This window comes from Nelumbo lutea, chromosome 8 (assembly GCF_056320005.1).
Source record: "Nelumbo lutea isolate HS-2025 chromosome 8, American lotus-T2T, whole genome shotgun sequence".
NCBI lineage: Eukaryota > Viridiplantae > Streptophyta > Magnoliopsida > Proteales > Nelumbonaceae > Nelumbo > Nelumbo lutea.
Window position 1 is genome coordinate 11,159,027 of NC_142691.1, and position 70,634 is coordinate 11,229,660.

The following is a 70,634-nucleotide window of genomic DNA, read 5'->3' on the forward strand; positions in this document are numbered from 1 at the left end:
TTGATAAATAACACTTGATTGGCTATCACATTTATGATACCAGTTGATTGATAAAAAAAATTTCAGATACATATCTTTTCCGTATCATAGTCGAACCCAAAATATAAATAATTATTAATTATTTAAAAATTAAAAGTATAAAACAATTATATACTCTTATGTATTTGTATTATTGAGCTTTCTTAACAAATCCCATGCATCACACGAATCCCCGGTAACCATGACGAATTGTTTTCTTTGTATTGATGGCAATTTGCAATAAATTTCTGCACAAAAAATGATCTTAAAAGTATAAACCATACCAATACACCTGCTGGGCCGGCCTCACAAAACCTAGGCCCAAGCCCGAAATTTCTAGGCTGGATCGGGCTGGGCTGAAAATGATCACCCGTACTAGAAACAGAAAAGCAGGGGCCAGGGAGAGACCAAGAGAGTTCGGAGGGGTTCCTTGTTGCCGTTGACCGAACCGGAGAATAACCACTGCCACCACCATTGATAACAGCCACCGCCGCTGACGGTAGCCGCCGACGTCGAGTTTTATTTTTCTCCCATTGTTCTCCTTTATTTTCTTCTTCTTTTCTTCATTGCTCCTGAACCAGTCGCCACTTTCATTTTCCCATTTCTCATTTTGCTCCTGCACTTCCTACTCTCAGTGAACATTTGCTCTGTCACGGAACCGGCGACCTTCTTCACATCACATTCGTTCTATTGCTGTCTGCGGTTTGCAGACCTCCATTACCATCCTTAACCTCCTCTGGTCAGCCCCGTTTGGCATCAATTTTTTTATTTTTTTATTTGCTATTGACCTTGTATCCTATCGCTCAACCCACTAACAGCTTCGGCGGAGGCCCCCAAAGTGCTAACCGCAGCTCTCTTCCAGTGCTGCATACCCCTCATCGACGTTCCCCTATTGGGTTACAAGGAACCTTGAAATTCTACTCCATAAGCCAGCAGCCAAGGACGTCATCAGCCTCCAGGGAGCTACTCATCGACGCCTGGCAGCCTTCTGAGCCAGCGTGGGCGACATACCCATATATCGCTAACCCAGGTTTAGAACTTTGGATTCCCCATTTGATATTCTGCATTTTTTTTCAATTTCCATTTTATTTTATTTTCTGTAGTTGTTTTTTTGACATGAACTCGACAACAGTAGGCTAGCCCCTGTTTAATTTAATGGTAATCGATGAAATGAATTGTGCTTTGAGATTATACTTCTTCAGTCATCTCCTTCTCAATGGAAGACAAAGATGGAGTATCTTCACCAACACCACTATCGTCGTCAGAAGAAGAAACAGTGGATCCTTTGACACCATCCAATGGCGGGGGTTGCTCAGAGCATGTGATGAGCGAGGTTCACTTGGGATGCCCTCCTCATTTCTCTGGACCCCACATCTCCCACTTCACCTTTCCTCTTCCACCAGGTAAGTATTCTCAACTGTCAAACTCCTTTCTTCATCATTTATATTAAACTACAGACTTCCTTATTTGTTTATTCAAGGATGTTAACTGCTATGTTATGCTTTCAATCTTCAAAAGAAATCCAATGTGATAAAAGCTACTGGGAATTTGATTAGAATAGTTTGCAGGTGAACCAACTGTAGCAACTTATAATCGTTAGTCATATCAATCAAATTTTCAAACTGGAAGGGGGCACATTAACACTTATTATTGTAGTAAAATGTGTTGCACTCAGCTTAGTGTTCAAGCAGTCCAGCATCCATAAGATAGAGTGTACTGCATATGACATGCTTTGTCTAGCCCTTTGTAGAAGATGTCCGGGAACAATTAAGTACTAGAAGATGTCTGGGAACACTTAAGTACTATGAAGCGGTAGCAGACAGTTTATCTGCCCAAACAACTCCTACAGACACCTCCGGGTGTGTATGGTTGTATATTTGCTGGATAGCAAAGGTTGGACTGAAAATCCTAGATAGAATTTTATTGATTATTAGTTTATTAGATTGAATGGTATGCTCTCTGGATTTTGTATTCGTGAGGTTGGTTGGAACTTAAATGTTTGTTATTTGATGAACCGCTTTATGCTTTAAGGATTTCTCCCAAATTAGAATAAGTTGCTTATAATCAACTCCATGTAGGAAATTAATTTCTGAGATATATAATTTCAACTTTAATTGATTTGGACTTGGAGGCACATAATATGCTTCTTGAAGGTAGTAAAAGCTTCCCACAAAGTGCAAAGGATTACCAGCAGTTCTATCCCTGTGATTCAACCTGGATACTTGATTCTTGCCTCAGGGATTATCTAGAATGGGGTTTCCCAGGGACGGGCTGTAATGTGTAAAAGATGGGTTTTTAATTTTAATTTTTTTGTAGTGTGACTTCTTGTATGGTGATCTGAGTTGTACATTCTGGCCTACTGCTCACGTTTTTTGAGCAGTATGGTGGTTTCTTAATGAAATATACTATTAATTATAAAAAAAAAAATGTATGTTTCCATGACTAATACACCTCAAATTAAATGCCCTGGAAAATTTGAAGTCCTCTATTTGGAAAAAACTTCAAATTTAGCTGACCTTTCTTTCAAATTTAGTAGATCATCCTCTAATATATAGAGGGGAAACTTTAACAGCAGTTACAAGTATTTCTATACAATTATCTTTAATATCAAATTGGTCCAGTATTGGGAATAGGGGTAATCAACATAAATTTAATTAGAGTCAATATTTGCACCAATTCATTTAAAACTTTCGACTTTGAGTTTCATGCTATTCTTGGTTGTTGTCTAGGTTGGTGATCAAGTCATAATGGTGTATGTTATTACCAACACAGTTAGTACTATCTGAGAGTTTGTAGTATTACCATTAATAAAACTTTAAATTACTTTAATGATCTAGGACCTGATGCCAGGGGAGGCATGTCTGCTGATCTTGTCAAATGTGAAGGAGCTTCAACATGCCAAATGTTTAGTTTAGATGAGGATGGAGACCTTGTTTTAAATCGACGAAGCAGTAAGTTCCCATAAAATGTGTAAAATCTTAGATTGCTCTATTTTCTGTATAAAGTTTTGTTCAATGTTTTCTTGTTTGGATAAATGGCAATTGTAGCTTGTGAAAAATGTTCTATTAGCAATTATGCAGTCTTAAGCTTTGTTGATGTAAAATGGCTTCTATTTTTCTTTGGCACCAATCAAAACACATTTTCTGCACATCTTTCGCAACATGCATAATGCATCTCTTCATGATATTTAGATCATTTGAGGATCTACCAATTATTGACTAGAAAAAGGGTAGATTTTTTTTGCTAAGGTGTCCCTTGGCTAATAGCTTCAGTAAATGATCTTTTTCACATATATTTGTTTTAGTTACATATGGTTAATTATCAGAAAACTACACTAAACACAGATGGTGTGAAAGAATGAAGAAAAATGATTTAAAAGATTTGGGTGAAATCCTTGTCCCAAATATATGGGGCCGGCTACATGAATCCTGTTTCTCAATTCTGTTCTATTCAGTGCCATATCCATCATAAAATTATGAATGGTTAGATCATTTCTTATTAGTTCCAGTATTCCACCCAAGTCCATTTCAGTTTGCTCCTAGCTTTTCTAGCCCCGTCAACTTGTAATAGATCATTTTTCCTAGTAGGTGCTGTAATGATCTATGCACATGACCAAACCATCTCAGTCTACTTTCTCTCATTTTATCACCTATTGGAGCTATTCCTAGGTTCCTTTGTATGACTTCATTTTTTGACCCTATCCTTTGTAGTTTTACTACTCACTACTCATCCATTTAAGTGTAGACATTTCTGCCATACTATTTTTTGGACATGTTTCTTAATGGGCCAACACTTTGCTCCATACAAAATAACTGGCCTTACAACTGTTTTATAGAATTTTTCTTTTTGTGAAGTGGTATTTTCCTATCATATAAGACTTTGGGTTCACCTCTCCGTTTTGCCCAGTCTGCTCTAATTCCATGAGTGGCATCCTCCTCAATTTCCCCTTTGTTATGAATTGTTGAACCAAAGTAATGGAAGAGGTTACATTGAATTATCTCTTGGTCTCCAATATATCTTGGTTTGCACTTCTATTTTCATTGCATAAATTCTCTTTTAATCCTATTTACTACAAAACCTCTTGTTTTTATTGTACTTGTCCATAATCCTAATTTTGCATTTAATCATTCATTAGTTTCATCAATTAATACTATGTCATCAACAAACATCAAGCACCTTGGGACCTCCTTTGGAATATATTTCATGAAGACCCATTCTAATTGCAAAATCTAATGTCTCTCCCACAGGTGTTCTACTGTTGATTTTTGCATCCTCATAGATATCCTTGATTATCTCCGCATACCTATTTGGGAGTCAGGACTCCTTTCTTTTCTAGAACCCATCATATTACCTCTCTAGGGACTCTATCTATCACATGCTCTCTTTAAATCACAAAACCATTTGAATATCTCTCTTCTTCTTTCTAAACGTTTCTATCAATTGTCTTGATGGAAACATAGCTTCCATGTTGATTTCCCTGGCATAAACCCAAATGTTTTCTAATATACTTGTTACATGCATCTTTTGGTTAATTTGATCCTTCAGTAATAAATTCTAAATGTTTTCATCATAAGGTTCTTTTGGTTGTTTTATTGTGCATTTTTTATAAATTCCATGCTTGGTAGAAGTAATTTATTTATTCAATTTTTCTGGGCATAAAAGTGAGGGTTTGGAACTGCTTATTTCTTGTACTTTTGTTACAGCAGCTTCTGATATTGGTTATGATGCTCTGTTCAGTCTTCTCTTTGTAAACTCAGTGTCTGGGTCTGTCCTATTTAAAGTAAAAGATGTCCTATCAGTTAAAGGGGTGAATCATAGTATTACCAAGATTTAACTTATCAAATATGAGTTTCAGATGTTCAATATAATCCTCGCTCACCATTTCTCTTGCATTGGAGATTTGGAACACCTAACCTAGGCATGTTACTCATGTTCTCCTTTAATGAAAAGCCTTCTCTCTCTCTGGTGAGTGGGCTGGAAGGTTTTCAATATGGCTCTCATGCTGGTTAATTGGCTTGATTGCCTGTTTCTTAAACTGCAGAGGTTATGCATGGAATATCACTACTTCCTAACTGAGTTGTATATCCATTTTGAAGATTACATTTTTTAGACAGAATCGTAAAGGTATAATTTTTCTCTGTTCTTTCCCCAGAAACATCCAGTAATAGTTGTGGAGTAACCATCCAGCATAATATAACATCATCAATTCCAGATGTTGGATTGCAGGTAAAGCATAGCTTCTTGTGATGCTTTATGTTTCATTTATCTGCCATCACTTATCTGTTGCTTCTTCAATTTTTAGGTATGGAGAGCCGAATTGGTGTTGGCTGATTTTGTATTGCATAGGATGTTTGCTTCATCCAATTTTGATGGAATTGTTTCTCTAGAACTTGGTGCTGGAACAGGTACCTTGATCACTGGTGCCAACATAATTTGGTGTGATACTTTCTTCCTGGAGCTAGGTTTAAAAGTTCTAGAAGACTGGAACCTAGACTAAATGGTAGGAATCTTCCATGATATGACTGAGTTTGTTGTGAATTAAGAACCAATGAAATCAGGCTTACTTGAGTTTGGCTTTTAGTAAATTGAGAGCATTGTGAATTATGACAAAAGTTGTTGAAAGTTTATGGTTTCAAAAACTTTCTATAATTCTTCGGAAAAAAAATAGACTGGTAAAAGAAAGAGCCTTTTTAGGAGTTTTTTTTTGAGAAAAAAGGATAACATTCATTTCAAAAGAAAGGGAAGGATGTACACAAGCAGATATCAAACCAATCAGATCCCCCAAACATTTACAAAGGCATAGAGCTTCCACTATACAAAAATTTCTTCCCACCCCAGCTTTATCCAGGCTGCCTGTACGAAAAGATCTCTCTCTCTCTCTCTCTCTCTCTCTCTCTCTCTCTCCCCCACCCACCCAGCATTCAGATGATAATTATGGTCTCTTTTTTAGTTATGGCCTGTATAACTTACAAGAAGCAAGTTCTACCTTTCTTCTTTTTTAGTTTCTTGCAGAAACACTACAAGACATTATCAACTGTAGATTGGTACCAGTTGGTGGCAGCCAAGAGGGCTTAATGTTTTTTCTTTATCATGTCACATTCGATCATGTTGCAAGTTTCAACCCACTGCCCCCGTCATGTGAAAATAAAGCTCTTCTTTTCCCTGGATTTGTTAATTAGTTTCAAATATCTAAAACTTCAATAACTTGTGTTATTGGGAAGTATCCAGTACAAGATTCTATACGGAGCTCATGGGGGTTGTGCATTGTAAGAAGTGACCAATACAGAGGGTTCTCTATTCGATAAATGATCTGATTGGTCATGCCATTCCTCCACATGGTTGTGATAGAATGGGTTGTCTGTTGAATATCTAACTTATGTACTTAGAAACATCTTTCAAATATCATACTCCTAGGAGTCTGGACGGAGAGTTATCTATGATTCATTTACAAGACCTTTTTAAAATTAAACAATTAAAATATCTTTGTCAATTTTTATTGTAACTCAGATGAACTCACCTCAGCCATAATCCCATTATTTGCGGTCAGCTTTACAAAATTTGTCCTGCCATTGTGCTCTATCAAGATCAAGAACCATGATTTCTGTTTTGGCTTGTGTCAAATTATAAGTCTTCAAATCATTCTTTACCACATCTATCAAAAAAAATCATTCTTTACCACATCATGTCATGTTTTCTTTTGTCTTCCTCTTGCTCTATTACAGTCTTCTACTTGCACAAATCCTCAATTTTTATTGCTTTTATGTTTTATTGTTTTCTCAAAAAGATAGAAAGAAATAAAAGGCCAGGAGAAGAACAATTAATCTAAAAAAATCTTTGACAGTCGGCTATTTTCATGGTTATTGCACAATCTCTTCTGAACTGGAACAACTTGTTGGAGACAATATGAATTTCAACCCACTGAAGATGTAGACCCTAGTTCTAAATTTTATGTTTTATCATATAGAGCAGATACTCACTTAAACTCACACAGGTTAAAGTGAATGCGCGATGCATGTGCCTGCCCCACTTGTGTTTCTAAGGCCAAATTGAAGTATAATACTTGTGTGACAGGATTTTATTTCGACTTTTCCAGGTTTGGTTGGTATACTACTTTCTCGTGTTGCTAAGACCATCTTCCTAACAGGTACAATGTTATTAGAATCTATGAACTGAATATTGCCTCTGTTCCACTTTAGATGCTATTTTAAATTATCTTAGGATTTATAAATAGAATATTCGGATTGAAATGGATGCATAGAATATTATGCATCTGCTAATATGTTCTGTAGATTCAATAGAGACAAGGGAAATAGACCCCCATATATAGATTAATGATCACATCAAAATATACATCAAGTAGCCCAACTCTAATCTTTCTTTTATTCGGGCAGTGGTTTTTCTCCAAGGACTTTTTCGCTCATATATAACTTTTTAAAATGTCCATCTTTATTGCTAAGGTAAAACATATTGTAACTTATTTTTTACATCCTTTTTGTTGTTGGTCCTTCTTACTTCATATCCTGATTGTTTCTGACTATTTTCTTGTGGTTCATGAGGCATATTAAGTTTAAGAATTTAATACTTCTAAATTAGATCATCATTCTTTTTCTAAACTATCTGCTAGACAAGTTCAATCTCACATAATATTTTTGCAGATGTTGGCGGTGAAATCCTTGATAACTGTGCTATTAACGTCCATCTCAACTCCAGGATGTTTAATAATCTTACAACTTCAGTTTATGTACGTGAACTTGACTGGAAGAAGTCATGGCCTCCTACGGTGCGATTAAATGACTTTCCATCTCAGGACAGGTGAAATATTTGATTCAAAGTGGTTTAATCTGATTTATTCATAAAAAAAAGTGGTTTAATCTGATAACCTGATTATATTTATCTTTCACCTTTCTCATTCTTTTTGGAGATATTTAACAATTAGATTTATTTTTTTCATCCAGGTATAGATATTTTTGGACCCCATCAGAAGTGGAGGAAGCCGAGGGAGCTTCATTACTCTTGGCTGCTGATGTAATTTACAGTGATGACCTTACAGATGCATTATTCAATACTTTAGAGGGATTGATGTCACAAGGTTGTGAAAAGGTACTAATCAACTATGTAGGACTTCCTTGCCGGTAATTTACATGGAAGAAAAAGTCATGCTAGATATTGGATAAATTTGTTTTCCCTGGCTCTTGAGTTTATACATGTTTTTGGATGTAAGACATTGAACCATTCTCTGATGGGCTCACCAAGAAGATCTTGCATTTAAAAGGAAATTAAGCTGAGCAAATGAGAGTAAAAGAAGCTGTTAATATATTTTTCTTTTTCATTAATGAACTGGGTTTTCTTTTCTATCTTTTATCACATAGGTATACTTGGATAGCTAAGTTGATCAAATAACTTATAATTTCTACTTGCATTGTAGATCATAACTGGATTTCATGTGCATGATAGATAGCCAAAGGCAGAGAGGGGGCAGCCTTCTCTGGTTCCTGGATCTTGTTGAAAAGTATTTTGTGGACATGTTTTCTGGTTGTTGGATCCATATACAAGTTTTCTAAACAATTTGATTTTGGTTTAAGGTTTTATACTTGGCATTGGAAAAACGCTACAATTTCAGTCTCAATGATCTTGATGTTGTCGCAAATGGTTATTCACGTTTCCGAAGTTATCTGAGGGAGGAGGGAGGTATGCCTATGTAGCTTTGCTGAACAAGAGATACTTATTCCCATGTAATTGCTCTGCCTGCATTCTACTTATAGCATGCTTTTCTTTTCAATTTTAATGCAGAATATGGGAGGCTTGAAGACGCAAGATTGCCATGTTTTGTGGGCAAGTGCATTGATCTTGTGGAGATCCCACAATATGTAAGAGAATATGACCGGGGAAATGATGTAGAGCTCTGGCAGATCAAATATGTCACTTCCAGATGACCCAACTGAGAAATCTAAGATATGTAATTTATGAGTGGTGGTTATTATTGTTTCCATTCTCTTGAATTAACCATTCTATTAAGTGTTAAAAGCTTACAATTAGCCCTTATGTAATCCAAAAATACTTTTCTTATGTTTCCTAATGATGCAATGCCATCGCTAATGCTAATTGTTTGCTTGTTCGTTTACTACTCAAGTCATTCAAATCCACACCCAAAACAGAGGCCGTAAATTTGGAGAACATGTGGGCATTGAAAACCAGCCCGATGGTCTTCTGTCCCCACTCCAGATATATACTGTAACAGAGATCCTCCTCTGTGCTCTGTTGTATATGCCAGAAACAGATAAGATCAACCAGATGAACTGAGTATCAGGCGTGCTGGGTGTATCCGGATTAGCCTTTTTCTGGGCAACGACCTTGCCACTCTCCCCTGGCGTAAGTCTGTCCAGCATTGGAGATGGTACACCGTTTTTGTCGGTGGATGATTCAGGAGATGAGACTTCTACACTTTGATTTTTCTTTTTTGAGTGGGGCCTTTGGGTCAAGGATTCCATGACTCCCATGTCTCCCATCCATTCCACCACCAGATCACCTGGTCCTGGTGGGGTCTTTGGGTACGTAAACGTTTTGTTTAATGAAATCTTCTTGTATGCAGGATCAACAGAGGCCAGAGGATGACCTAACAACAAATCCAAACGCTAATGAACTCGTAAGCCAAAAGCAACTGCCGAAACTCTCAGACTCACGGCACATCACATCTTTTCCGTAGATTACAACTTACAAGCTGTTAAGCCACGACCCTTCACATGGCACAGCCCATTTACAAGGAGGTCCTCACTCTTCACAGTTCATATTCCATTCTTGGTCGGCCGCCCCAAAAAAGCTACTTTTAGAGTTTGTTGATCAACAAGGAAGAAAAGAATAAACAAATGATTTAAATAAAGTCTGGACCACCCAAATGCACCAATAAACAGAAAGGTTGAACATTTGCTGGGACCCGCCTCCCATTTCCTTTTTCCTTTTTTTATGTATGCTTCACTCCCGTTCTGTCCGTAACTTTTTAATATACGATCAACTCTATAAAAATATATTGATCTCTTGGAAATGGGTCTCTCACCTAGTCTTTTGATTACTTGCGTAACACTGTACAATCAATAAGATTATATCAATTGGACCCACCATTCCACCAAGAACAAGAAGCTCTCCGTCCGTCGACCGCCTATTACTGTAATTAGCTTATAACTACGATACTACGAGTTATATCTAAACTTTCTCCTTCACTGCTTCACAAAGCTACTGAAAGGTGAAAGGCTGAAAGCTACCACTTAACAGCCAGTTCAGGCGTTAACTACCTGCCTGCCTTCTTTTCCGTTCTTGGTTTTCATTTTTCTTTTATTTCTCCGTTGAATTCGAACATTTGTGGCCTGTGGCTGTTCGATCTCTGCTTCTGCAGTCACAGAGGAGAAAAATATAAGAAACTTTACGAGTGGCTTTCGATTCAAGTCCCAATTTTGATCATCTGAGGCCGCATCATTTGGGTTGATTGCCAAAACCCATCACCAATTCTCATCTTTCTTCTTCCTCAAACTCAAACTGTAAATGCAGCAAGCTCACTTACCTTTGTTCTTCCTCTTGAAAATTTAATTTATCCATTCCCCTCCACCTCCATCGCAAAACCCAGAAGCAAAATTTACTCTTTTTTCTTCTTAATTCTAAAATTCTCCGCCGTTGAGACCAGAAGATACAGAGCCAATTATGGGTTGCACGCAATCAAAGATCGAGAGTGAAGAAGCTGTGGCGCGTTGCAAAGAACGGAAGCGATTCATGAGAGAAGCCGTATCAACGCGCGGCGCTTTCGCTGCCGCCCACGTTAACTACTACATGTCCCTGAAGAGCACCGGAGGTGCCCTCAGTGAGTACGCTCAGTACGAAGCCCAAGACCATCGCCCCTCCCAGCCTCTCACTCAACACCCTATCGAAACCCTCCCACCACCTCCTCCTCTCCCCAATTTTCCCCCACCCCCTCTTCAACGTGCAGTCACCATGCCTGAATTCTCCATTTCCAGGGTCGACCCCAGACCGACCGACACAATCCAAGAAGAAGACGAAGCTGATATGGAAGACGAGAGCAACCTTATCCGCCGTGGCAGCCGTGGTGCTGCTAGAACTGCCGAAACGGCAGACCCACCACGTCCGCCGTCGCCACCCCCGCCCCCACCGCCAACTAGCACTCCACCGCTTGACAACCCTGTGCCACCTCCACCGGAGCACAGCGATACCACCTGGGACTACTTCTTTTCGGCCCATACTCTCAGACCATCTTTAAGTGAAGCAGAGGAGATCAAACCTGAAAAGAAGGAAGATGACGGCGAAGAACATGATAACGAATCTAATTTTAAGGAAAATTTTGTTGCTGATGGTGATCTTGGGAATAAGGTGGAGCCTCAGATGCCGGAGAAACTAGATGACCCTCCGGTGAAGCTTATGAAGAAACCAAAGCAAGTGGTTCATTTACATTCGCCATCCATGGAGGCTAAGAGAATAGGCAAAGTTTCGAATGCCAATTTTTCGCAGATACTGTCTGACATTGATGATCATTTCCTCAAGGCGTCTGAGAGTGCCCAGGAAGTGTCTAAGATGCTGGAAGCCAATAGGTTACATTACCATTCTAATTTTGCCGATAATCGAGGTATCCTTCATTTACGTCATTCTTTTTCTTTTCCATAATAACTACATTGAAGTTCCTGGAAAAAAAAAAGCAAACTACATTAAAACCGTATTCATTGGTTGATCTTCTTAGACCCAAGATTTTGAGTTCTGAATGCTATACACTCTAGCTGTGTTTTTGGGATCACTCGTAGTTAAATCCTAAAGACTCTGACCTTAAATCATACATGGATGAATCAATTGATTTCTGGTATTTCCTCTACTGGTACTGTGATGATTATGAAGAGAGTATCAATTGCAGGGAACTGGAATAATAGGAATGCAAAACATTTTTTAAAATTGAAAAAGCAGAGACTTGCAATAAGGGTCCATTTGGTTTGTAGTTGGAGTCGGAATCAAAATCCCTTGGAATTGGAATTGGAATGGTCTATTCCCATAGTCTGTTTGGTTCAGGCAGGAATCGGAATCTGAATTGGAATAAGCTGGAATCGAATTTCATTCCCAAGGGAGGGGGAGGGAATGGCCATTTCCTCAAATGGGAGAATGCCATTCCAGCAGGAATGGGAATGACATTCTGATTCTGCCCAACCAAATAGTTGGAATCAGAATGATCCATTCCAATTCCAATTCCAGACCCATATTCCCACGAGCCAAACAAGCTCTAACTTGTAGTTCAGAAAAATTTTGTTCTATTTCATGTTTTAATGGACTGATGCTCTAGTACTAAATCTGCATTATAGCAGCAGATGGAATTACTTATCCAAAAAGAAAGAATAGAAGAGTAAAAACACTAAGCAAAACAAAAACTTTGCCAACTTAACAAGCTCTTTTATATCCATTTAGTTGGAAATGTGAAACTAACTTCGACCCTCTTATTTTGGCTTTTGGGTACTGAAAAATTTATATTATCTCATATTATAAAGCAGTCCCACCCCCATGTGCATGGCTTACATGTTTTATTTTAATGTGATTCGATTACAATGTACATTGGAAAATAATGGTGTTACCAGTTATTGTAAGAATTCTAAAGGATTATTAAACTCTACCAAAATAGATATTAAAATAGAAAATGAGTTGCTCAAACTTCATGGGCCCTTGTTCAACTCTCAAATAGTGTTTCAGTTTCATATTATTCAATTTGTTTTCCATTTAGTGATAGAGAAGTTGTTGGTTTTCATCTTGACTTGTAATTACCATGCTACTGTTTGTAGGCCTTATTAACCATTCTGCAAAGGTTATGCGTGTTATTACATGGAATAGGTCCTTCAAAAGCTTGGCTAATGTTGATGATGAGATAGATGAATTAGATTCAGAAGTGAATGAAACTCATGCAGCTGTGTTGGACAAGTTGCTAGCATGGGAGAAGAAGCTTTATGATGAAGTAAAGGTGAGGTTGTCTCTTAATATAAAATGCAAATCATTTGGGTACCTAGAATACTAGTTTTCAAATATCTTGAAGTAGTTTGGTATATATGGTTGTTAATCTCAGGACAATCCAACTATATAACAGACCAGACATTGGCCTTAGTTTTTGACAATTCTTGTGTCATTTAGTCAAGGGGCATTACATCGAATCTTGGGTTTGATGGATATGGACAGGGAAGTCACAATCCACAATTCCCATACATGCAAATATAATATTTTCAGAGCATTTACTTGTCTTCATATTTTTTGCTGCATATAATGGAAAAATGAACATCTCTTTATGCATCTTACTTTATATTATATTTATTGGAAGAAACAGTATACTATGTAATAGTTTTCTCCACATTTTGTATATTGTGACATACATTACATGCATGTATACATCCATCATCCATGTGTAATCCTCTAGTCCACATCAGCCCTATACCCACATTGTTTTGAAATTGTTGCAAGGTCTTTTGAGGGGAGAGGAACATGGGGAGTCCTTTTGGACACCAAACTCATTTGTCAAGTGGAAGATTCCCAGGTCATTTAGGGACCTTCATAAATGTGCATTAGATAGGCCATGGAACTAGTATCTAATGCACATTTATGAAGGTTCAAGAGTTTGGTGTAATATGGTGAAACAATGCAGGATAGAATGTTAAAATGTTTAATGTAATATAAATTGTCCAGTAAGGACATTATAGAGGCTTTTAAAATTCCATCAGTAAAAAAAAAGAAGGTTAAGGAAGCTTCACGTGTTTGTTGGTTTCAAATCTTGAATGGTGCTGAAAGATTATACACAGAGATGATCAACTCCATGTTTTGAAGTCCTCCATGATTTAGCAATTTGCATGTTCAGCTCATTGCACAAGTCTGTACATTTGTCCTACTTCAGCAAAAGATCCAGGAACAAATGTTGACTCAGAAATTTGAGGAAAAAAATGAAAGACATATTACAACTCCTGAATCCACTTAAATTCTCATAATGATGACTTCAAGTTCAAATGCCATAATATACTCCTAAACTAATTGTTTGTGGAATTCATTTTCACCTGTCAACATTGGAAACATAAAGAACCATTATCTGCTGTTGGTCCTGGCCATCCAGGGTATTGGGAGGGGTAGACTGCATATGGATCTAGCCTTAGGCATTTTTTTTTAACAAAGTGAATTCTCTCAGACTAGAAAGCTAACAAAGTGGATACATTAAAAATGAAAGTTAACAAAATTTTCATCATTAGACTTGGTTACGAAATGTTCGATGTAAGATGGCTATAGCAATGCAGTATTTTGCATTTTAAGGGAATACATTTCAAGAAATGCAAAGAAAAAAAAAAGAAGCCAAAAACAAGATGAGTGAATTGGATTTAGGGTTTTGGTTAAATTTGACAGCTTGATTTTGATTGGATTTACTTAAGGTGTCTAGGGATTAACAATTTAGGTAATGAGTGCTGTCAAACTTTTGGTTAGGTCATTTGGGCTAGTGGTGGCATGTTTTCTTTTTGGTGGGATGAGTCGGTTTTATGGTGGGAATTTTGCCTTTTTTTGTTTTGTTTAGGGGTTTTGCCATTGGGTGTCTGGAGGTATCTTGGTCCTTTTGCTTTGTTTCCCTTTTCTCCTATCTTCCTTGATATTTTTTTGTCATCTATAGGAATCAAAAAGAAATGATAGGGTAGTTAGAGGGATTGGGATTTATGGGGTTTAAGAGAACTTAGGTGGTGTTTGGAACCATAGTATTGCATTAATGTTTTGCTTTGTTTCCCCTTTCTCCTTTCTTCCTTGATAATTTTTTGTCATCTATAGGAATCAAAAAGAAATGATAGGGTAGTTAGAGGGGTTGGGATTTATGGGGTTTAAGAGAACTTAGGTGGTGTTTGGAACCATAGTATTGCATTATTGTTTTGACTCCACATAAGCGCCACATAGGTGATTTGACTTTAATGTATGGAAAAATATTTGGTTGGCAGATTCAACTTCAAACAGAAGCAGCACTTTTTACATTGGTTATGTCCATCGGGATGTTGGGGGAAATCTCAAAAAGACGTTTCTATTATTTGGGGTTGTTTCCACTTCGGTTGTTTCATGTGGTGCCTAATGATGCCTACATGTTTGAAACTATAATAAACCATTGTGCAGTGTGTTTTGTGCCAAAAACATCTAAATTTTCTGATTTTCAATGCCATGATTTTAACTTCAAATGTTGAGACTTAAAACACCATTGTGTAAGATGAATGCTCAGGAAATGTGTCCATGTTCTTTGTATAGAAGACCGAGATCCCCTTTAATCATGAAATGTTCATGCAAAACTGCACAAGAGGCTGACATAATATTCATGTGGTCCTTCCCATCAACATTTAGCCATTTCAGGAGTGGATAAGGAGTTCTTAGAAATTGTGCAATTTCTGATACATAAATTGCAGATCGTCTTTAGATCTGCTGATGATTTATTTATTTATTTATAATATCCTGACTCTTGCTGTGGTTGGAGTCATCCTGGACAGGCAGGTGAAATCATGAAACTTGAGTATCAGAGAAAAGTTACTTTGCTAAATAAACAGAAGAAGCGTGGTACAAATCCTGAAGCATTGGAGAAAACAAAGGCTGCAGTTAGTCATTTGCATACAAGGTACATAGTTGACATGCAATCCTTGGATTCAACTGTTGCAGAAATAGAACGTTTACGCGATGAACAACTATACCCAAAACTTGTTGCTCTTGTTGATGGGTAAGTTCCTGTTCTCTAACAATTAAAGAAAAACTGGGTGAATTTTTACTTGTATCTTAGGTAGCAAGTTGATGTATAGTTCTCAGAATGGTTCATTGCTGTAAAGTGATGTCTGCTTGCAGTGCTTACCAAAAAAAACTGTCTTCTTGAGGCATGCTTCTAGATCCTGTTTTCCGCTTTTCTTTTCTGGAAGATTGTTTCTTGGTGCATTTTCTCATAGTTTTTAACATTTTTCCTTCCCTTTTCTTCTTTTAAATATATTTTATTTACTTTACTGAAGTGTCTCAAGGATCCCTGCCTTTTTTGTGTATATTTGATTTCAGTGGCAGGGGGGCCATAACCCAATGATTTTCCCATCTATCAGGGTCTTGGGAGGGGTAGACCAGATATGGGCCTAACCTTTGAATTGTTTCTGACAAAGTGGCTTGTTTCAGACTGAAACCTGCATTTTCACAATAATTTCAGTGGAAGCACCCCCCAAAATTGCATTGGAGTGTGGTTTGCTTTTTGGTTATGATCTATGTTCAATCATATTATTTAGTTTAGTTTTGTTAGAGAAAAGAATTATGAACCTATAGATATATTGAACCAATGGGAGTATGCAGCCTTGGGTTCAGTAGGTTGAGTTTCACTCTCCTTGTGGACATCTAGTACTAGTTGACAACATTGACTAATCACTGACCATAATATCCTTGCTGGCTCCCATATCATCAAATGTTCTAAGTGGTAACTTTACATCTATGACTTTGTTCTGAACCCTTGGTCTTCAAGTTTTCTGTTATGTACTTGTTTTGTAACTCTCTATTTGTTTAAATATGTTAGTAGGATCTCTTCATTGGGGCCTTATTTTCAAGGATTCAACTCCCTGTGTACAATGATTTGTTTTATTGGGGATCTTTTTTTTTTCCATATTTCTGCTATGCTAAAGCAAAACCAAGCGTCTATTACTTGAATATTCAGTTTCGGGGCTATTTGCATTGACCAAACACATGGAAGGATACAACTGTCCAAATTAATTATTCAGGCTCTTTTTGTCTATAAAATAGATGGGAATTTTTTCAATCTGTAAATTCTCGGTTTAATTTCTGCATATTTTATGGCAAAAACTCTGTTTCCCACCTCTTTTACATGGAATAAATTCAATCTTAAAGGAGAACCTGAAAATGCACATGAAGAACTGCTAAGAGGATTCTGGTATTAAAATTCTGTTGTGTAGTATAACTATAGGGAAATGAAGTAAGAAATTATAATTATTCTGATTACTTTATTGTGACCCGCATATGATATTGCAAGAATGATTGTGATTTCTTCTGGTGCATATTGTCAATGAGTTGTGTGATTACAAGTTCCAAAGGGGCCAAAACTAACACTGATCTGTGTGGGTTGTAGGATGGCCCAAATGTGGGAAGCAATGCATGTAAATCATGCTAGACAGATGAGACTTGCTGTAGACCTCAAAGACATAGACATCTCCCAAGAAACCAAGGAGACAAGCAGGCAACACTATGAACGTACAAGGCAACTGTTTCATGTTGTCCAAGAATGGCAAGCCCAACTCCAGAAGGTCATAACCCATCAGAAGGAGTACATTCAAGCTCTCAATAGCTGGTTGAAACTGAATCTGATCCCCATCGAGAGTAGCTTGAAGGAGAAGGTGTTATGTCCACCTAAGGTCCCTTGCACCCCCATCCAGCCCCTCTTGCAAGCGTGGGGTGAGCAACTTGGGAAACTTCCAGATGGTGTTGCCAGATCAGCAATAGGTACATTTGCAGCTAGCATTGAGGCAATTATGGTTCAGCAGATGGATGAGATGAAACTGAAGGAGAAATGGGAGGAGACCAGTAAGGAGCTTGAACGCAGGGAGAAGCATTTGATGGAGGCACGTCAGAAGTACATGGAGCGAAGGACGCCACCTGATGAGATGGACCCAGATAATGCTGACAGGGATCCTTTTGAAGACAAGCAGTTTATGGTTGATAGCCTAAGGAAAAGGTTGGAAGAGGAGAAAGAACAGCACCAGAAGAACTATAGGCAAGTGAGGGAAAAGTCATTGGTTAACCTCAAGATTCACTTGCCTGAGCTCTGCCGGGCCATGTCAGATTTCTCTCGTGATTGTTCCATGCTATACAAGGAATTGAAGTCCATTTCAATCTCAGCATCCCACTGAGATCTTGTCTTGAGAATATTGTAAGCCATGTATAAGTATAGCTAGCATATTTGCAAATTCATATTGTGCGACTTCTTGCTTTTTTCCTGCAGTCTGTCGGGGGTCATACAGAAGCCATTTACTTTGTACATGCCATTGTTTCCCAAGTTTCCAGTTCAGAACATCCAAGGCACTCATCAATAAACATCAACAGTACTTTGTTGTTTTTGTGGTAAAACAAACAGTCGTTGAAGAGAAACTTGTTAAAGCTTCATGTGCATGACATGTTAGCATGCCTGTGGGGGTAAAATGGTAATGGTAGTCAAAATTCTTTTAATTAAAAAGACAAACAAGGGACTGAGTGAGTGGGGTAACGTGTTATGTGCAGAAAACCCCAGACAGTCCAATCAAGTCTAAATTGTATGTCATGGAGAGGTTTCTTCTGTGATGATGTAACACCGCTTGGTCCTGGAGAGTAGTCAGACAACTTCAGAATAACTTGTGCACCCTCCCTTCCCTGTTCCCCAAAGAGATAATAAGAAGCGTCTTAAATGGTAGAACTAGGCAATATTTTTATTCCAGAAGATGATAGAAGAGAGATCCCATCGGCCCCTTCTCTTGGGAATTGTTCCAAATCTGGGACATTGGAGCAAATTTTTTATATTCTCCCTCGTGCTGCTACTTTTGGACTGGAACCCAGCTGACATTGGTCCCTTTTATGTTTGAACTCAGATGGTTGCAATGTTATGAAGAGGCCAAGGTGTCGCCGTTGAAGCCTTGCGCACAAAATCCAATGGCCATGAGAAGCCTACGAGTACGAGCCATTCTGTCCTGCATATGTGGAGTTTCTTGAGTCTTTTCTTGTCGAGACCTTGTGTAACATGGCTGGGTTTCTCTCAAGGTTTATGCAATGCAAATAAGCTAGTTGCCTCGGATTTTTCAGGACATTATCCATCTGTAAATCTTGTTATCTTTTATAAAATTCTTCTCAAAAAGAAAAGGGTAAATGGTTTCATTTCAAGTAATTTTCCTGCAAAAATTTTGAAGATCCCGATGCATCTGTAGGCAGATAGGTTAATGTTCATTCCCAAGCCCTATATGATGGCTGAATAATACGACTCCGGATCTGCTCCAAGGGCACTCCTCACACTAACCTACACAGCACATTCCACTATGCATTGGAATTTGGGAACTTCTCCCCATGAATAACAATGTACGAGCACAGGTGATGTTCCAAATTCGAATACTACGGAGCATTCCATGGCCTAATTCATTACTGTTAGAATAAAACCTTAGGGACCTCACCTAACAGCTTGAGCTTTTGGGTTGATTGGTTCCATGACATGACATCAGAACATTTATGATCAAATGGTTTAGTGTTCGATCCAAGTTGCCCCCATTATAGTTGATTAAATTTCAGCACAAGGTATGAATGGACCTTTGCTTATCCATACTACAAGCCTGATAGGCTTTCACGTGAGGGGGCATCAGCCTAAACTTTTGAGTTGAATGATTCCTTGACAATTATCAAAAACAGGTCAGTCAAAGGAACTTGAAATGGAATATTAGGAAAAAGTATAGCCATCACTGTGAGACTCAATGAACTTGCATGCAATTTTGTCAGATTCTTACCATACTGGATTATTGAACCAGTGACCCATTGAGCCTTTTGGTCCCAGTTATTTGATGGTTCACTAATGATCTAACTGGGGGTTAAACTGGTAAAACCATGACCAAGTGAGCTTTCTAGTTATTTCTCAAGTCCAAATCTGACAATATTAATTATAAGTTTGTCTTGATGATTGCTGGAGCCCAATTTTTCTCTTTTGATAAAATTTACCAGGAGTTTAGCATGTTACATGTTACAGAATTGAGATGCTTTATGAATTATTTGAAACTCCTTATTTCAGTACCAGTATTTGTATGTAGACAGCAGGACTGATCAGAAGCATTTCTTGAAAACCAACATCTAGTTCTTAGAGTACAACCATCGAAGAGTTCTTTTTTATTCTTCTTGGCTCTCGTACCCCTCCTTTCAATACATGAGCGCATCGTAAGTTCAAAAGAGTATTGAAAGCCTTTGCAAGGAATCTTGGAATGGCCAGAGATCCACAAGTATGGCTTGTGCTGGGTAAAAGTGTCAATGAATTTTTGATTACCCACCCTTCCATAGGGATTTTTCTTTTACCTCAACTAAGCAACAGCATGGAAAGGTTCAAAGACTTGAGAATTGCCTGGAATGAGAAACAGTTGAAATTACTACATTGAATTTTTAAATATGAAAATACCCAGAATCAGCAACAGAAACATGTATTAATTCCAAAGTAAAACAGGGCTTGAGATAGTTACCATCCTTAATGAAACTCTTGCCAAGGTGTTTATATTGAGCAACAAAACAGTCTTCTGCCCCCTTCTTGTGCTTCATCTTGTAAATTTATTCCACTAGGGCGTGCAGGGCAAGCTTTTGCCAATCGCATTGCTGCAAAAGGCCATCAATCTTATAAAATAGCTAGAACAAATGCTTATGATGAAAATAAAATAGAAGCTGAAAATGGACATTTGAGGATCCAGGGTTGGACCCTGAAAAACTTATTGACAACATTTACACACCATAAATGTAATGTTTGGTCAAAGCCTACCAAAAATCAGGGAGATATCTTGCTAAAAGCTGAACTTTTATTTGCACATAGGGTTTTGCTTGGCTCCAGTCAAACCAATAGATTTCAGTTGAAACTGACTGAAATTATTCAAAAAAACATATATAACTATCACAAAAAAAAAAAAAAACTCCCATGGTAACAATTAAAAAAGATGGTATTGATTAACCATTATATAAATTTGTTTGTGGGCAATTGACTTCTCTTTCAGACTGTCTAGAAGAATGCAGGAGATCAGATGGTCACAATCATCCAATCGAGATGGTATCATGGATTAAGACCTAGATAGAAACTATGACATGATTAGTGAATCCACTGGTTTGTATGGTTGTTTCACTTTCACATTGACATTGAACCATGTTGACAATTCTCTATAACCTAATGCAATGGGATCACAAATCTCTATTGAGAGAAACAGATAAAGAGTTACCTATTTCATAGAAGAGCTCGTTAACATTTTGGGCAGTTTTTGCAGATGTTTCTATGAAAAATAACTCATTTTCCTTGGCATATTGCTCTCCTTCCTGCAAGTACAATTAGAGGAGTCCAACACCAATGTTGGACAAGTAACAAGTGGAAAAATACATCAATTATGATTTATGAAACATTGCAAAGAATCAAAGCATATGCAGGCAGATGAGGTGCAATCAATCACAAGTTTGGAGGTGTAGTGTCAATGATGATAGAGAATAATGTCCCAGTAGTTAGAGAACAGAAACCTATTCAGGACCTCGCCTAACAGATTAAGCTTTTAGGTTGAATGGTTCCCTGAGATGGTACTAGAGCCTGTTTGACCAAGTGGTCTAGTGCTCAATTCTCGCTGCCCCATTATAATTAATTAAATTTAAGCACAAGGTATGGATGGGCCTGTGTTTGTCCATGCTTCAAGCCCAATGGGCATTCGTGTGAGGGGGCGTGTGAGAGAATAGAAACCTATTCAGCGACCTCACCTAACAGCTTAAGCTTTTAGCTTGAACAGTTCCTTGAGACCCAGAAAATATTACGGTTAAAAGAGTACTTAGCTTATGGTCAAGATTCCTTAGATTAGAATAGCTCGTTGATCACAAATCAATCATAGCAACACAAAATGGCCACTAGTTAATGGCCATATAGTGAAAACGGGTTTTGTTTTAAACCCATGTCTGTGTCATCAACCTCATACACTTTTCCAACTGACATAATCAAGTCAAATGCTTATGTTGGATTTGAAACAAAGAAATCTTGCTCCCTGGACCAAAATCTTTCTCATGTAATCACTCCAACAACTAACTGTTAAAGGTAACCGTTAACTATAAAACTAAGTCACAAAATCTTCTTACCAAAAAAAACTGTCACAGAATCATGAACAGTTTTCTATATACCTCGTTCTCTACTTTTCTCTTATCTTGCAAGTCAGCCTTGTTTGCCACCAAAACCATCACCATATTTGGATTCCCTAGAACATGTAAAATCAATTAGATTCAATCAACCAAATACCAACATTATCCCCTCAATCTAATTAAATGAGGAGAGCTAAAAGGAGCTTTCTTGAATTAGCATAAAAATAACAAACCAGTATCCAAGTTTTATCATCATCATCATCACCATTGTTCTTACTATTGCTATTGTTATTATAATTGTAGTTGTTGTAATTGTTAGTATTATTATTTATTTATGTTTCTTGGATTAGCAGAGAAAATGTAAAATCACTTAGATTCAATCAACCAAATACCAACTTTATCCCCTCAATCTAATTAAACGAGGAGAGCTAAAAGGAGCTTTCTTGAATTAGCATAAAAATAACAAACCAGTATCCAAGTTTTATCATCATCATCATCCTCATTGTTCTTACTATTGCTATTGTTATTATAATTGTTAGTATTATTATTTATTTATGTTTCTTGCATTAGCAGAGAAAAAAAAAAAAAAAACTGGTATCTAAAGTTGTTAGGATATAAGCCCACGAAAGAAGGGATGAATGATATGACCCTTGCACTGGAGGCATCTCTTATACAGGCTCCAAACTGTAAGCTTATCATGGTATTGATCCGGAAGAGATTTAACTGCCAACTCATTGAACAAATTGAAAATAGTACTAGGAAAAAGAAAAAAAAAAAAAAAGGTAAAGATGAAGCAGAAGAGGATAAATCTTCTGGTGAAAAATAGGAGACAAGAATGGCTCAACTACTCTGTTTTGGTCTTTTATATCTTCAAAATCATGTAGTAGACTAATCATCCACCCAAATAAGAATGAGTTTCTAGTCACGGTAATCTAAAATAAATTTAGTGGCAATTTTGTTTGCTGATATGTTCCAGTTGGACATAAAATGAAATCTTTAATCATTGGTGAAATGGAAAGGAAATAGAAAAGAAAGAGGCATGTCTTATGACAAATTTATAATGTACTTTGGGGGGAAAAGTGAATTTTTCATGTTATTTTCGTACAGATAAAAAACATAATTTATCATTTTATATTTCAATGAGTCACCTTGTCTCTGCAGTTCTTGAACCCATTTCTTGGCTCGAATAAATGAGTCCTGAGACCAAAATACAACGCATCTTATTAGATTTCTCAGAGAAAGATGAATAAATAGATCAAAAAGAAAAATTAGATGTACTCATGGTATCTTCAAACAAGCAGTAAGATAACTCAAATAGTTGTTTAAAGATATGAATCATTAATGTGATCTAAGTAGATATATTTGGAAATTTTATCATATAAACATAATAAGCAATTCCAACCATAGTTGATTCCAGCAAATCGAGGAAATGAAGGTGAACAGTTGCACACTAACACATAGATGATGATTACACTTGTCATTACTTTTTTTGTAACAATTACAGTTTCCAATTAACAGCCTGCATACAGAGAATGCTGCTATTTGTCAAAGTCCTCCAGGATGCAAGAATTGATGGGAATAAAAGCAGGTCCAACAGTGCAAACATTATAATAACTTTAGAAATCACTATATTAGATAACTTGGTATCAAAATGCCTGATTTTCTATCACCAGGAATAGTAAAAGAAAGAAAGAAGAAAGGGACAAGAGTAATCCATGGATCTTTAGTTTTTTAATGTTTACACTCATTACAAAGTAAAGAGTCAAATTTAGAAGAACCGTTACAGTTTCAATTAACCTCTTTAAGTAACTAAAGGAAGTTACCATATTGATAATTTTTGCATTTAATAGAGCCAGACCTGCTAGTCCATGAAACCATCTACATTTTTTTTTTTTAATATCAGTGTGAACATGACAAACGGATTTCAAAAAGGTATTTAGATATGCAAAAACAGCCACTAGAAGGTTAACAAACAGCTTACTACGCTTGAGATGTCATACACCACAACAGCAGCAGCAGCACCACGATAATACATTGGTGTCAGGCTGTGATACCGTTCTTGTCCTGCTGTGTCCCATATATCAAATTTCACAGTGGCTTCGTTTAATGACAATACCTGAGTAAAAAAGGCTGCTCCTATAGTTGATTCCTGTATTATTGACTAATGTCAAAAGACGACCATAGAAAAAAAAAAAAGAAAAAGAAAAAGAATAACTGATGAAGGAAAAAAGAAACTAAAAAAAAAACCTGGTACTCAAAAAATTGGCCTTTGACGAATCTTAGTACCAAATTAGTCTTGCCAGTACCCATGTCCCCAAGAAGAACCTGTAAAAAGTACAAACATGTTGAAGTTGCTAAGAGGAACTCTGTCTATGTGCTTGCTGATCATGGATGATATTGAAGTTTTGACATTGATACGTTATGTTACATGTTTAGAGTTAATCAGAATAAGCATAAAAAAGTATGGTCATGCTCCATCTTCCAGTCTCTTATATGTCCATGTTTGCCATTGGACTAAATTTACAAATTGGAAGCATTAATAAGAACAACAGAGAATTAGATTTCCGGAGAAAGAATTCTAAGTAAGCAACTGCCGCAGATTTTGTTACAATCAGAACAATTAAAATGATGAACAACAATGTATTTAATTATTACTGTTTGATGTGGAGAGGTCAGAATCTTCAGAGAATTTCTTAATGATTCCCAAATAAACCAGACCTACAAAGAGTTACAGAATCTGCCCTATCACCCCAAACGACAAGGCCTATGTAACCAATTGTTATGAAGAAAGCAGAGCCAACAGTCGAAAGTGATATTGTAGTCTTGCAATAGAAACATTATTATGTCTGCTCATCGTCCATGATAACCAAAGTTCATGGAATTCTCGGCAATTCCGAACTTACATAGCAATTAAAGTCTGAATTAAATTGTTTCTCCTCCTAGATTTCACTAAAAATGCAGCAAAGTCCAAACCACATAGATCGATTTCATTTTGAGCTATGCCACAGCACATTAATGAGTTCTAAGCTGCAAACAGCTTCATCTCATAGGTCATTGTGTATTGAAGTATCATGCATATAACAACTAAAAATTGAATAAATCACAGAAATTTGGTGGGCATAGTCATGGATTATCAGGGGGAAAATGGGACTGATAAGAAGGCAAATCAAGGTTAAAGAAGGGGACAGCACCAGAAAAAGGAAAAGGAACAAAAGAGAAGACATACCCACCAATTTTGCCTGGATATGCTTGTTGCCCGTCCTCGCCATCTTAATTGATCAACAAGTGGTCGAGATCGATCTTGAACAGAGAGAGAGAGAGAGAGAGAGAGAGAGAGAGAGAGAGAGAGAGAGAGAGAGAGAGTTGATGAAAACGAACCCAAAGTAGATTATCAAAAGCTGCCGAAGCTTATCTGCAAATCAAAGAATAAAATAAAATAAAAATAATCATGTCAGAGTGAGAATGGTTGTTCGTAGGTTGTGAGAGTTGAAGACTGGTAGGTGGTTGGTAACAGAAACAAGTCATGGCACCTGGTTTCAGCATCTTCCAGCTCCGGGGGCCATGTTGATGTCGCCAACACACATTCTTGATTTGAATTTTCCCGCGAAGATCGAAGCAGAAAGTTATTACTTATTACTATTGGTGGGCCCTCAACAGCCCAGTAGCCTCTTGGGGATCCACCATAACGGGGCCAGGATCTGGGCTCATTTGTTAGTTGTAACCCACTGTCCTTGAGGCTGTGTTTGGTTGCAATGTAAATAAATTTGTATTGATGCAAAACTATGAGAGTGCAAATGATTTGAATGTAAATTTTGATCTATTTTTATTTCAAAATTTTACTTGTTTTGTTTGATTGCAGTATAAATAAAGTAAATTAAGATATTAAGCAAAGTAAAATTAAAATAGAATTTACATTGTTTTCATTTGCACTCCCATCACACGCTAAAGTATCCTAATGTAGTGTTGTCTAGTGATGGACACGTACCTACTATAGAAAATGAAAGCTTGAAATTTCATTAGGGACCTGTTTGGGAGGGTTTAGCTGAAAAGCTTGAAAAAGGCTGAAATAGACGACCCTTCTTCACCAAACATAACATATACAATCTGGATCTACAGCTGTACATTGGGAACATCTCCCCATGAATAACAACATATAAACACAAAAGATACTCCCAATATAAGTCATGTGGGTAGGAAATCATAGCTCTAGCATATAGGCTGTTCATGTAGAACCCACCTTGGATGGTTAGAAGCCACTGTACTTCAGCCCTCCCAAACAGGCACCAAGTTGATGTGAGAATTAAGTGCGAAGATAAACAAGTTAAATGAAATCCTCAAGTAAATACTTGCTTTGTTTTTGATATAAATCATAAAAATTAAATTTATTCATATAATCTTTATCCTTCATTTAAATACATAAGTAACATGTGCCGTGCCCTTACACTAATACGGATAAATAAGTCAATGAAATTCACCTAGAGTTATATAGATGATTTCATCATCTGTTGAGACGTAAACATGTAATATGCTTAGAAAAAGCATTTTGGTATAATTGACAAGCAATGACAAAACATGATTATTGCATATTCTCACTGTTCTAAGTTATCTCATACTTGATCAATAATGTCGAATGTACGTGGACAAGTTAACTCATTTTTTGGTGACCAAAGACAACGTGACCTGAACATTGGATCACGCATATTTACCCAAAAAATAGAAATTTATCACATGTACGTTTGTCGGCAACGCCAATTCACCTTCAAGCTTCGATTATTTGACATAGCTATCTTATCCTGACTAACAATTCCGAAAGATTGAATTATATTGGGGTGTCAATTGGATTAGATTTAGTTAAATTCAATGTATGGATTGTCCAATCTGTTTAAATTGGTTTTAATTAACTGAAAGTTGGTTCATTGACACTAGTACTATTATCTTCTATTGTTCAACCTGATCTAATCGGATATAAATCCATTACAAATGAATCAGGTCCAATCCAATCCAATAAATACTTTTTAGACCATTAAATCTAAACTGATCCAATTCAATGTTTTATTGGTTTATTCAATCCATCAAATTGATTTTGATTTTGGATAGGGTCCAACCCAAAACCAATTCATTGACACCTCTGGAAGCATGGCCCATTCAGTGCTTTCAAAGTGTCTTATGTGATAAAAAAATATCACTTAAAGCCAAAAAAGGAAAACTTCATAAAATGAGTGCAAGGCTGGCAATTTGTATATATAGTGTAATTTGGTAGTCAATAAATGAATGAGACAAAAAAAAGTGTGGTGGAAATTTGAAATTATGAATAAGTGGAAAAATCAAGTAGATTAAGATAGTTTTAATGCTATTTAACTTGGTGGGTCCAACCCAAGTTCAATCTGAGCTTTTGCACGGGTTGAGGCCACAGATTACCAACTTGATCCCGTGCAACCGTTCAACCTAGGAATCAGTCACCTATTCGGTTTTGTTTACCCCATGGTTCAAACTTCAAACCATTGGCTCAGACAGACAGCAAATCATGACCAATGGTTGAATGCTGAATCATTCAATCGAACAACGGCTCATGAATATAATTTTTTAAGAATTAAAATATTCAAAAATTAAAATATGAGGAGAAGCTGAAACAAGCCACTGCATTGCCAAACATGATGAACAGGCTTTAAAAGAACATGGCAACAATTGCTGCTGTGACCGTTTCTGTCACAATCACGATTGCTGTATCCAGTCACCATCACTGCCACCTATTCCTAGGGTGTCGATTGAACCGGATTTGGTCCAATCCCACTTAGTCCAATGTGAGTCATAATAAGATTAGGTTTAATTCAATTCAATGAATATTTTGGATCATTTTGGATCGGTCCAGTTCAATGTTTAGAACGTTTTATCTGTTCAAATTTATTTTAATTTAGATTAGTTCTCACCCAAACATGGTCCATTGCCCATCTTCTAGTGCAAAGGGCAAAAACTTCTTCCTAGGACTTGTTTTTTTGCACAACTACCTCTAGGGAGTTCCTAAACTGAACTTTGCAAACATTTGACCATTATAACACATTTTATTTACCTATAAAAAAACATGGTCCATTGACACCTATTTCTTATATTCTATCAATAAATCAGATATTGGCTCATTCCAACCCAATCCAATATAAATTCATTACAGATGGGCCAGGTATAATCTAATACAATAAATACTTTGGATCATTAAGTTTGGACTAGTCCAAATCAATGTCTTATTGGTCTGTCCAATCCATCCAAATTGATTTTGGTTTGAGCAGGGTCCAACCAAAAATCGATCCATTGACACCCTATACTTTATATGTGTGTGTGTGTGTGTGTGTGGTGTGTGTGTGCATCTTAATCCAATTGGGAAAATTCTTGTTTAGTACCCTATACTTTAGGCCTAGTGCCACTTTGGTCCCTGAACTTTAAAACACAACAATTTAGTACATGAACTTTCAAAGCGTGTCAATCAAGTACCCGCTGTTAATCAGTTGTTAAGTGGTTCATCCGACTTAGTTTCAATCATTAAGGAGCCCGCAACTTCCTTAATAACTTTTTCACTAAGGCTATGTTTGCACGGTTTGAAGGAAATTACCTACCTTTTCCTTCCTTCAAGCCAAACACAACCTAAAAGACAAAGCAATAAGATTTTCAATTCGGCATTTACAAGTGTTATCAAGTGGTCCCTTAGCCAAAGTCATATAGAATTAAACTTAGGTTGGTAAGGCATGAGCCCATAGTTTGAATTTTATGATTAGACCTAGAATGACCCTCAGCTAGACCCAACCTATTTGAGTTGCACCCCTAGATGGTTTGGTCATGTACATAGAAAACAATCCATGACACATATAAAAAGTGATTTATTACAAGTTGAGGGCTTAAAGAGTTTGGGACAAACAAGAGTCATGATCAGTTGGGCACACTCAGTGAACATGTTGTGTAAGTACTTAGTAAATTTTTTTACACGTGTCTCATAGACTCTTCCACCCTTGAAATGATAAGGATGGTGAATCCAGATTTCCTTCTCACATAATGATTCTCACATCCACCTCATAGCATTTGATTGGGAACATCTTCCCATGAATGAAAACATACAAATACAAAGATGTCAACTGATGTGTTGCGACTACAACATGCTATAAGATGGGTGTGAGGTAGAAATCCAAACTCAACGATGGCACCAAAATGGAATGGAAGAATGGGATTGTTATAATTGATCACATATAGTTGAAATAAGGCTTAAAAACGACAAAGACAATGATGATGATGATCTCTTCCTTCCAATGAAGATAAATCCTGATTTGTCGTCACAAACTCATGCCTAAGAATTGTGTAATTCATGTATCATCCTTAATAATCTAAGTTATTTAGGGGAAGCATGGCATTGGACTAATGAAGCTTAATCAATTTGGACCTCTATTTATGATCCTTTTCTAAGAATCTTCCATATAATTGTTATAGTAACAAGATTCTTGTGTTACCCAGGCACAACCTTTTACGAACCACTTCTCTATGGTGAGAAGAGAGGCTCGGATTCCCCCGAGCTATGGTGTTAACTGCTCAAAGGGGGCTAGCGTTTCTAAGAGAAAGCTACAGAGAGTGGATAAAGTGATAACTTGTGTGTTTCCATTAATGGCAATAGAGATATATATAGAGGATCGGTTAGAGACCTTTAAAGGTAAGGATTGTGCAGTGATGGATGTCAGGAGAATAAAAATTTGTTATGTAATTAATTCTCCCCAATATTCTCGTGGCTGACATGGTAGGGCTCTTGGCGCTTCTCAGGTGGGTCGGTTCGTATCATCCCTCCCCCCTTTAGATTTGCCTTGTCCTCAAGGCAAACTCCTGGATATTGCTCAACCATCTTGTCCTAGTGTTCCCACATGGCATTGATCTTAAGGGTGCCCTCCAAGTGAACTAGAACTTTGGTGTCAGCTTGGTTTGCCTTCTTCACCATTCTTTATCTAATATTGCAATGGGTGAGGGGAGAAGGTGCCATCATGGAATAGTGGGGGCAGAGTTGGGTTGGTAACTACTCTTGACCCGACCTTCTTCTTCAACCAAGGTACATGGAAGACCGAGTGAACCTTGCACCCTACTGGTAAGTCCAGTCGATATGCCCTCGATCCAATTTTTTTGGTGACTCAAAAAGGCCCATAGAATTGAGCAAGCAACTTCTAGGATTTCCTAACAGCAATAATGGCCTATATGTAAGGTTACAGACACAAATAGACTAGATCTCCAACTTCAAAGCTCCTTTCAGAACGATGAGAATCCGCCAGTTTCTTCATACGTTCCTGAGCTGCCATTAGATGCCTTTTTAACTCTTCCAGAGCCAAGTCTCTACTCTTGAGTTCTTCTACAACTACCTCCACCTTTGTGGTGCCCGGTACATAACTCAGCAGGTTAGGAGGTGGTACACCATACTTTTTAAGCAATGACCTCCACCTTCTTAAGCAATGTTCTAAGAGGCCTAGCAATGTAGCGATAGTTCTTCACAAACTTTCTATAATAACAGTCAAACCCTAAAACCCCTTAGCCCTTTTGGGGACCTAGGCCTTGGCCATTGTAATACTCCTTCTATCTTAGAAGGATCAACTTTGACTCCTCCAATAATAACAACATGCCCCAAATAATTAACTTTAGATACAACAAAAGAACACTTACTGATCTTGACATGGAGGTGGTTCTGCTGGAGCATCTACAAGGCAACACACAGATATTCCTAATCTTCCCTTAAGGTCTTGTTGTAGATGAGAATTTCATTGAAGAGCATGAGGATGAACCTTCTCAGGTGGGGACAGAACAACTCATTCATCAAAGATTGGAAGGTTGATGGAGCATTGGTGAGGCCAAACAGCATTACTACAAATTCATAGTGTCCATCATGGATTTGGAATGTTGTTTTTGGAATGTCCTCCTCCTTGACCCAGATTTTGTGGTAACCTGACCTCAAATGAAGTTTAGAGAATACTATTGACCCTCTCAGTTTGTCTAGTAGTTCGTCAACCATGGGTATTGGGTATTTATGTTTTATAGTGACTTGATTCTAGGCTCTTCTCCATCATTCGTTCTTCTTCACTAGGAGAACTAGGGATGAGGGGGTTGGTTTTGGGTCTCACCAATCCCTCTTGAAGCATTTCCTTCACAATCCTTTCTATCTCATTCTTTTGGTAGAAGGGGTGTCTATATGGTCTGATGCTGATTGGCTTGGTTCCTTCAATCAGTGGAATGGCATGGTCATAGGTTCGGGTAGGTGGTAGTTGCTTAGGTGTCTGAAAAACCTCTGAGAATTCATCAAGCACTTCTTGAATGTAGGGCTCTGGTTGGAAGAGTGCAGGACTCTAAGGCACACAAGCATAGAATGTACGCTTGGGCTCCTTCTGTGATTTTCTTGATCATCTGATTTGCCTCAGCTATCTTCCAATCTTTTGTTTGCATTCATTGTAATGTGCAAATCTTTCCTTGGTCTAAGAACTGTAGGGTGAGGTTGGAGAAATCCCACGTTACTGGGCCTAAGGTTCTTAGTCATCGAGCCCCAAGAACTGCATCATAGCCCAGTAAGGAAAGTAAGTGGAATTCTACAGAGATGGTTGAACCTTGTACCTTCAAATACAATTCCTTGCTCCTTCCTAAGTCCTTGAGTCTTTCACCGTTAGCTATAATAACTTCAAAAGAAGAGTCTGAAGAGATTGTTACCTTAGTCTTCTCGGCAATATGTGGGTCTAGGAAGTTGTGAGTAGACCCGTTGTTTATGAGCATGGTGAGGGGGTGTTTATGCAAATAACCCCAAACTCTCATAGTTTGGTTTGGGGAGAGTTGGACCTGGCGACTGCATGTAGGGAGATCTCTAGTGATGCCTCGTTCCTTGGTTCATCTGGGTCTAACTCTATTTCACTATTTGGATCTTTTGCCTCTTCAAGAGTTTCGTCAATACAGAAGAGTTTAGGATTCCGACAACAGTGTTGAGGTGTGAACTTTCCATCGCAATAATATTATAGACCCTTCTCCCTCCTTTCTCGTGTAGCTGCTGGAGTTAACTTCTTAAAATCCAGGGGTGGTGTGTTTACTATAGGTGAATTAGCTGTCGGTGGTCGGAGCTTGTTAAAGTCAGGATTAGTGGTTTAGCAACCATTCTTCTTCCTCTAGTAGGGCAAGTCTTAGTGCTCTGGCTAGAGTGGTGGGTTCGAATTTCTCTACTCCTACTCTAATTTCGGACTTCAAACCAACAACAAAGAATCCAACTAGGTAGTCCTCAAAACGTCCAACTCAACTCGATAGTCATTGGAATTCTTCCATATACTCTTTAACAGAGGTTGTTTGCATCAACTTGGAGAAGCGTCCAGCATAATTAAGGCCTTGAGTACCATTGAACCAAGCATCCATAGCCGCCACAAGTTGCGGCCATGTTGTGTTGGACTAGTAATCTTTGTACTAGCAAAACCAGTCCACAGCCCTGCCTTCAAACCCCAAGCAAGCTATTGTGACCCACTGGTCCTCTGGTACACCATGTAGCTGAAAGTATTGATGAATAAGAATTAGCCACCTAGCCAGTAATCTATTCTAAAGGCGCCTCTTCTCGGCTGTTTCCTTCATAGTGAAGTGATCGAGAATCTCTACCAACTACTGCTGGACCCCTTTTTGTCTCTTTTCCATATTGCTCATGAGCTCTTCTAGGCTTGCCATTCTCTCACCTTGAGGATCGAACGACTCTGATACCAATATGCTGTGAAACTTTTCTTTCTGGTGAGAATAGAGGCTCAGATTCCCCTAAGCTATGGTGTTAACCGCTGGAGAATAAAAATTTGTTACATAACTAATTCTCCCTAATATTCTCATGGCTGACATGGAAGGGCTCCTAGCGCTTCTCAAGTGGGTCGATTCGTATCACAACCTCAGTTTGGGGCTTCCGATTGGTGGTTTCAGAGATTCCAAGTCTTAAAACAAAACTCCCCTAAAATCTCATCCACAATATAGAGCACATTTCCACATATAATTCACTTTTGGAAGTTACATAACTGTCGCTTTAGCCATATATTATGAGAAACAGTAGTTTTAATTCAAATGCTCCCTCATTCAGCCTTAAAAAAATGCTCCCTCATTCTTTGTCTTCTACGGTAGTGTGGAAGGAGCTTGCATCGTCTGTCCCGGGGATAGAAAATTAATTCTGCCCCAAACCAATAGCAATCTGCCACATCATTTAAAAAATCACTTTAATTTTAAAATAGAGAAAACAGATTGGAATGGCAGGTCTGGATACACGAAGCCCGCTGACCTGTACCCAAGGGATTGCTTTTCGTGTACCCAAGTGATTCAATATAAATTTCCTTGGGTACACGAAGCCCGCTGACCTCCAACCAAACTGATAATTAAAAGTTACTGCTTGGGTTTTAACCTCCAAAATGAACGGATAATCAAAAGTTGCCGGTTGGGTTTTTCAATTAGACACGGTAGCCTTTGCAATTAGCTTTGAAATTCTCTGAAAGTGCTTAAAATTTTAAATTATAGATCAACGATAATGCTACTTCAACGTCTGAGTAGGTGTTCCCTCAATCTTGCTACCTTGAACCAGTATAAGGAGCCAATTTGCTCATTGCTTCCATTACTTTGGGGTCGTCCTCATCTTCATATCCATTGCCTCCTGTAAAGCAGTCAAATAAATAGCTTCTAGTGCTTGGACCCTAAGATCTAGATCATCCATTGGCTCTTGTTCGATTGAAAGTGTACTCCCAAGTTCAAGTGGTATTTTTGATGTGTCCTGTTCGCTATAAACTTTCTTTCCAGCAACAGGCAGAAGGCAGAGCTGGTAAGAGAAATTCTGACATCAAAAGCAAATTTTTTAGCTGCTTCTCAGCTTCAAAACAGCAATTGCAAATGGTCCTAGAAACCTCCTGTCTTATTAATAGCAGTCATGAGCATGGAGAATGAAACTGAGACCTTAGACGATAATAGAAATAGGAGGCCATGTTCTGACGGAAAACAGAACTGCGTTCCTGTCTCCCTGCCTCCATCCTCTGTTTCAGAGAATTGTAAACAGTAGTTTAAGAAAGGGTAAAGTTAGTTAATTAGTTAAACCATAAAAATAGTATAAAAAATTTACCCTTAAAAAAATGGCCAAAATTATTGCCTGAATCGATGATTCAACCTCCTAAATCAACAGATCATTGATCAAATCAACAGTTTTTGACAAAGACTAGACTAAACGTGAAACAGAATCGATTGCCCGAACAATTCTCGGGCCGGCAGTCCGACTGTGCGGGCCAACAAATAAAACACAGATTTTCACCCTCACAGTCCCCGCTTTACTTTCTCTGTACTGATGCCAAGTCCCCGACGTGGTAATTACGGAAACGCCTAATTTACCCAAGCATGCAGACTGCAGAGAAAGCGAACAATGGAGAGGGTGTGGGGTTGAGAAGAGTGGGCATCCTTGTCCACCGCCCAAACCAATAAAAGTTGGGAGATTACTGAACTCTGCTCGCAAGAGTCAGGAATAGCAGATAGAAAATAGCTATACAAACAAACATTGTAGATAAGCATCAGCTCCGTGGTCGTACATTGATGATTAGTCGACATATAGCCATGGTTGTTGGAGTCAGATCCAACCAGACCGTCCAAATGCTCAGACGGTCGAAAGCTCTCCCAAACGGGTACAGAACGATCCATAAACTGGTTCAGCTGTTTTTAACCTTCAAATTATTGACTGACAGACCATTTGGGAGCATGGTGAAACCACGGTGGTTTTAACCATGTCATAGGGGATTATATCCCCTCGAGAGATACATTGTTTTGCATTTGGGAGTTTGCGAAAAAAAAGTTAATTTATTATTATTAACTATTATTATTTCACACAATATTTTTTGTATGTGATTAATAATATATTTCTTAATATTAAATTGTTATTGCATTGGAATATAAATAGAAAATTTACTGTTTTTTATGTTTTTACTAATATTAATATTTCTAGATTATTTTTTTAATAATTACTTATCATTAATATTATTCTCTTATTTATTTGTTTTGTATTACTTTTAATTTTTTTAATCATTATTATTTTTTTCAATTCAATCAGTGATAAATTAATTTGGATTACTAATTTGTATTTTGCTTTAAAAAGCAAAAAAAAAAAACATTACCCTTTATTAAGGGTGTCAATGGACCGGTTATGGATTGGACTTGGTCCATCTATAATAAATTTGTATTGGATTGGGTTGGATTAAGCCAATATCTGGACCATTGATATAAGATAAGAATATAAGTGTAAATGGACCAGGTTTGGGTTGAAACCAATCTAAATCAAAACGAATTTGAACAGATTGGATGGTCCAAACATTGAAGTGGATCGGTCCAAAATGGTCTAAAATATTCATTGAATTGGACTGGACTTGATCCATTTATAATGGACTCACATTGGATTGGATCGGATTAGACAAAATCTAGTCCAATTAACACCCCTACCCTTTATCAATGGTTCAGATAATCTCATATCTCAAATAGATAGAATCAAAACACAAGGTATAACTTAAACCACACCACACCCTCAGAACACCTATGGTATGGTCCAGGGCCTTGAGGCTATCCATTTTTTACTACAGTATAAAACACCTATTCTACTGTAGCATGGGGTATTCTCAACCAATACCTGGTGATTGAAAATACATCACCCAATTTCTCAACCACACTATATAATACTACCCCCTATTTTTATCAAACATGTATTATAAATTATTAATTTGGGAAAACTTTATGCTTAGTGCCCGCTTGGGAGGGCTTTTATGAATTATGATGAATGAGCTTTGTTGCTTCAGCCACTTCGAAAAGTCGATTTTATGACTCATGTATCCATTTTCGACTTTTCAGATTTTATCGGCTTGATGGCATTCTGGGTTTGAAAATTCCTGATTCTGCCACTGGTCCAAACCAGACCAAATCGAACCAAAACCTCAAGGATCGGGTTCAAAGACTAGACTCACAAGTGATGATGCTGACGATAAACTGCGACGATGTCATTTTTCAATAATTGAGAAGCCTTGGAGGAATCTGCTGCATGTACCCGCAACCACATGATTCTCCCACGAACCTCATCTCTTCTTGCTCGATTTCCTCTCACACTCGACCAATAAAAATCAAGACAACCACTCTCAACCTAGGAAGATACATCTCGTTTCACATCATCTTATTCTTTAAAATAAACCCGGCCGGCCACAAACCAGAAAACTACAGTCTTTTCTTCTTATAAAGCTCTCTCTGCCTGTCCCATTTTTCCTGCCTGTCCATGCTCTTATTGATAGATAGAAAAAGAGAAAGAGATCACCGGAAATGGCAACTCCTCCTAGAACCATTAACGTTGCCTCTTCCCTGAAAGGCGGAAACGGCGAATCGGATTCTGGACCGGCCAGTTCGTCCAAGGGTGGTGGTCAGTGCTTGTGCTCTCCGACGACACACAGCGGGTCCTTCAGGTGCAAGTTTCATCGATCCCTCTCCTCCACTTGGACGAGGCGCTCCAAGTCTATGTCTGGTAACAGTTCGCCTCCGTCAATCTCACCTAAGTCGGTTGAGTCTACGTGAGTGACAGTCCAAAGAGCTAGCTCGTTCGTTACCAGTTCATGAAGCCCCTGTTCTATCTTTTGTGGTCTCTCTCTCTCTCCTCTATCTGTAGTCTCTATCCCTCACCCAAATATTTCCAAATGTATTATTTGTTCTTTCCTTCTGATGTAAGATGTAGATGTCGGTGTCTTTCTTTCCGTGGGGGTGAGATCTCTGTTCCATGTACATAAATAAAATCCAAGCAAAACCCCCCACGGGCTTGTTTTGTAAGCTCATTGCTTATTTCTCTGTCATATTCATCTTTGTCTCTTATAATCTCTACAGTCTACAGCCCATCCCAAACCAAGTACAATACAAGATTTCTCGGTTTCTTCTTTTTGAATTGTAATTAAATCACTCTCTTTCTCTCTCTCTCTCTCTAGATCCCTCTCGTGCATAAATTTATTGTACTTGCAATACAAAGGTAAAGGCATGTAAGTGATGAAAAATCCTGTTGACCAACTATGCCATTAATGGATTTTGGTAGAAACCGATGCATCTTTAGTTTGATACCCATAACCCATGGCATATTCTGTGCTTCTTTTTATATGGCTTCCATGCCTATTTTGACTTGTAGAAGCAGAAATGGAGATCTTTATCATGTCCATTCACTGAGCAATAATTCGAGATGAATGGCCCATGCCATGATTTTTGTCTAATAGCGAATATCCTGTAATTTGGGTGTAGTGCCACTTTGGTCTAAGAACTTTAAAGGCCATAACTTAGTAACCAAATTTCCTTAATGTGTCAATCCAATAACTATTGTTAATCAATCATTAACCAGGCATTAAAGTGGCATATAAAAAGATAGAAATACCCTTTGAGTGTCATTTAATTTTCTTTATCAACTATCCAGATGTTGATAAAGAATGAATAATCTCAAATCCTTCTCTCTTCTATTCAAGAAGGTGACCCCAACTTTGTTGAATAGAAGAGGTGGCAAGGATTTGAGATTGTTCATTTTTTTGTTAACATTTGGATGATTGATAAAAAAAATTAGATGATATGCATTCGAAGGGCATTTATGTCTTTTCAACTATCACTTCAACGGTTGATTAACCGTTAGTACTAAATTGACACATTTAGAAAGCTTGACTACTGAATTGTCACACTTTAAAATTTGAAAACTAAAGTGGCACTAGGCACAAAGTACATGTAGTAATCGAGAATTTTCCCTTTTGTGAATTCTGAACCGTTCAAAATTCAGATCAGTTGGCTGATCGAAATGAAAGCATCCAATCACCATCTGCATTTGGTCTAATCAAGATACTTTTAATTTGCAAAATTATTAACAGAAAAATCAAAGGCCCACCGTGTGGGCAGTGGGGGTAATACACACAAACAACAAGACTGTGAACAGAGTATGCACAATATATATATCGTGGTCTCATATATCAATCTATTTCTTCCCAAATCCAATATATTTCCTCTGCAATTTCTTGGGAAGAGGAGTCACTTTTGTGATAGCCTCAGCCACTACGCCTCTGTTGCTTAAAATGCCTTTGATATCAAATCACACAGCTCGGGAGCGGAGTGGCTCCGGTCGTTTTCGGAAGAGAAAGGTGATGGACTCGTGCATGGTAGGCACAATCCACAAATAATGAGAAAGAGATCTCAGTGTAGACAAGCAATGGCGTGCGTGCAAATGCAAGTATGTGATGTGCTGATGGTAATGGCCAATAGCGCAGTAGCCCATTGGCTTCTGCATGGGAGAGGCCAAGTCATACCTGCTTTCAATAAGTTATGGCAGTTGCAAGGATCAAAATTTCGTTACGTATCGGCCTATCGATTGACATATATCATATCGAAGTCTCTTTGATATGCCTTTATAAGGAGTGTTTTGGATCGACGAATGATTCATAGAATAATCCAGCCTTAAACTGGCCCCTTTAAACCAGTTTCAAAAAAATTAAATAAACATATAAAAGTAATATCGATATAGATTGATACACCCTACCGGTGTATCACCCTGTATTGATATTTTGAACCTTGGGCAGTTGAGAACAGTCGAATAAGGTTTGATGGGCATTCCGACTTGGATGTTGTGAAGGTATAAAAGAAATTATATAAATTAAAATTAAGAAAAAGGAAATTGAATGAACGAAAAAAAAAAAAGACACTTTTATCATCATTATCTAAGCCTTATCATGAATCCTTTCATCTTTTCATTCTGATTAATCTCATATCCATTAGACCATTACTAAATTATTGTCACTTAAATCATTTCTTATTATTTGGACCCCATGTCCTTTTTTATCTAATCTCTATAGTCCCTCGAATTTGTAATAAATGTGCTGTCAAAAAAACAAGTCGATCATTTTTTTTATCATTTTGTAGACAAATTTTTAAAAGAAAAATAATAAAGGCAGGCCTAAGATTTAAACACAAGTTTAAAGTAATAATGGATCAAGCATCACTTTAGGCTATGTTTGGTTTGAAGGAAAAGGTAGGGAAAGGAAGAGTAAGACAGGGAAACCAAAACAAGATTTATAAAGATTTCCTTATATTTCCTTTCATTTCCCTACATTTTTCTTCAAACCAAACATACCCTTAATGACAGTTAGAGATGCATTTTGTAATTATGACTTACACTCTTATAGATACAAAAACTTCACCTTTTATCTCATTTGTACTCTTAACAATTAATCCAAATCTTCCCAAAAACTGAAGTGAATTTTGCACCATCTTGCTCTTACCTCAATTCTCCCTCATATATTATGGGGGCCGCATCATCTTGTTTCCTACCCCAATCCCAGAAAAATAATCTGTTTTATTTCTCACCAACAAATAAGAAAAATCAAATCTAAAGTAGAAAAGTAAACCGGAATTTAAACTAGGTCTATTTGCATCCCATTCATTTACACCAGTACAAATGAAATTCGCACGCAATCAAACTAAAATCAATGAATCAGAAACGAGCCAAGCAAACCAAAATTCAGTTTTGCATGTGTGGATTATTTACACTACTTTGCATTTGTATCACAAACAAACCAGGCAAAGCAAAGCTGGAGCAAAAAATGATCAGAAATGAACTCTCCACATTTGCATTCCTATACATTAGCACAAATGTAAAAGAAATTTACACTCACAACTATGCATTTTTTAAGGCAATTTACACTTCACAAATAACCCTTCCAAACGAGTAAAAAATTAACTTGTACTTAGATACAGGGTGATCGTTGGCTGTGGTAGGAACGGAAAAGAATTATATGTTTATCTTCAGAGCCTGGTTCCAATATGATCTATAGCTACACATCTCAAACATGTTTTATATTTGTATGTATAAGTGCAGTGTGGTCCATGCCGGGCCATCATGACACGGTTTTGTTGTATTGCCCGTACTTAGTGGGTCGTGTCGGTATGGTCCAATAGATCAAGGAAGGAGCGCCCCAAATCAGGCCGGGCTGCCTGGGAAAAAATTTTATATATGAACGGGTCCATATGGGCCATGGGCCATGCCAGTTGTGGGCCTCAAACCCCTGGCCCAGCTCAGCGCGGGGTATTCATGGCCCACCTTCCCGTTTTATACCTATATTTGCATGTTGACATTGATGGGTGCATGTACAATCATGCTTGAGATGTCTGGGTATAGATCATCATGTGGCAACTGTATCGTGTTAGTAGCAGATCCGGACTCTTCGAACTCTTCACCTAATTTTTAGTACAAAATTCATTACATTGTTACTCTAAAGGATATTTCTCCCCCTCAGTAGCTCTAGGGCTGTAAACGGATCGGATCAGAAGGACAATTTTTTATCCGATCCGTTAATAAAATCCGATTGATCCAAAACCGATAAAGATTTGTCCGATTTTCAAAAGCACTATTCGAATTTGAATTCAAATGTATTATCTGTTCGATTAGAATTATATTTATATTATGTAATATAATAATATATTAAAATATATAATATTTCATATTTCATAATTGATGGATTAGCCAATATCCAAATTCAATCCGTTAAATTAACGGATCGGCTTTTCCGATCCAATCTGATTTATTAGAATAAAGAGAAATATCCGAATCTGCTTCTTAACGAATCGATATCGAATTTGAATCAAATCTGATCCAACTTATTTACAGCCCTAAGTAGCTCGGCCTTTGGATCCAGACATGTCAGAAAACGCCTTGTGGGCTTTGGCTTCAGCCTCACCTCATCATCGATGACAAAAGAGGTCGCCATTTCGCCGGGATTCTAAGATACGATTTGAATCTATTGTCTGGTCAGACAACTTAAAATCTACTAAAATCAACAAAAGTTTGTGTGTTTTGATTTTTAGCAAGATAATCCCAAAATTTCTTCATGTCAGACGTAGGAAATTAATCCCTTAGGCAAACTTATACGGATAAGCTTCAGACCTAATCGAAGACATCACATCGAATCATAGAAGAAGAAATATGTAAAATTGTGGGTCCAATCCAAAATTGATAACTGCAAAAAGATCAAAAGGCCCAGTCCATTTCAGTCGTTGGATTCATCTTTACATATCTGTACAAGTTCATCTAAGCTATCCTAGTTCTCCTTTCTAATCTATCACTTCCTTTACACTTTAATTTTCCTTGGTAGGGTATCCAAATGAATCATCATATATTTGGTATTTATAATATAGAGAAAATATTTAAATATGTTTTGGTAGGATAGATATACACGGGTGATCAACTCAGAATCTCAGGTGTTCCCCTAATTGATGATAGTGCGTCAGATTCAGATAGGTCGTTATATCAATATGGTCTGCCACATCACCTCTCCACGTGGAAAAACATGACAGGGACGTGGACCGTCTCGACACAATAAAAATCTGTACAAAAATTTGAACATTTGTTCCATGCAATGAATTGCACAAAACAAAATAGCGTGTACAAAACAAACAAACAACGAAAATTCCTCGCTCCCGCTTCCTTCAATAAGAACCCCGAATTATTCCAGCTATAATAAGCCTTCCATTAATCCCTTCCTTCCGGAGTCCATCCCCCAGACCAGACGCCGAGGTGGTGGAACTGGAAGCAACATGTCAGAAAAGGGTGAGACAGTTTACTACTCACCCATACCTCATTCCCCTCCACCTCCAGAGCCCCGATACCAACCACCACCACCACCACCTCAGCAGAACTACATCGTCCTTCCTCTCTGTTTCCCTCCAAGCCGGCTTCGCGTCCTCCGGCGTCGTCTCATCGGCTTCGGTGCTCTCCTCTTGGTCGCCGCTGTCATCTACGTCATCTGGCCCTCCGACCCTGACCTCAAAATAGTTCGCGTGGGTCTCAGCCATTTCCAAGTGCGCACCTCCCCTACCGTCTGCTTTGACATCTCCATGGCCCTCACCATTAAGGTCCGCAACAAAGATTTGTTCTTCCTCAATTACAGCTCCATCGTCGTTTCGATTGGGTACCGGGGGAAGCAATTAGGGTTTGTCACTTCGGACGGTGGTCTTGTGAGGGCGAGAGGTTCTTCTTACGTGAACGCTACGCTTCTGCTAGATGGAATTGAGGTCATTCATGATATGTTGCCCTTGCTTGAAGATTTAGCCAGGGGTTCTATTGCCTTTGACACTGTTACGGAAGTCCAAGGACAGTTAGGTTTCTTATTCTTCTTCGATATACCACTCAAGGTAATTGCTAATCCATCCTTTTTGTTTGATTCATATGGACTTGCTAGCGAATGCTGCAATTGCTTTATTTTGAGTTTGTAGAGAAAATGGCAAAATGCAGAGGGTTGACTAAGTTAGAGAGAAACCGGGGAGGAGGAGACATTGTAGGTTTAGATTTGTTCTCAAGTTGTTGGAATTTGTTTGGGCTGTTACTTGTTACTAGACACCATGATTTGCGGATGAAGTTTAGACCTTTTAGGCCATAAGGGGTGTTTTATTCTGAAAGGGCTATATTTTGGCAGTTCACAAGATTAAAAAAAAAAATGATCTTCTACGTATTGATGGAAATATATTGATGAATTATCACCAACAAGTTGATCAGAGAATGACCTATCAGAAAGACAGAAACAATTCCAAGGCCCAAGCGTCATTGCTGAATTCAGTTTTTGCTAAAAACTCTAATGGTCTCTCTGTTTCCTTATCCTATATATTCTCTGTAGAATTAAAATGTTGGGATTTGAGAATTGTAAGGACACGATTGTCTTGTTCTGAAACTATATCTGTCGATGAAGGAGCAGATGTTTTATAACCCTTAAACGCATGTGTAGCACCTCTGTTTTCTATTCAAATCGGAAAGCACATTGCCTTTACCACATTATTATGGATGATTTGAAACAGTAGATCATTTTCAAAAAAAAAAAAAAAAATGAAACAGTAGATTTGATCCATCTGATAAGGTCGGGATAAGGTTGTCAATTGTTCAATAGGTTCTGTTATTTATACTACCCATGTGCTTCTCCCATCCCTATTTTGTATATCCATATGGAGATTGGTGCAACAGTCTTCAGATATCTTGCCCCCTTTTGTCATTTCTCAGAATGTCTATGAAATTTGATTCACAATAGTGAGTTATAGAAAGTCCACAACAATTGATTGGGATCCCATTCAATTGAATACGTGGTAATACTCCTTAATGGACCATGTAAAAACAAAAAGGACCTACAAGCAAGTAACTTCGAAATAATTTTCTGGTAGTCGATGATCTATTACAAATATACTGTTTTATCTGTGCATGGTTGCACCTCAATAGAAGCTGATTTAAGTCATTTGGTGGCACTTTTATTCCTTTCTTAAAGACTTGTATGCACATGGCTAATCTGAATAATTGCTGATGAGATTTAGATAAATTTGACTCCTTATTTTGGCATTGTCACCTCCAAGAATTCAGTTCAGATAAACTACTTGTCTTCTGCGGATGAAGTAATGCAACCTAACGGTTTGTTGGACTCTTTTTAAGTCAGGTTAGGTTCAAGCTCAATATTCAGATGAAATTCGATCGGATGTGGGTGTAGAATTCTGAGATATAGCATCATAATCTGATTAAGTAATCAAAAAGCAGTTGTAGACCCAAGAAAAGGTCTGCAATGTTAATATCTGCAGAATGTTAGCTTAAAAAAGGGGGAAAATTGCAATCATGTTCACCCTAGGATTTCCTTCAAATGACAGCATTATGTTTCTTGGTTGCATCCTTTGATGTTCCATAGAGTGAAAACTTTGATTACTGATAGAAAAAGAAAAGAAAAAATTATAGCCTTCTAAATTATTAAGCTTCAAAGAATGATGTTTCAGTTAGGAAATTACTTATTTGTTTATTATTTGAGAAAGAGTAACTTTTTAAATCATTAGGAAAGAGAGTATATGAGAAGATGTATAACAGAGCTCACACAGAATCATAAAGGCTGAGATCTTTCTCTATAGAAAGAGTCCCTAAGCACACCAGATTTATCTAGGCTATCAGAAATGGAGTTCAACTCCCTAGGAATCCAAACTAGATTTGATTCATCTGTCTCAGAATGTCTCTAGCTTCTGTCAGAAAGTGAGTCAGCCTCCACAGTCTACGTTTTTTCTCTTTTAACCATCTGGTTGTGTTTTCTGAATCACCTTCAATGTCTAAGCTTGTGAGTCCCAGGTCTCAAGTAATCTGGGTCCCTGTGAGTGCCACCAACACCTCAACCTCCATCTCTCTCCCTATTTATTCCACCAATACCAGCATTCCTCGAGCTCCCTAAAGCACTTCCGTCAAAATTTAGTTTCATTGCCCCTTCACCGAAAGGGTAGGGGCCATGGTTGAAGAAGGTTTACTACGTTCCTTCGCAGTTCATTTACTGAGAGTCCATTCAAAATCTTTGAATTTTCTGCCCATAAATTGCAAAGATAAAAGATGTGAGAAAACAAATCTTCAGCAGTCCTGGCCTTGTTATCAAATATCCAACTGTTTCTTTCATCCCAACACCCCACAAGACCACATGGATGACTTTGAGACTAGATTTTCCCTCTGCTACTTAGACCTCTACCAGGCCACTGCCAAAGGAGGTCAAAGTATTTCCAGGAACGGCCCTAACCCAAGATTTTGGGAAATAGTTCCAAACTTATCTTGTTTCCTGATGATATAAAAGGAGGTGTTCAGCATTCTCTCCATCTTTAAGGCAAAGGCTGCAAGCATGGGGGCAAATAGACAGTCTGTTCTGATTCTTCTTATGCAGATTTGCACAAGTTTAACCATGCAATCTAATTAAATATTCAAGCTTGGTGAAATTATATTTTTGTCTTATTATTGATTTTTGTTCTCTCAGAACAGGAGAAGCATGCCAACAAATTCTACTATTTTTGTCTTGGTTGGAGGGAAAAACTCCCAAGTTTAGAGTTACTAGTAGAGGTGTATATATATGATACTGTCTGTGTGTCTGTAATAAGCACTAACTTAATGCAAATGTTTGACAAAATGGTTATTAAGTTATAATAATTTTAAGTACATGTTAATGAACATCCATTTTAATATATTTCAGTTGCCTACTATTGTTATTAATAATGTATTAATGTATGCATACAAGAATTAACATTTCCCATGACAGCATGTTGTGAAGGTGTTGCTTGCTGCATCTCTTTGTTGTCTTCTACATCCATTTTCTCCCATTATTTAGCTAATCCAAAGCTAGATTTTATCCATACTTTTGTAGAGTTGTGTTTTTATATTCTAAATTTTTATCAGGGAAAGATATCTTGCGAGATGCATGTCAATACCGTGAAGAAGACAATCATGCGTCAAGACTGCTACCCTGAGGTGAGGAATCATTTTATCTACTGTCCATTGGATAGGTTTCATGTATAAGTTTTATTTAAATTAGATGTTCATGTATCCAACTGGTTTTGCACATTGATGAACTGATATTGGTATATGTCCAGTGACTGGGAGAGGGTATTGCAGAAGAAAAGCCTGTAAGAAATTCAACGTTGCCGAATCCTAACATGTCCTAACATTGCCTCACCCCTTGAGTAAATACTCAGATATGGGTTTAGAATGTATAATGTTATTGAGATAATCATAGTGGGTTATTGAAGAACAGGTTTAAAATATCGGTATTGTGTGCAGTATCGGTAAAGGTGGAATGTGTATACAGTGGAAAGATATAAATATAGACGTGGATATGTTAGGGAAATTTTGACAATTCCCACAAGTATGACACTAAAATACAAGGATCCGTTTGGTTTGAATTCGAAATCATAATCAAAATCCCTTAGAATCAGAATTGGAATGGTCTATTCCTCTGTTTTGATTCAGATAGGAATTGGAACCAGAATTAAAATTAATTGGAATGGGAATGGGATTTCATTCCGAAGGTGGGGGAGGCCATTCCCTGGGATTCCGATTCTGCCCAACGATTGAAATAACTATAAATAAGATAAAATACATAATAAATGTATAATGGTCCATATGAAAATTGAAAACAATCAAATGGTCAATAATATTGCCAGTTTAGAATATGTAGATATCATACAATACCAATAATACATAATATAATGTTTGAGCTTCCAATTTGTTAAAAATTCATTTCAAAACAGATTAAATTGTTGATTAAATAAATGAATTTGGTATATCATTGGTAGACCGTAGATCCATGTTATAGTTTTTTCCCTGCAAATTGCAATGAAAAATTATTTGAACTTTATGATTTTTTGGGGGCAAAATTCATAAATCTAACTAGATTGGACCATTGGTTTAAGTCGATATATTTTAACGGTTATATAATATACTGTAAAAAAAAAAAAAAAAATTGAACAAAACAACAATTTGGTGACCTAAGCAAATGGTTACTGACTTTTAGCAGTCTAAAAGTTAGTAACCCGTGCCACTACATGCCCACACCTTCGAATATAGGGAACATATAAGGTCGAAAGTATCAATACGTTGATACGCCGGTAAGTCATATCGGTTTGTATCAGAGCTTTTTTTATATTTTTTTTCGAATCTGGTTTAGAGTGGTAAGGCTTCGCTATCCTCTGAATCATAAATTTGACCTCAAACACCTCTTATAGGGACGCTTAATACATAAGAATATTTTGAACCTTGGGCACATGTCAACATACATCTCTGTATGACTATATATATATAGTTTAATAAGAAATTGAGTCGATGTGTGGAAGTGAATAGGACATTGAAACTATAATTGCTTTCTTGCACTTTGTATCTATGTTTTAGAAGTAACTCTCTTATTTCAACAGTACAACAGTTCAACTCAACATTTGTTAAGCACGTCACGTTTTAGGTCCCATTGTCGAGTCTGCATGCAATGGAGACCATCCACATCAGAGATAAAGTTCCAAAGTGTTGTTATTGATTAATAAGCCCCTCAACCAAACAGTATTTTTCTTATTCCTGCATCAGTTTGGAATGTTATTATACCACGAAATCATCATTTACATTCACAACTAGACCTGTTTATGGGGCGGGTCAGGCTGGGTTTGGATCAGATTTTGTCTATAATACCATCAGAATACATTCAGGCCCAAGCCTGAGATCAGCCTGACCATCAGTCTTGAGCCCGAGCCTGACCCTCATATAAAACCCTAGCCTAATCAGAAATTTGAAAACATAATTTTTTTTCTTTTTTATTCAATAAAAAAAAATATTTTATTTATATTAAAAACCTCCAAAACTCAAAAATAATAAACAACTCACTATTATTAAAAAAAAAAGAGAAAAAATAATGTATATATATTTTTTATTATTTAATATATAATATCATGTCGGATTCAGGTTTGGACTGGGCTTTTTTTGAAAAAGCCCAAGCCCAGCCCAAAAAAAAAGTTGGGCCCAGTGCTTTAAGCCCAAGCCCGCAGGTCTAAAATTATTATCAAGCCCGACTTATAACGGGCAGGGCCATCAGGCTACTTGGCCCATGAATAGGTCTATTCACAACTATTTGCCCTCCAGATTTCCTACCCACAACAACTCTACCTATACCTATCCACATAATCATAACCACACTTGGAGAGCATCTTATCCTCTTTCTCTTACATGTCATTGTGCATGAGGAGATGTTCTCAATGCACAGAGATAGTATTTTGCGAGTAGGTGTGTATAGAGAGTCCTGAGCAGAAGATCTGAAACCCCCAAATTGACTCCATTATGGCGTGGCCCAAAAAAGTTTTCCATTCTCTATGTTAATACCTTACCAACATCTATGTCCCCTGCATGGATGGTTATTCAGATGAAGCAAACAACGACATGGGCCGGTGAATCCGGTCAGTTGAGCTAGTAAAATGACAGTTTGACCTATCGAGCGTTTATTCATGTTCTCTTAATTTTTAGTTAAAGAAGATAATAATTATTTTAATCATAAAAAGAAATTGTTAAAAGATAATAATACATGTCTACGTGTTGTCAACTTTTCCGGGGCAGAAAAGTTAATAGATGGGTATTAAGTGATAGTTCGGAACATGAATATCTTGCTGAATAGGAATAAAAAAAGAAAAATTTTCTGATTAGTAACATGTAATTTGCACCTAGTCCCTAAACTTTATAATAAGAACAGTTGATTATGGCATTTGAAAAAAAATACAAATATCCTTTAAGTGTTATTTAATTTTCTTTATAAATCATTTAAATGTTGATAAAATATTAATAGTATCAAATCTTTGCCTTTTCTTCTATTCAAGAAAGTTGGAATCATATATCAATAGGCATTTTGGTAACCTGCTTATTTACTTTCTAAATAAAAGAGACAATCATTTGAAACTTTCAATTTTTTATTAATGTTTGGATGGTTGATAAAGAAAATTAAATAACTTTAAGGGCATTTGTGCATTTGTATCTTTTTCAATTGCCATTTAACCACATACTGATTATCGGCAGGTACTAAATTGATAGGTTTTAAAAGTTTGGGGCCAAAGTGTCACTAGTCACAAATTATAGTGGGTAGACCTAGCAATCGGGTTGGGTGGGTCGGGTTTGGGTTGGGTTAAGGTACTTCGGGTTGATTTTGGGTCGGGTTGGATTATCAAATGCTAGACCCTAACCCTAAATGTTCGGGTTAGGGTTGACTCATGGGTCATTTCGAGTCATCCCAAAAATAATTAAAATTTAAAAAAATAAAAAAATACATAAAAAATATCAAAATTAAAAGAATTAACCTTAAAATTCCAAATGTAAAATAAAAAACTTGAGCATTTAACAATTTAATGAATAGACAATAAAAAGTAAAGACTAAATAAAAAAATTAAAGAGTGGAAAATTCTAATAATGCATAAATAATCCCAATTAAACTTGACAATCAGGTTGACGTATGATCCAACCCAACCCAACCCAATTTTTTCGGGATGGACCGGGTTGGGTCATTTTCACATTCGAGTAGCTAAATATGAGACTTGGATTAGGTTGAATCGGATTCGCTGGTTGGATCAACTTTTTGCCACGTCTAAAAGCAGGAATTTTACCAAAAAAAAAAAAAAAAGGACATTTATAGTACCACGAGGCGGAAGTGAAAACCCACGATCCCTTTCTTCAATTCTCTATTTCTCTGTGGGTGACTGGGTGTATGAAGTGGGAAGATAGAGAATGTTCACCTGAATCTGAATTGTTCTTTATGACACACGACACGAGCTATGGTTTGTGCTCTTTTCAAAGCCCAACATGCAATACTTCGCAAAAGCACCATCAAATGCAGACGATCTAATAGACGAGCTAGCGTAGAAAAATGGGGGAGAGAGAAGCAATAAGATAGAGATCGAAAAGAACCCTGTTTTGAAATTCAAAGTTGAGAAAACCATCATGAAATATACTCAGTTCCATGATCCAGTTTACCCTTCAAAGGATTCTTTGTTTGTTTTTCATGCTTAAAAGTTAAAACAAGAGCTTCTACATTATATTCTAACTACTGGATTTCTGTCGTATACGAATACGACCACCCCATTCATACTCACCATGATGTCGCCTGCATCGGAAAGAACCTGGATGCCGAGTTGGAGAACACACACACCGCCTCGGTGATCCTCCCGCTCCGCCACCACCCTCTGCCGTTGGAACCGCCACCGTAGCCGTAGGCACTTGGGGGTTCATTGCTTCCACCGCGAAGGCCACCTGCAACGCAAACCATCTTTCTTGCTTCGCCGAATCGCCAGGGCTGATCAAGGGAAGACCTGGGTGACACATCTTCACCTCCCGTCAATGCTGTGGCCTGTGGGGAGAACAGAGAAGCCTAAGTTATGGGATTTCCGTCGGTTCCAAGTATACATCTGTATATAGGAGGGAATTAAAGGAAAGCTGGGAATAGATCGATTCAGGAAAACGGATTGATTTTCAGTTTTATCCCAGAGAGATATGTGTTTGATCTTGCTAGGAGGGTGGCGATGAATTGACAAAAATACTCAAATACCAATCTCATGAGGAATATCTCCAGCCAACACATGTCCAAGACAAAAGCTTCTGGAGAGAGTGGAGATAATTAAGTTCATAGATAGCTACGCGCCCACCCAAGACAAGATTCGACCCAGTCGGCCATGCACCACTCCAAATTCTGTATCATCACTGTTGCCAAATGTCAAATCAACATTAGTTTTTTACCAGAAACAAAGAAATCAAGAGTAAGGTAAATTAGGCAATTGGTAGCTACACGCATCTTTTTAACACACGAAACCAGTGGTGAAACCGTGAAAGTAGGGTTAGAATTGTTATATTTGAACTCAGAAATACTATAAATAAATTAACAAAGAGGGAGTCGTACATGTTATGGTACCGAAAAAGATGTAGTACCTGGCAAATTCATAACAAGTCAATAGGTATTTTCACTTAAATTCCCTTGAGATTTTAAGTGCTTACAAGTATTAACACTGATAACTAATGACTAGGGTTAATTCCAAAATGCATGGAGAGGGAGAGAGAGAAAAAAAATATTAAAAAGGTATTGTACCCTTAAATCACACTCAACTTAGCCTACTAATTAATAGCCAGAGCTGGTCTGAAACTCTGAATGAAAATGTTACAAAATAGAAGATTAAGGTTGCATTTGGCATTTTTTATTTTAAGGGTTTCTCTTTTTTTTTTTTCTGTTGGGGCATTTTAACTATAAAAATAAGATAAATCTTTAAAATAAGAAATGCCAAATAAGAACCATAGAAAAAAAATATTTAATGGAAAACTTGTCATAATGCCAGAGACCATATGGCTGAGTCGGTTAAAAGAGAGGAAGATCTTAAATTAGCCTTATATGCAAAGAGTACTTTTTATAAAATACGTATTTTTGCCTCTTCACTTGTGATAAAATCACATGATTTCAACATTGAAAAATTTTAAGAAAAACAACTGGTGCAAGTTATATGGCCTTGTCATATACACTGTAAAGAGTGGAATTATTTATTTTTTATGATTTTTGAATTATTGTTGATCAAGATAGTCAGACCATTTGCCCGGAAACTGGTAAGTAATCGGTTCCATTTCCGTTTCACCCTTGAATCTTTTTTTTTTTTTTAATTTCAACAAAAGGCCATCCAGTCGGACCGAGCAATTGAACAGCTGACCCAAAAGCCAATGGCCAAAATAGTTCCAGTTTGGATCGGTTTTTAAAACATTGTTATTTTATAAAAGGAACAAAAGTTTTTTTAGTATACAAAATGTATGGCAGAGAGATGGAAAAGATTTAAGGCTGTGTTTGGTTGCAATGGAAATAAATTTACACTGATGCAAAATCATGGCAGTGCAAATGATTTGAGTGTAAATTCTGACTTATTTTTTGTTTCAAATTTTAGCTTATTTTGTTTGATTGCAATACAAATGAAATAAATTAAGACATGAAGCAGAATAAAGTAAATCCAAAACAAAATTGAATAAGAATTTGCATTTTTTACATTTGCACTTCCATGCACTTATACTAATACAAATAAATTTGCACTGCAACCAAACACACCTTAAGGATCTAATTGGTAGATGTAACTTGCCCAAACCTGTGCTGTGGGTAACACCTGGGCTGGACCTAAAATTTTATCCCCAAAATCATGAATTAATGGCGTGGATTGAGAGCGTGGTTCAAGCCATTCTGTTATGACTGATTCTCACGTATGGATTCAGTAGGGGTGTCAATTGGACTGGATTTGATTCAATCTGATCTAGTCCAATATGAATCCATTACAAATGGACAAGACATTGGTTTAAATGTTTTGGACCAGTCCAATTCAATGTTTGGACTGTCCAATCTGTTTAAATTTGTTTTAATTTAGATTGGTTTCAATCCAAACCCAGTTTGTTGACACCTATATTCTTATTTTATATCAATGGATGAGACATTGGCTTAATCCAACCCAATCCAATATAAATTTATGATGAACGGACCAGGTCCAATCCAATCTAATAAATATTCTGAATTAAATCGGTCCAATCCAATATGTCTTGTTGGTCAACTGATTTTTGGACTGAACGGGGTCAGGTCCAAAACGGGTCCATTGACACCCTTATTCCCCGGTGTCTGTTTCTTCTTCTCTCTCTAGTCTAGGCCCTAGTTGGGATCCTCCGGACCCCCTTGGCTCAAGATCAACACCGATGCAGCTATGCCCCAGATGGGGAGTTATGCCGGATGCCGCATAAGCTGAATGTTTGTCTATTCGATTGGGCCTGAGTGAGAACTTTGGGGTCCATTCCTCTTTTTGATTGGATTGGATGCTCTCTTGATCATCAACGAAATTCTTCATCCGGAGCACAACCCATTTTCCTTCGCAACAGAATTACATTCGTTCACTGGTCTGACAATGGTGTAGCCCATGTTGTGGCCCAGTGGGCTTGTCCACGGGCCAGTGTCATGCCCATCTTAAAAGGTTCAAAATATTGATACACTCCGTACGTCGAAAGGGGTGTATCGATGCTTATTAGGGTTGCAATTTGGATGGGTTGGGCTGGGTTTATGGTCAACTCAGGCTCGGCCCTAAAATTTGGGCTTAAGGCCCGAGGTTAAGCCCGATTTTCCCTACCCAAGCCCAGCCCGCCCTATAATTTGATGCACTTGGGTTGGGTTCGGGCACGGGCCGGGTTTGGGTTGATCAATGAACCCACTCTAAAATTATACATATATAATTGTATTTATGCAAATATATATACATATATTTATGTATGTATGTAAATATCTATACAAATATGTATGTATGTATTTATGTATGTATGCAACATATATTTATATATGCATGTAAATATGTAAATATATATGTATAAATGTATATAATTGGGTCGGGCTCGGCCCGGGTTTGGGTTACCTAAGGCTAGGCCCGACCCCAGCCCAAAAAATAAAAAACCCGAATTCTTGGGCCCGAGGACCGAAAATCCAAGCTCAACCCATGTAAAATTCCGGGTTGGGCCAGTTCGGGCTCGGGTTGGGCCCGCCCAAGTTGTACCCCTAATACTTATCCTACTTTAAATCTTGTGCTTCTTATTTTTTCAGTTTTTCCCCAAAAGATCACAGGGATCATTTTTTATGTTATTTAATCATTAAAATTTTAAAAATATACACAAACTTACAAGTGTAAATGAGAGTTTGGAACTTTTGTTTGATTAAAATACCTCAATTTTTTTAATTTGGTCACTCACTCATTGTGAGGACATAAACATAAATTGAGCAATCACTTTTCTCTTCATTGAAATCCTTTCCATTAAGTCTTATATTTAAGATATTAACTCCCATTAATATTCACCGAACCCCATTCTTGACTAAAATACCACTATTTTTGAATTTGCTCCGTAACTCATTGTCTACATTTCTCATCATTCAATTCACTCTCTTTAAAATCTTATATTCAGGGTATTAACTCCCATTCTTTCATTGAATCTTATATTAATTGATCACATTAAAAAATAAGTATGGCAAAGATTAGTTGACTTTATTGATGATAGAAATAAAATACAAATTTAAATTTGACCGAAAAAAGGAATTGTTTTCCTATTTAGTGGTAAATCAACAATTTAACCTCAAATGCATAAACCCTTCATGTCATAATTAAGTAATAAAAAATAAAATACACAAAAATATACAAAAAAAAGTTGTAGAAAACATTTGGACATATCTCTAATATCATATATCCGTCATATTAAGCAAAAACAAGTGTGATAAATAAATTTTTTTTTAGACAAAAATATAAAAAATGTTAAAAAATTTGTAAACATACTATTTACTATCACCATTATTACCCTAAAAAATTGACACATGCACAATTACTAATATTTTAAATTTGACCTATTGATATTTTGAACCTTACTCATGTTTTCTCTTGGTCAGAAGTTGTCAAGGCTATTTTTGGATCCCCTAGGCCATGTTTGGAATCAATTCCATTTCCCAAAAACTGTTTTTTGAGAAAACGGTGCTGCATTGGCTTTTTTCTCAGAAAACCTTTTTTTTTTTTGGTACAGTTGCTGGTTGCTGACTGCCACATAGACCTTTTTCAACACCACATCAACGTACTCTTGTTAGCAACAGTAAAAAATAAGAAAACACTAAAAAAGGATATTTTCTCATATCACACCTTTCTCAATTTTCAATGTGTGGTCTAAAAAAACATTTTTTTTTGGTAAAAAGTATAACTAAACATCAAGCATGGTCTGAAAAAACAGATTTCAAACTTGGCATTGATGTGGTGCTATTTTTCAAGAAAATGGCATCGGTTCCAAACACTGCCCTAGTGTTGTATCTTAATAAATTTCTTTCTTTAATTAAAAACAAAAAAAAAAAACTAGTAAATTGAGCGGTGGCCGGATAAAAAGACAAGATAGCAAAACTATGGAGGAGTCCATGATCGAGAGAAGGAAATTTTTTAATTTGGACATGAATCAGGTTGCTTTAGCTTTACAGGGGAAGACGGGTTACCCAGTTACACTACTCTCAGTGCTTCAGAGGATCCACCACCGAAAGCACCCTTGATTTTTGGCTTTCCTCTTGTTTACTTACAACTCTATAACTCACTGCAGTGTTTTCAGTAACAAAAAGCGCTACTTTATATGAATTTATTTTCCGGTAGAGATCATGCATGAATGATGATTCTGCTGTTATTTCTACGGTTTTGGTTCATTAAATTGGAAGATTTTCCCTTATAGCATGGGGATCCATACACATAGAGATTTACAAAAGAAAGCTTTGATTTATGTGCATGCCTACTGATGGAGAAGTTTCGTTTTAGCGTTTCTCCCAATAAATGGATGTTTATTGACTGTTTTGTTGACGTGGTGCCTAATGGCGCTTAGTGGTGTCTAAGTGTTACTAAATTGATTTATTATTTCTTTTCTCAATTTTACAAACGAATCAAGTATAAACATTTAGTGGATAAATGCCCACGGTTCCAAACACATACTTTGTTTTTCATTTCCAATGGCGTTTTCTAATGTTTGGCTTATATGGTGTTTATTGGTGCTGAAGGGTAAAAAAAACATTTAAAGCAGATTTTGTCCCAGTTTTTAAGACAAAATCATATAAAACATTTATTAAATAAATACCATCGATACCAAATATATCCAAAATTAATAGCATAAAAAGATGTTATATATTATAATATATAGAATATTCTATAATATATAATATATGATTAATAATATATAATTAATATATTATAAAATGTCTATACAAGTCGAGCTTCAAGATTGGGCCTAAAAATTTTTTGTTTATAAAGAGTCAAAGCCCTGCCTGGCCCATGAACAAGTCTATGCCCAAATATTGATGAACTAAATGATTATGGAGCATTTGATAGTATGGAAAATACATCAATGACATTATTTTAGGCGTGGTTTTAAAACCGTAATTGACCCATGCAGTTGAATCATTTTATTTGAGAACCGGTTAACTGTCTGGTTCTGTTTTACACTTAGCCTGGAATTTTTCAAAAAAAAAAATTGTTAAATCGGTCAAGTCAATGAATGTTCAACACATGAGCTGATACATCCCAATAGGACAGTCAAACCACTGATCCAGAAGCCAATGGCCAAAGTGGTTCCATTTCTTGTTTCCAAATCAGATTTTAAAATCTTGATTTTAAGAGTATAGTTTTGTTAAGGGTGTGATTCAGAAGCCCAACTACATATAGTATAAAATTTAGAAAATATCGTAGTTTCTTATCCATGATAAAATAGGGTGGATTCATTCACGTCGACAGTGACACAGATTCAACCACACTATACTTTAACATGCCAACCCATGGAATGGGGTTAGTTGTTGAGTTGAGATGGATTCCATACAAGCTCGCATCAGCCTTTTTTTAATTTAATTATATTATGGGAGTTGTTTGGTATTGATGACGTTTATTATATAAATGTTTTGTATGATTTTGTCTTGAAAAACGAGATAAAATTTGCTTTAAACATTTTGTATTATTTTTTTACACCTCAAAAATTTGCTTTAAACATTTTTGTAAAAAATGGTATTAAAAATGAAAAACATCAAATTTAGTGTTTTTTTTATAAACGGTTCATACAATTTTTGAGAGAATAAACAGCTCAACCAAATAATATTTTAAACATTTTTTGTTAAACGCATCTACAATGCTGTGCTGACACCGTTTCTCTGAAAAGCTACATACCCTACATCGATACCAAACACCATGATCAAGGGCGGAACCAAGTATATTGCCCCCCTCCCCTCCCTCCCTCCCTCCCAACTTTCTTGAACTAAAATGTTGAAGGATCATTATTTTAATGCTCCTCCAATTCCCAAAATTGAAAACTTTGTTTATTTTTTCTTTAAAAAAAATCTATACTACATCCAAACCTTCCCACCCCATTTCTCTACACATACTACCACCTCTTCTACTCCCACCTTATATTCTTGTTTAACTTGGTCCCCCAAGAGAAAATTCTTGGCTCCGCCACTTCCTATGATAGTTTATTGAGCAGAGATTGTCCAAGATCATTCCCAACAGCCAAAGTTTTTCTCGCATTGACCAAATACTACACCCCCAAGTGGAGAATGATATTTTAAGATGCAATTTGTTTGGCCTGTGTAAGAGATGGCTACAAATTGCTGTTTCGGCCGCCAGTCAAGAGTTGAACTCGTAGGCACAAAATCTAGAAACAAACATGTTCAAAATTGATTAAAGGTCAGTCAGAATGTCAGAAATAGAAGGGACCAGCAACAACGAATTTTCAATGACCTATACAGTACTCCGTTATTTTCCCATAAATCAGGGGTCAATTGGATTTGGAGTCCATTTCCTTTTCAACTGTTTGGTTGAATGGAATCGGAACCTGATTCTTATTCTTGCTGAAATAGCATTCCCTCATTTGATAAAATGTTCCCGCCCCGACCCCCCACCTCCTTCCCAAATAAATGAAATCTCATTCCAGCATATTCTGATTACGATAAACCATTTCAATTCCGATTCCAACTATCAACAATAGGGAAGAACCTCAGAACTCAAATCCAACAAATTTCTGATTCCCACCTCAAAGTTGATAAGGCCTATATCCTCTTGCGTTTTGAATTATTTTTTGGGGTTTTACTGTTCAGTTCATCCTCATAAGTCCTAACTCCACCATACAGTTTGGATAGGTGTCAGTTCGGAATTGGTGCTAATTCATGAGCAGGAATGGGTGCTATAGGTGGAGATATTTATAATTTTAAACTGTTGTAGGTTTGTATTTTAATTCAAAAATTTGAGGTGGAGTGCAGTCTACTAATCCCATATTTTTTTGGAGTTAAAATGGTTGACGAAGCTGTTAATGATAGTTTGATTGACACATACGCCTACCACAGTCCTAAAGGATTTTACTGTCACAGTCCCATGTATCAAATATGCATTTTGATGAGTACTAGTTGATTGAAAACATTTGAAGCCAAAAACTGTAACCAACAACAGATGGCAACCCCTCCAAACCAGTGGATGAAGGTGAACTGTGATGCATCCTCTGGAGAACATTCAGCTGGACTGCTGGAAAGCTCTAAAAGAAGGGCTATATAGAATCGGATTCTCTAAAAGCTGTTTTAACCGTCAATTCAAATAATCAGTCTGATAAAAAATGCTTGGTCAGGGCGTTTTACCCAATCCAAAGTCCTCCATCGTGGTAGGAAGACAAATAGGGTAATTCATCATTTAGCTTGTGCAGCCCTTTCCCTTAATTGTAATCAGTTGATGGCAAATCATTTCTGTACTTGATTCGGCCCATTTGAGTTCCTCTGTTTTGAAGATATATATCCTCTTTAAAGTTTCTCTTAGGCTATGTTTGGTTTGAAGGATTCCCTACCTTTTCCTTCAAACCAAACGTAGTCTTAATGAAAATTTTCATTCTCTATTATCAAATAAGAAAAAGGTTTATCTGTTATAATTAAAAGATAAATGTGATTTGTATCTCCTAATCTGTTCATTATTCAACTTTATTCATCATAAATAAAATAACCGTCTTCTCATTCCTCCCAAGCTTCCAAAAATTCTCCTCAACACTGTCCAACGCGATTCTTCGCATTACAAGAGACAAGAGCCACCCACCCAAACTCACAGTCGGTCAGCGTTGGCCGAGTCAACAAGCCGCCCACGGCCCACACTGTTCAAGTTTATCATAATTCATACGCACCCCGAGTCTTGACCGCGTTGCTTCAACCCCATGCCCACACGGCCACGACAACACCTTCCCAGAAGGCATAGCCTTCTAAAACATACATATAAAGAGAGAGATAAACAGCTTCCCCACTCCAGTTCGTCTCTTTGAGTCTTCTTGAGACATCATTGTTCTGTTAATTTGAATTCCTTCGTTTTTGCCGTATATCTCCACTTCTTGTTCTTTTCTTTTCCTGTGATTCCATTCAAAAATGAATTCCATCAGATTCTACGCTCTACCGATCGTCGGTCTCTTCTTGATGGCACTTTTGAGTGTAAGCCAAGGCCAGGGCATCGCTCCTTCACCCGCGCCGGAGGGTTTTCCGGCTAACGGCGGTAATATATTTCATCATTATTAGTAATTAATCTCTCAATTGCTTGCTTTCATTCCTCTTATGTGCGTAGTTGTTGTAAGCCCAGCTTTCATTCACTCACGTATTGTCTCATCTTCTGTACAGGCAATGCAATTGATCAAGGGATTGCGTGCATACTTCTACTTCTTGCCCTTGTCATCACCTATACCTTACATTAATTTTCTTTTCTCTTCTACCTCGATTTTTTTTTTATTTAATCAATCATGCATCTCTCTTAATATTCACATCCAGAGAGATTCATTATTTTTGTATATGTAATGTACCACAGATTGGAATATTACTTATTTCATTTCACATAGCTCAGATTGGAACTTCTTCTTCTTCTTCTTCTTTTCATAAATCAGAGAGAGTTTGACCGTAGCAAAGCGAACAGTTTGGCAACAGTTCCTGACAAACAGAGATAAAGAAAAGGGATAAATGGACTGTATTCCCCCCCAGAAATCTGAACTTACTGTCATTTAAAGCGTGTTTAGACCAATTAAATTGCACTAATAGAGGCTAAAAAATTTCAATCACCGATCACAAACGAATAACCGGGAAGACAATTTCTCCAAAAAGGTAATTCAAATATTTCAATCGCCGATCACAAACCCATCCAGCCACTTAATTCATTATCAAACTAAATACCCCCTTATCAATCAAGTATTATAATATCATTAAACAATATACATCATACGACTTTTTTGTATAAACTATAAATGTTTAGTCATTCCATTCATATATAACTAATATAAAAAATAAAACAAGTTTTAACCCTTAGTAGTATTAAGGATTAATTGATTAAAATACCGATATTATAGGATATATTGTATTTGTATTAAGGTTTTTAAAATTGACCCGGTCAATGAATCAGTCAAGGGTCTGGTTCTTGGATTGAACGGTCTGATTGTTTGAACTGAATAGATGGCTCATTTTGATAAAAAAATAAAAAAAAAAATAAAACCAGCCAAACCGTTGAACAATTCGAATGCCCGAGTCAATGGTTTTTTGACCAAATCAATGTTTTGGGAAAATAAACGGTTCTGGGGTAAAATGGAACTAGTCACCTGACAAGTTCCCAATTTTCCAGTCCAACCGTTCAGTCCGGTCCGATTTGGAAAACCATGATGAATGAGACCCTTTAATACCTATAAAATAAAAAAATACAACATATCAGCCAAAAGGATACGCACCCATACTCACATATCAACATTTTAATCCTTAGTATAAAAACGAGAGGCAGTGGAAGGAGGAAGTTTTAAGTCCAACATATTTATTGTCTGCTTTTTTATATATAAAAAATAAGTCATGGTTTATTTGTTATTTTAATCAAAGGCGCCTGTGGACAATAAAATCAAAGGCAAACCTATAAAGTAAGGTTGCAACTTGGGCCGGGTTGGCCCGAACCCAACCCGAAAAAATTGGGTTGGGTCGAATCAATGTTCTAGTTAGGGTTAGGATTGAAATTCATGAACCTGACTTTACTTCAAGTTGGGTTAGGGTTGACCCCTTAGCCAACCTGACCCAACCTGAACTCGACTCTATAATACATGTCATATATAAATATATGTTATATGTAATATATAACATACATTGATTTGTTTAGATGCATGGTATTTGTATAACCCCCACCACATGGTATCATGTATTTCTTTTAAGATAATCACTTCACTTAATCCTAACCATAAAGATTAAAACCTTAATAACATTATTTTATGTTTTTTTGAAAATTTTATTCTTCATCTCCTCTATGTTGTTTGCCGCCCAAGAATGATCTATCATAAGTCATAACTCATAATAAACTATAGTCATTTCTAACACTTGTTTTTCTGAATTTTGTACTAAAATAATAAAAAATAAAATAACGTCAACAAATAAATATTAATGAAACATATGATTAATATATATAGTGATAGTTGAGTTAAGATCTAAAATTGAAAAATTCTATGAGGTTTTAAAGGATGGGAAGAAGGTTGGGTTGGGCCCAACCCGAGCCCAACCCAACTCGAAATTGACTTCGGGTTGGGTTGGGTTGGGTTAGGTTAGGGTTGAAGGAATTTAGTTAGGGTTAGAATTAGGGTTGGATTGGTTGGGTTGAAGGTCAAGTTAAGTTAGGGTTAGGGTTGGGATTTAGAACTTAGGGTTGGACTCAATCTGACCTGCAGCCATCGGACTATAGCATGGTACAATAAATGTGTCCTCGTTGTACCTGCAGTGAGATGCAATCCTAAGCTGCCACGTGTTCTACCAAGAAGATGGGGGATGACGATCGGATGATTCCCACAGTAAAGGGAAAGAGCTGGAGTTGATCGTTCGCGGTATCATTGGCCAAGGAGACCAATTAATGTTGGGGAATGAAGACAGAAAAAAGGGTTGTTATCATGGCAGAAGAGTAAACAAAGGAAGGTGAAACGAAGGTGGTGAGCTTCAGCCTTCGGCCACAAAGCATGGGGGTGGCTCTGTTGGTGTGTTAGCTAGATGGTTCTTTCCTGCAAATACGGGAATTTGAATCTTGCTTCCAATGAATGGCTGTAAAGTCTGTACGAACGGGTTTTGCATTAATTGAAACCAATTCGGGGGTATAAGTGTAGTACTGTATTATTCAAAACGGGCCTTATAGAGTTCAAATTATCACCAAATATTTAGGTGTTTGGCATCAATGTTGTTTTCTTATAAAACGGCATCACATTGGTATTATATTATAAATTTAATTTGATTTTTAGAAAACAACATACTTATGCAGCATGATTTTTTGAAAAAATGCCTCTCAGGAAATGGCATTGATTCTAAAGACCGCTTACTGAACCGGTGTACGAACATAAACTTTGCAAACACTCTCATGATGCTTGATGCTTGATTTTATGGGTTTGTTTTACTCTTGAGCTATTTATTTGCAAAGAAACCTTGACTTGGTCAATGACTTGATGACCTTCAGCTGAACCACTCAATCAATGGGTTATAGGTCCAATATTATTTTTTCTATTTTATTTCTATTTTTAGCTACTTCCATCATCATTAATAATGAGAATTCACATTTATCACACTTCAATTTGATGGATGTATACTGTTGGTATGCCCTTCTTTGCATTTTTTTTTGTAATTTTCTTTATCTTTTATCTTTTATTTATGATCTCATGACTTAACCCATTTGACCTAGACGATTGAATCTCTATCTCATGGAAACAAATGGTCAATTTCTAAATCATTTTTCAAAATACCACCCCAAATTCAATGTAATTAGACATAGGTAGATCTAAATTTGATTCATTTGTTTTTAAATTTAATTGAATAATATAATAAAATAAACTAAAAATGACCAAAATATTATATATTATTATTGAAATAAAAATGACTAATATTGTAATTCATAAACAAAATGAATTGATTCCTTGCATCTTAAACCTATGACATTTTGATACATGCAACATAGATTTTAGCACAAACAGAGTTCACCCATCATTTCTCCTTCCACCCTATTTTATTTATTTGTTTATTTATTCTTGCAAATTTGTAATTCCATCCTCCACCCTCCGTCACGTAAATTGCAGTTAAAGGCAATCACACGTGATAAATGCTCACGTTACGGGCCGTGGCATCGTGAGACCCTTCGGATCGTCGTCGGCCACGGTCACGAGAAGCACGCAATACATATTCCATCTAACCAATAACCATACTCCGTAACTCGTAACACGGTGACGAGGCTTATTTTACCTAGGTCACGTAGCCCTAGCAGCACTCATACATATTGTAATGTACGGTTGTCGCACGTGGAGTGACTTCCTTCGCGAAAGCGACGTTGTGGAATGCTGCATCAGCAGAGCAGGTTATCACCTGACTATCCGATTGAAATCTTTTACTTTGCCGATTCATCATGAAGGCTGGTACATAATGGAGATAAAAGATACCGATCTAACGGATTTGGACGAGTGTCCACCATTGACGTGTACGACAATACGAGATACAGTCATATGCCACAAATCATGCACGCAACCAGGGAAGTTTTTTTTTTTTTATTTTTATTTTTTCTAAGATTAGTATTTAGTAGGAAGAATTAAGGAGGCGGTGGCACTCGCACTTTACTATCGTACGCATGGAGGGAAGGTTTACTATCGTACGCATGGAGGGAAGGTTTACTATCGTACGCATGGAGGGAAGGTGAGAAGGTGCACACCCTTTTTGCCAGCCCATGCCTTGCACTCACAGCATCACAGCGTTCAGCGACCATCATTCTCTTCTATGCGGTTTCTAGTTTCATCTTCTTTGGATAAAGATACCTTTTTTTTTTTTTTTAATCTCCTCAAAGGGTATCTGGGTATGTATACATTTTAACTTTGTTATTATGTCTGTAAGTATTTTCTTCTATTGGATGATATCGAAACACGTATAGCTTAAACAAATTTACCCATGTTTATTTTTTATTATTTTTCGTTTTATTTTCTTTGATGGTACATTTGGTTTCTATGAATATGTACATGAGCTTTGAGCTTTGCTTGATATGTTGAGTATTTGATCAGATGGGTCTTGGTTGTTTAGATGATAGACTGGGTTTCGATTGACGTGGGTGTTCTTAGTTTTCGTAAAGGATTCTATGATAGACAAATTTGAGTTATCTGGTAATACTTCTGAGCCTTTTTGTGTTGAAATATTAATATTTGACGGACTGATTTGTGATCGTTTTCCTTTCCTTTCCTGTTTTTTGTATTAATCAATGGCTTCGGCTTCATGAATGATCAGATGTTTAGCGCGCACTAAAATTGATTTGGGTCTGAAATTTTGATGATGAAGGGGACTTTTGTATTGATAATTTGATGTTGGGTTTGTGGTTAGATGTGAGTTGGAATCAGTCTATGTAACACCTTTTGATTGAAATTTGTTTGAATTGGAATCAGTCCATTCAACATCTTCTGATTGAAGTTGGTTTCTAATAAACAAGTTTTTCTTAACCCAACCATGTAAACATTCGTGATTCTAGTCTGGTCTTTGTTTTGCATAGAACTATTTGAACTTTAATCTGATATGTTGATTTTCTCCAGAGTACACTTGTGTGCTAGATTAATGGTTTCTCTAGTATTTGATTTGTCGTGCAATTGTGTCTGTCTATGATCATTTTGTGTCTACAGATATAGAAGAGATTGCCCCTATAGAAGTATGGCCTCTACATATCATTTTGTTGAAATTAACTTCTCTGTATTCTTCTGTCGAAATGGCTTTGGTATCTTTTCCATAGATCAACCTCTTTAACTCCATAGGTTCAAAATGGGTTCTTTCTGTTGTAGGATGACAAACCTATTTAAAAATTATTGAATCTGCAAGATTCTTGTATGTTGAATCTGGAAATGCTTTTGACATTGGTTTTTAAACTGGATTATGTGGTCTTTACTTCGGGTGATGAAATAGTTGGTGCGTATTTGAAGTGATGTGCACTTTTATCTTTCCAATCCTGAAGCTTGAGAGGTGGTTTTTCTTTTCAAGTGTTTAAATTTGTTTTTTTCCATATCAGCCTCTGTGGCATCTTGAACCTGGAAATGTTTTACTGAGATTTTCACTCAACAACCACTGGATGTTCTCTTTTCTTGATTTGTTCATTGTTTTTGATACTTAGGATTGAATCAATCAATATCATTTGAGATTGGAGTATAAACTTAGAACAAGGTGGTAATCTTTGCATGGGAGAAAAATGCCAGATTTACGAAGTGGAGCTCGCCAGGCCCAGTTGAGATCCAAGCAGGTTAATGATCTCGAAACAACTCCTGCTGTAAATCCAGTGAGAGCAACCCGGCGTGGTACTGGAAGGGGAAATGGCTCAAATGCTCCCATACTAAAGCAACCTCTGGTTGAGCCAGTTAAGCAAGCCATTGCTTCTCCAAGGGCAAGAGCAGTGGGTAGAGGCCGGGGAGCCAAAGGGGCAAAGCCAGAGAAGCCTTCTCAGCCTTTGGGTAGGCCGATAGAGGAGCAGATTGCAACTGGCTTGGATGTAGCAATGAGAGAGGTGGTAGCAGTTCACAATGAGGTGGTGGCAGAGAAGAGCATGGAAAAGTTAGTTGCTGTTGAGGAGGAAGGCAACTCAAGTCCTCTTCCTGAGAGGGTATGTATCTCTGCAGCTTCCTGTGCTGTTGTTTGCATTTTTTTTGGAATCACCTTTCCTAATTATTCTTTGTACACTTTTTCCCCTTCCTGTCCAACATACTGAGCCACCACTGTTTTATGTTGCTCCACCTGTAAATTTTGCACACTGGACAGATCCTGTTTTTTGGTTTGCTTAGTGGGTTAGACACAGGCCATGGACATTCAATAAAAACCACAGCCATTAAGTTAATTTAATAAATCTTAGAAAATATTACAATACAGGAAATGGTTCAGTACTTGATTAAGGGAAAGTAAAATCATGTGGCTACTGGATATTCGTGTATCTATTTTTTTTTTTATTGAAAATGGTAACTTTCATTAAGAATATTAAATAAACATCTTACACTGTCAACCACTCAGACAAAGAGTTTTGACCCCAAAATAACATCAAGAATTACAGTACAGCCCAAAATAAGTTTTCCCTGAAGGTCCCCTGTTTTGCCAAGCTATCTGCCACAGAGTTTTCCGATCTCCTTATCCATTTGAATGTAACTCCAACTTCCCTTGCCAAGCATATTATTTCCCTTATTTGCTGTCTAAACTTCCATACACCCAACTTCTTTGTTTGCAGCCACCTTATTAACAATTTAGAGTCTCCTTCCACCTCCAAGTTCTGAAACTCCCATTGCTTGGCAAATCTCAGGCCTTGTAGGAGAGCCAAAATTTCAGCTCTCAAAGAGTCTACCACTCCTATGGGACCAGAGTATAGTGCCACCATTCTGCCCTCCCCATCCCTAAAAACTCCCCCAACTCCCGAGGGTCCTAGATTACCCATGGAGCTTCCATCAAAATTCAATTTTACCCTTTGCTGTGCTGGTGGTGTCCAAGAGGGCTGAATGACAGATTGCCTGGTTGAAGAGTTTGCCGCTGCTGACCAGCCCTTTTGTATATCATCCACTGAAAAATCTTTAAATAAATCACTTATTTTCAGCCAATATATGACTTTAATGGCTACACAGTCAATGATTTGTTTTGTTGATCTTTGTGCCCCTTGGAATATTCTGTTGCCATACCTCATTCTTATTTGCCAATAGTACAGTGCATTCATAGGGTTGTTAATATTGGAACTACAACAAAACAAAATAAAAGTAATTTCCCACTAGACAATTTGTTGTTTTATGTATCATTTTTTGCAAACAATGAGCCTTTCTCCACTTTACAGGTACAACTAGGTAACTCCCCTGTTTACAAGATAGAAAAAAAATTGGGTAAGGGGGGTTTTGGACAAGTTTATCTTGGAAGAAGGATGACTGGTGGCACAGGGCATACGGGACCTGATGCCCTTGAGGTACTGTGGACTTTTCTTCTCTCTTTTATTTTATATTTGCTTGTTTTTCCCTTTCCAAAGCAGGTAGCTCTAACAATGTAAAAATTAGTTAAGACTTATTTTACTGTGTAGGTGGCCTTGAAGTTTGAGCATCGAAATAGTAAAGGATGCAATCATGGTCCTCCTTATGAGTGGCAAGTTTACAGGTAAGCCAGTGTGTTATGTTTGCTATTATTTATTTATTTTGAAAAATGCCAGTCTTTTGATATGTTTCTGCCCAACTGATGCTTCTAATTTTCTATATCTTTTAATTTCCCTCTTCATGAAGCATGCTTAATGGTTGTTATGGGCTTCCCTTAGTCCATTACAAGGGCTGCCAAGGAGACTACTACATTCTTGTGAGTTGAACCTCTACATTTTCCAAACTGATTATGTGTTATGAAGGGCTTTTTATTGCCTGTTCGTTATTACTGTTGAAAAAGAAATTCCATCTTATTTTTTCTCATGCATTTTATTGATATCTCATATGTGATTTTTGTTGTGGGATTTACTTCTAGGTCATGGACATGCTTGGTCCAAGTTTATGGGATGTTTGGAACACCAATAATCAGATGTATGACAACGTAGTTCCTTCTCTTAATTCTTATGCTTTTAATTTTCTTTTATGTTATTTGAGCATCCTTGTCCTTTTACAGGTTGTCTGAAGAGATGGTTGCCTGTATAGCAGTGGAGGCAATATCAATACTGCAGAAGCTTCACGGAAGGGGGTAATTCCTATTAGTTTCTGTTATTTACTGTTCTTGATAAGATCGACATACCATTTTCTTCTGTGTATGCAATTATAGTTTCTTGGGTTTTCCCCAGTTTCGTTCATGGAGATGTGAAGCCAGAGAATTTTCTTCTTGGTCAGCCTGGCACCCATGATGAAAGGAAGCTCTATTTAGTAGACCTTGGTTTGGGTATAAATTCCTATAGAATCTACATTATAAGTTCCAATAACCTGAATTTCCTCATGTTATTTTTTCTACAAAGCAAGCTGTACAAAGTGTTCCAATTGGATTGTAATTATGCCTATTTCAGCATCTAGATGGAAGGATGCATTATCTGGTCGCCATGTTGATTATGACCAAAGGCCTGATGTTTTCAGGTTGGTAACTTTATATATTGGTTATTGAAGTTCGTGATCTGATGCTTCCATCTATATTTAACGAGTATTCTGTTCTACTTCATTCTCAGGGGCACAGTACGTTATGCAAGTGTGCATGCTCATTTGGGTAGGACAGGGAGCAGAAGGGATGACCTTGAATCATTGGCATACACCCTGATATTCCTCCTCAGAGGAAAGCTTCCCTGGCAAGGGTTTCTTGTAAGTTATTTTATCCTTTAACTGTATTGTCTTTTGTAACTTAATAATCTATTTTTTTTCTTTAATATATTGTTTGAATGGTCTATCAACATGCAGGGAGATAACAAAAGCTTTCTTGTTTGTAAGAAGAAGATGGCAACTTCTCCTAAGATGCTTTGTAGCTTCTGCCCACTCCCATTCCAACAATTTCTTGAAACAGTCACCAATATGAGTTTTGACGAAGAACCAAACTACTCAAAGCTTATTTCCCTTTTTGAACACATGATTGCAACCGATGCATCTCTGCGGCCCATCAAAACTGATGGTGTACTCAAGGTTGCTTTTTTCTGGTCAAAGTTGAATTGTTCACTGTTTAAAGGGAGTGAATGTTCTAATTCTTTCATGCATCACTATAGGTGGGACAGAAAAGAGGAAGGATACTGGTTGATTTGGAAGACAGTGGTGAACCTAAAAAGAAAGTCCGGCTGGGTACTCCTGCTACTCAGTGGATCTCAGTCTATAACTCCAGATCTCCAATGAAGCAGAGGTAATTCAAAATTTTGATCAACAATGCTTAATCTCAAATCGCGATGATGGGTGTGAATAAACTGTTTAATTATCAATTTCATTTTCTTTTCAATTTATTATAAAATATGCCTGGAATGCACTTCTAGTGAATTTTGAATACAAATTAAAACAAGACTGCATATTTCAGTGTACTTTTTTTGAACTATATTAAATGACATCCTTTATGATTGATTGGTATGGTCATCATGTTACATTTTCCATTACTGGAAAGTACCAAAGACTTTTTTTTCTTTTTTCTTTCTATTTATGGTAGTTGTTACTTCTGGTATTTCCACCATGGAATCCCCTTTTTCCATGGACTTGTTGACCCACAGGAAGACACATTACATATTTAGTTTGGTGCCCCTGACTCAAGTAAATTTCCTATTATGTTTGATTTTTCTTGCAGTTTTATTGGGAGGTTTTCTCTTACACCTTAGAGAACTTTTGTTTTGGAATGTCTAATCAACCAATTGAGCAATGTGCCTTAGCCCAAAAAGTGAATGGGTTGCAACACAAGGACCTCCACATTTCACATTGGAAATAAGGATGCGAAATTTGAGAACCCTGAATTATATTTTATACCTTTTTCCTTCTCTCTGAACTTATGGAGCAGGTTCTGAGATATCAATATATTTCTTATGCTTATACTGAAATCAAAATAGTGAAAAGAAAATCCAGGAACTAGGACACGATCCCTTTTTTTTTCAAAATTCTTAAGTTCCCTTTGCTGGAAGTGATATGTGCTTTGGCACCACAGGTATCACTATAATGTGATGGACTCGAGACTTTGCCAGCATGTGGAGAAGGGGAAGGAAGATGGCTTGTATGTTAGCTGTATAGCATCTTCAGCAAACCTGTGGGCTATCATTATGGATGCAGGGACAGGATTCACGTCTCAGGTTTATGACCTTTCTCCCATTTTCCTCCACAAGGTAAGTATTGCAGGAGCTTATGACATGTATCTTTTGAGATATCATTTTGTTAACTTTTCTGGTATCTCTGGTTCTCAGAAAATCCTTTTCTTCTTGGCATCTTGGTCAGGACTGGATTATGGAACAGTGGGATAAGAATTACTATATCAGTTCAGTGGCTGGAGCAACTAATGGCAGTGCCGTGGTGGTAATGTCCAAGGGTGAGTCTTTGCATTTGCATTTCTGATTTCTAAGCGCCTATAATTTTTTTTTTTTTTTCATTTCATGTAAGTTTTTCAAGTGGCAAAAATTGGGAGTTCCCAGATTGCCAGGAGGACTGATTTTACAGGCACCTTTAGGCTTTATCAGACCTGAATTTTAGTCCTACATCAGAATAAATTTATTGGTGCTGAAGATGAGAAGGATTTAATTATTTTAAATGGATATCGCGATTAAGATATTCAATGGAAAATAATTCAAATTTTATTGATAAGAATATAGGGGTAAAAAGTAAAAGTAAAAGACTGAGTTCATCTATGGTCATTGTTCGTTGCTTTGTTCTTTATCTTCAGAGTTTCCCAGACATCTATGCAGCTATAGTTTCTCCGTTAAATCCTCTTGAGAACTCCATATTCTTGATTAAACAGATAGAGAAATGGCATGTTGAACCTTAAATATGTGATGTGCAGAGGGCAATTCACTAAATAGTGCTGTGAAATTAATCTCTGTTGATGCTTGTCGTTAAATTCACATATTTGTTCCAATGATTGAGTTTTCTATGCTGGAAATAAACTTGGCAGTATTTTCTGTTTCATGTTTCTTAATTTCTAAATTTTTGGTTATTGGAGAAGACAGAGAGTGATGCTCTCTCTCACCTGCCCTCCCAAATGGACTCTGGTCCATTGAAAATTTTATTAATTCAAATGAAGAAATGCCACCGTCATTCGAGTGTGCATCCACCAGAGTGCAAATGTAGTTTTTTCATGACTTTGTTTGCTTATTGGAATTGAAATTTGTAACTTCCATCTTTTGATAGAAATTGATGGTAAAATGTCATGGCTTATGGCTTATATGTCACTAAGCCTTGTTCAAATGATATGGGGTCGATTATCCATGACAATGATAGTTGGCAAAATTTTTAATGCCAGCTGCCGCCCTGACGCAACCCTTCTTTTTATCTGGGCTTGGGACTGGCAATGTAATACAAGCACACATTGACAGAGTTGTCATATATGTTTGTATTTATATGGGTCATGGTTGAACATCATATATGTTTTTTTAATCAAAATTAAAAATATAGTTTATTAGATTTTCTGAAACTTTATACACTTTTGACTTTTGAGCTTACACTCCTTATAACTCACCTTAAACCTACACATACGTTGCATGTGATCAACTGATTCTACCAGTTCAACATTCATGCATGGAATAGGTTGCCTTTCTCATCAAATCTTTATCAATGGGCTAGGCTTCAGATCAGAAAAAAGAAGCAAGAGTAGGGAGAACAACATTGCACTAATCCATCCGAAGTGTCTGGGAAAGAGACATTGCAAGCAGCAGGGAAAGAGAGGAATTTGATGGTTGATTTTTCATTCATTCTAACTTGAAATGCACTGCCTTTGACCAGTGAAAACATTAGTTGTTTTCTGCGGGTCAACAAATCATAGTCTTGAACTTCTTAAGAATTGTTCACATCATTGGATGTCCATCTCCTTGATCTAAACCCCTTCCATGTAGGAGCAAAGGATTAACTTGCTTATTTGACAATTAAATTGAACTTCAATCTGAAAATTCATTCTCTAGGGAGAAGAAGGTAAAGGCTTGTTCTGTGGGGAGAAGAAAAAGAGTACTCTTGAGTGACCTGGAAAATATGTATCAATTTAGTTGTGAGATTCCTGTTTAGAGTATTATGTTTGTTTTACACAATGCAGATGACTTCAAATGCAATGATTCGAGTTATTTTAGTTTGTATGATTTGCCCCAGTTGGTTGCATTTTATGAGCTTATGTCAATTTGTAAACGTTATTTATTTATTTATTTTTTCATTTTTGAGAGGATATTCAGGCAATGAAGCCACCAATTTAGAGAAAAATGGAATGCAACAGAACCATTTTATACATTTGGAATTC

General features: G+C 37.1%; 5 protein-coding genes and 2 long non-coding RNA genes across 24 annotated transcripts in view; 5 read left to right on the forward strand and 2 right to left on the reverse strand.

Annotated features, from left to right (window-relative positions):
* The first annotated feature begins 329 nt into the window (after positions 1-329).
* LOC148842706 (Putative methyltransferase family protein) lies at positions 330-9,120 on the forward strand. Of its 3 annotated transcripts, none has more exons than XM_088958707.1 (10): positions 330-1,048; positions 1,221-1,421; positions 2,856-2,969; positions 5,171-5,244; positions 5,321-5,423; positions 7,112-7,162; positions 7,674-7,830; positions 7,974-8,118; positions 8,601-8,706; positions 8,809-9,120. In XM_088958707.1, the coding sequence occupies exons 2-10, from the start codon at positions 1,235-1,237 to the stop codon at positions 8,949-8,951; spliced, it is 1,080 nt and encodes a 359-aa protein (XP_088814833.1). In that variant the 5' UTR covers positions 330-1,048; positions 1,221-1,234; the 3' UTR covers positions 8,952-9,120. The 3 variants fall into 3 exon arrangements, with proteins under 3 accessions (XP_088814833.1, XP_088814834.1, XP_088814835.1); XM_088958708.1 differs by having other exon boundaries at positions 428-1,048; positions 1,151-1,421; XM_088958709.1 differs by having other exon boundaries at positions 432-1,048; positions 1,206-1,421.
* Positions 9,121-9,481: 361 nt separating this feature from the next.
* LOC148842707 (protein ALTERED PHOSPHATE STARVATION RESPONSE 1-like) lies at positions 9,482-18,142 on the forward strand. Its single transcript, XM_088958706.1, has 4 exons — positions 9,482-11,641; positions 12,831-13,006; positions 15,531-15,754; positions 17,144-18,142. The coding sequence occupies exons 1-4, from the start codon at positions 10,708-10,710 to the stop codon at positions 17,919-17,921; spliced, it is 2,112 nt and encodes a 703-aa protein (XP_088814832.1). The 5' UTR covers positions 9,482-10,707; the 3' UTR covers positions 17,922-18,142.
* A 1,560-nt stretch (positions 18,143-19,702) lies between these two features.
* On the reverse strand, positions 19,703-25,434 carry LOC148842708 (ras-related protein RHN1-like). Of its 2 annotated transcripts, XM_088959149.1 has the most exons (10): positions 25,407-25,434; positions 25,240-25,288; positions 25,103-25,202; positions 24,124-24,201; positions 23,858-24,025; positions 23,025-23,073; positions 21,919-21,992; positions 20,988-21,081; positions 20,250-20,379; positions 19,703-20,134 (listed from the first exon to the last, which is right to left on the reverse strand). In XM_088959149.1, the coding sequence occupies exons 1-9, from the start codon at positions 25,417-25,419 to the stop codon at positions 20,279-20,281; spliced, it is 726 nt and encodes a 241-aa protein (XP_088815275.1). In that variant the 5' UTR covers positions 25,420-25,434; the 3' UTR covers positions 19,703-20,134; positions 20,250-20,278. The 2 variants fall into 2 exon arrangements, with proteins under 2 accessions (XP_088815275.1, XP_088815274.1); XM_088959148.1 differs by lacking the exon at positions 25,407-25,434 and having other exon boundaries at positions 25,107-25,286.
* Positions 25,435-41,287: 15,853 nt separating this feature from the next.
* LOC148842709 (uncharacterized) lies at positions 41,288-45,548 on the forward strand. The gene is made up of 3 exons (XM_088956794.1): positions 41,288-42,072; positions 45,101-45,172; positions 45,295-45,548. Exons 1-3 carry the CDS (start codon positions 41,476-41,478, stop codon positions 45,295-45,297), a joined length of 672 nt encoding a protein of 223 aa, XP_088812920.1. The 5' UTR covers positions 41,288-41,475; the 3' UTR covers positions 45,298-45,548.
* Positions 45,549-49,109: 3,561 nt separating this feature from the next.
* Positions 49,110-49,978, reverse strand: LOC148842710 (uncharacterized). The gene is made up of 2 exons (XR_016102906.1): positions 49,764-49,978; positions 49,110-49,565 (listed from the first exon to the last, which is right to left on the reverse strand). It is a non-coding gene; the product is annotated as an uncharacterized LOC148842710 (long non-coding RNA).
* A 7,937-nt stretch (positions 49,979-57,915) lies between these two features.
* LOC148842711 (uncharacterized) lies at positions 57,916-58,610 on the forward strand. The gene is made up of 2 exons (XR_016103766.1): positions 57,916-58,269; positions 58,392-58,610. It is a non-coding gene; the product is annotated as an uncharacterized LOC148842711 (long non-coding RNA).
* Positions 58,611-62,350: 3,740 nt separating this feature from the next.
* The window catches only part of LOC148842712 (casein kinase 1-like protein HD16), an 11,929-nt gene continuing 3,645 nt past the window's right edge, over positions 62,351-70,634 (forward strand). For 6 of the 15 annotated variants that reach the window (XR_016103380.1, XM_088958493.1, XM_088958491.1 and 3 more), the window contains exons 1-14: positions 62,485-62,598; positions 63,971-64,371; positions 65,575-65,700; positions 65,812-65,885; positions 66,008-66,077; positions 66,237-66,292; positions 66,375-66,446; positions 66,544-66,638; positions 66,760-66,826; positions 66,916-67,045; positions 67,142-67,360; positions 67,441-67,571; positions 68,352-68,526; positions 68,636-68,726. Coding sequence is in view for 14 of the 15 variants with exons in the window: in XM_088958493.1 (XP_088814619.1) it covers positions 62,523-62,598; positions 63,971-64,371; positions 65,575-65,700; positions 65,812-65,885; positions 66,008-66,077; positions 66,237-66,292; positions 66,375-66,446; positions 66,544-66,638; positions 66,760-66,826; positions 66,916-67,045; positions 67,142-67,360; positions 67,441-67,571; positions 68,352-68,526; positions 68,636-68,726 (1,783 nt within the window). In the remaining variant the exon portion in view is untranslated. Of the gene's footprint in view, positions 62,599-62,703; positions 62,900-63,688; positions 63,741-63,888; positions 64,372-65,574; positions 65,701-65,811; positions 65,886-66,007; positions 66,078-66,236; positions 66,293-66,374; positions 66,447-66,543; positions 66,639-66,759; positions 66,827-66,915; positions 67,046-67,141; positions 67,361-67,440; positions 67,572-68,351; positions 68,527-68,635; positions 68,727-70,634 lie in introns of those variants that run through there. The other 9 variants (XM_088958499.1, XM_088958501.1, XM_088958500.1 and 6 more) reach the window with 7 other exon arrangements.

Bases quoted from the DNA above. Each gene is read 5' to 3' on its own strand.
- LOC148842707 (XM_088958706.1), top strand. From the start codon at position 10,708: ATGGGTTGCACGCAATCAAAGATCGAGAGTGAAGAAGCTGTGGCGCGT. The intron at 11,642-12,830 runs GTATCCTTCATT...TACTGTTTGTAG, and splicing joins TAATTTTGCCGATAATCGAG to GCCTTATTAACCATTCTGCA. The intron at 15,755-17,143 runs GTAAGTTCCTGT...TGTGGGTTGTAG, and splicing joins CTTGTTGCTCTTGTTGATGG to GATGGCCCAAATGTGGGAAG.
- LOC148842708 (XM_088959149.1), bottom strand. The intron at 25,203-25,239 runs CTCTCTCTCTCT...TCTCTCTCTCTC, and splicing joins TTTGGGTTCGTTTTCATCAA to TCTCTCTCTCTCTCTCTCTG. The intron at 24,026-24,123 runs GTTTTTTTTTTA...TCAATAATACAG, and splicing joins GCCAATTTTTTGAGTACCAG to GAATCAACTATAGGAGCAGC.
- LOC148842706 (XM_088958707.1), top strand. From the start codon at position 1,235: ATGGAAGACAAAGATGGAGTATCTTCACCAACACCACTATCGTCGTCA. The intron at 5,245-5,320 runs GTAAAGCATAGC...TTCAATTTTTAG, and splicing joins TTCCAGATGTTGGATTGCAG to GTATGGAGAGCCGAATTGGT. The intron at 7,831-7,973 runs GTGAAATATTTG...TTTTTCATCCAG, and splicing joins GACTTTCCATCTCAGGACAG to GTATAGATATTTTTGGACCC.
- LOC148842709 (XM_088956794.1), top strand. From the start codon at position 41,476: ATGTCAGAAAAGGGTGAGACAGTTTACTACTCACCCATACCTCATTCC. The intron at 42,073-45,100 runs GTAATTGCTAAT...AATTTTTATCAG, and splicing joins TCTTCGATATACCACTCAAG to GGAAAGATATCTTGCGAGAT.